The 72,089-nt window shown below is 38.4% G+C and overlaps 2 protein-coding genes and 3 non-coding genes across 5 annotated transcripts; 4 read left to right on the top strand and 1 right to left on the bottom strand.

The window, feature by feature from the left end:
* Positions 1-38,507: 38,507 nt before the first annotated feature.
* On the top strand, positions 38,508-42,994 carry LOC105061438 (ubiquitin-ribosomal protein eL40 fusion protein). The gene is made up of 5 exons (XM_073242343.1): positions 38,508-38,680; positions 38,801-38,887; positions 39,016-39,118; positions 42,040-42,106; positions 42,791-42,994. Exons 1-5 carry the CDS (start codon positions 38,578-38,580, stop codon positions 42,815-42,817), a joined length of 387 nt encoding a protein of 128 aa, XP_073098444.1. The 5' UTR covers positions 38,508-38,577; the 3' UTR covers positions 42,818-42,994.
* Positions 40,483-40,571, top strand: LOC114912771 (small nucleolar RNA Z266). Its single transcript, XR_003798605.1, has one exon. It is a non-coding gene; the product is annotated as a small nucleolar RNA Z266 (small nucleolar RNA).
* LOC114912773 (small nucleolar RNA Z266) lies at positions 40,720-40,808 on the top strand. Its single transcript, XR_003798607.1, has one exon. It is a non-coding gene; the product is annotated as a small nucleolar RNA Z266 (small nucleolar RNA).
* Positions 40,944-41,032, top strand: LOC114912772 (small nucleolar RNA Z266). Its single transcript, XR_003798606.1, has one exon. It is a non-coding gene; the product is annotated as a small nucleolar RNA Z266 (small nucleolar RNA).
* A 5,216-nt stretch (positions 42,995-48,210) lies between the features above and the next one.
* On the bottom strand, positions 48,211-49,127 carry LOC105061439 (germin-like protein 9-3). Its single transcript, XM_010945480.4, has one exon. The coding sequence runs from the start codon at positions 49,087-49,089 to the stop codon at positions 48,460-48,462; it is 630 nt and encodes a 209-aa protein (XP_010943782.2). The 5' UTR covers positions 49,090-49,127; the 3' UTR covers positions 48,211-48,459.
* Positions 49,128-72,089: the final 22,962 nt, after the last annotated feature.

Here is a 72,089-nt window from a genome sequence, read left to right as displayed (position 1 = left end):
GTTCATGGCGCAGCCTGACAGGGAGCACTGGAGAGCTCTGAAGTGGATATTCAGATACCTGACGGGTTCAGTTGGAGTTGGCATCTGCTACGAACAGCGAGGAGGTGCAGTGGGATACTCTGACATGTCCAGGGAGGCTCAAGGGCTGATTGGGTTATGTAGATGCAGACTTCGATGGAGATGTGGATACCCGGAGGTCTACAACAGGCTTCATCTTTAGCCTGTATGGAGGTCCTATTTCTTGGAGATCGAGTCTGCAGCCTATCACGGCCCTATCCACTATAGAGGCGGAATACATCGGCTGACAGAAGCAGCTAAGGAGGCAATTTGGCTGAAGGGTTTGTTGACGGAGATGGGCCTTACTCAGGAGGCATTAGAGTGCACTGTGACAGCCAGAGTACACTTCTATTAGCATAGAACTCAGTCTATCATGCAAGGACAAAGCACATCGACATTCGGTATCATCGGATCAGGGAGCTTGTGGAGGATGATGAGGTGGAGCTGGTAAAGGTACACACCAAGGAGAACCCAGTTGATGCACTTACGAAGGTACTTCCACAGGACAGCTTTCAGAGATGTGTTGAGCTGATTCGGCTGATGGACAGAGTGGAGCTGGTTGAGGCCTTGGGACACCAAGGTGGAGATTGTTGTGATCCAGGTGGTGTGCCCAAGGCCCAGGGGACCAAGGCTAAGGCCAAGGTCCATCATTCATGAGGGCTTCATGGAGGCTCTAGGGCTAGTTGGGCCCTAGGTTGAAAGGCTGTGGGCCTTTCGGGTTCTTGAGGTCTAGGTTATGTGGGCCTCAAGGGATCAACTCTTTATGGGCCAGGTCTGGGCTCAGGATAGGTGAGATTAGGTCGAGTCATGGGTGTACATGGGCTTGGGTTAATCTAATCTCCCATAGAGTTGGTCAAGGAGTTTTGGGTTTGGGTCACTTGACCCTGTGTTTATATATACATGCACTGTATAGGTTTGATTAAGTCAAGGAATACGAAAACTCTTTCTCCCAAGTCTCTCTCTCTTCTCCCTCTCTCTTCAGCTATTCTCCATGCCCCAGGAGCAAGAAACCTAAGGTTTCTTGCCGCAGATCCATAGAAGGCAGGAAAAGCAGGGGAGGCGCTAGGGTTTTGAGCCCCTCCCCTTTTGTGCCGCCAACCATTTTGCCTCTTCTTCTCTTGCAGTTCCCAAACATCAGGTCAGGACTTGAAATCTCTTGCTACGAGGTTGGTACAAGTTTCTCTCAGATCTGGAGTTGATCTGAGGTCGTTTGAGGTACGGTGAGATCTCCATCAACAGATCTACAGGAAAGGCTGCAGTAGGATAGATCTGCAAGGTCTGATTCTATCTACCTTCTTCCCTATCTAGAATATCCCGATTCGAGATCTACGAATTGGAAGACCTCGGTCCAGGCCTGATCTGGTTGGGTACCAGATTTTGGATTTTTTTAGAGGTGATCTTAGAGGCGTTCTTCATCTGGAGTGAAAGGCCGATGAAGAAGACAGCAACCAGGCTGATTTCGTCAATGGCCTTCGATCGAGTCCAGAAGTCTTCAAATTTGTTCGTTGCTGGTTTCGCTACACCCAAGGTCCATGGGAGGAGCCGGATCATACTCCAACAGGTAGCTGATAGAGGAATCCTAAAGATGTTGCAGGCGATAAGATTATTTTGATGGGAAAGAAAAGGATGAGAGAACATTACTAGCTAGCAGGAAGTCCAGTGCGAGGTGGAGCTTTAGGAGCCAAGAGAGCTCAGAGCGAGGTGGAGCTCCAAGTGGAGGTGGATCGGGCACTAGACGGGAGACTCTAGAAGATGAGAGGCAACATCACAGAGTGAAGTTCCTATTACCGCAGGAGACTTCCCCGAATAAATCTTTGGTCAGAATGGATACAGCCCATAATGGAGGTGGGATCAAGTGGCCTGGCTTGACTCCCATATTTGCCCATCCATGAGATAGCAGGCATGCCCCAAGGCATGGGGTGAGATGGATTACAAGCTCTTAAAGACAGATGGAGGTCAAATATTGAGTTGAGGTGGAGATTGTTGAGATTTGATGTTTTGATATTCGATCCATATTGAGCCCACAGCGAGGTCCAAGACGACGAACGGAGTTCAATATGCTCAAGAACAGTCCAAACAAAGTCCAAATGGCAAGATATGCACGAAAGAAGACCGGAGCAGGTGGCACAGTGCACTAGACGATGGCGGTCGGCAGCAGGCTGTGGGGGCTAGTGATGGCACGGCCGGGCCCGACAAAGATGCGCTCACGCAGGCATGCATGGCCCAGTGTGCGAGCGGGCCCAGCACAGGTGTGCATGTGGGCATGCCCAGTGCGCACGGGTGCTCAGGCCCAGCGCTTGCACGGTCGACCGTGGACCGTGAGGTGCTGGGTGGTCCATGAAGCCGCGTGGATCGAACATGCGGTCTACACGTAGTCAAGGGGAGTTTTTGCACGATCCGATGGTCCAAATCATAGTTGGTCACGATCGGATGGCTTGAACTCAATCCGGGCAAGATCAGGCATGATTAGAGGCTATTTTGCATGATCGAACGGCTCTGGTGCGAGTCGATCACGATGGGATGGCCACGGATAGTTTTAAGGTTGATTGAGATTCTGTATTTCTACTGAAATAGTATTTTTGAGATTCTAAAATCTATATAGCTCCGATTGACGAGCCGTTTATTATATTGAAGAGTTGGTGACATCTTGGAGATGCAGAAGGGCTTCAAAAGAGGTTTAAGAGAGCTTTTGTGAATATTTTGAAACTTTTTGTTGAGAGACTTTTATACAAAGATTGAGTGGTGAGTTCCTCTTGTATTGATTTTATTTTATTTTCTCATAGTGAAGCTTGCATGCCCCGTGGAAGTAGCTTTGAGGCTGATCTACATATTTATATTGTATTTCTTATTTTGTTTCTTTTCTTTCTGCTGCACCGTGTGGTACCGGATCTTGCGCAACTTTGAGGATGTTAATTATCTGGATAAAAAGCATTATAGATATCTGTATGAAGTTATCAATGTAGCTCATGATTGCTTAGAGGTCTAGCATAGGAATTTATCATGAGATTACAATTTAACCATGGAGAGGTATAGGTAACTTGAATCTGATAATAATATATTACAGGAAGAGGTTGTTGGATATAGGAGAATGTATCATTTGGATATCGGGCTGTTTGTTGGGGAAAACTCAATTTAGTGTTCATTGCCAAAGACTGTTGTGTGATTCTAAATATATTTATCTATTTTTCAAATTTTGTTTCTTTAATTTTATAATGTTGTGATATACCTTCTTTGGATATAACAATGAATAATGATACAGTTATATAATGATGTAAACTAAAAGATGAAATATAATATAATGTGCATTTTTTTACCTGATATATTATGATGTACATGTTTTTAAGTTTTTCCCTCTCTTGATGCCATATTAGAAACAATAATGACATATTAAAAAAATAATTGTAATTATAAAAAATACTATTGTATTTAATAATATTTGTGTTATTGCTATTCAGACTATGTTTAGAAACAAAGATTTTAAGTTATTATTAATGTGATTTTATTATAATTTCTAGATAATATGTAACATTTGTAACATAAGGGCATATTTATATAATTATATGCAGTATGTACATTTTTTTTTTACGTAGGTGATTACTGAAAAGTTGTTAATTTTTGAATCATGTTAATAGATAAAAGTTTCGATATAATGATATTTGTATTGATTATATATTATATTTATAATAATTTTTTTATTTGATTAAAAAATATAAATTTAGTTGTTCAACATATTTCTACTATAACTTTTATGTAACATTCGATTATTTATTTTTTTGATTAAATTATTTTATAATTTGAATATTCATTGAAAGTGATAATTAATGTTGTGCCAAAGCAAGCATGGACACAGACGCAAAAGGGCAATAAATTTAAAACAACGACAGAATACCGTTGTGCCTTGGTGCAGTGATACCCAGGGAAACTTGGCATTCGTGCCAGGTGCCCCACATCGCCCAGCATCTAACTACCAGAATTTTCAGTATGATATATTCAAATAAATCTAGGATTTAAGCACTTGTTCATATCGCTACACCGTACCTTATCGGCAAGATAACAATGCTTGTGCTGTATTGTATTATAACATACTAATCCATATCCCATTAGTAAGGCACAAACATCCACACTGATATTAATACTTCAATCCTGGATATATATATATATTTTATTTTATATATATATTTTATATATATAATTTGAATAATTACATGATAGATACATTATGGATTTTTTTTTTTTTATATATATGATAGGTATAATTTGAATAAAAATGTACATGATAACGAGTCACAATTAAATGGCACTTTATATTTAAAAAAAAAAGAAAGAAAAAAACTTTCTGATGCACTAAAATTTGCTACACTTAAAAAAGGATGCTTATAGGTAGTTTAAATAAGTTATATTTGGCACTTATGGGTTGTGACTTGAGAGGGTTTTCTTTTCTCTATTTTGTTTAACTATGATATGTTTCTTAATTTAGTATTACAATTTTGATTCAAGTTAAGAGTTTAATTTAAGAGGAGTTTGAATCTACAAGAGATTGGTTGCATCATATTTTTTATTTGCTATACCAACATCATTTTAAAATATTTTTTAATATCACTTTGTTCTCTACATCTATGACAGAGTATATGTTAATATTAATTTTTTTTTTTCTTAGATTGTTCTATGAATCCAACCTGCAACATTCTATGTGCTCTTTTATTTTAGGTACCAACAAAATATATCTTCATATATTTATGTTATCCATGGTTATTTATCAATTTCAAAATTTCCCTTTATATGTATTTCAACATGGTTTGGTATATATTATTTGCATAATATTTAATTATTTAAATTCTAATTTATTTTTCTTCATGCATGTATTCTATATTTTCTTAATTAAAAAGTATAATGGAATCATCACAAATATTTAGATAAAATAAGATAACAAGAATGAACATTATTACTCAGAGAAGAGCTTAGAAAAAAGCAGAACCTGATAATCATTTATGAGATATTGTTAAAAGAAAGAGGAACATACATATAATTTTTCATTCAACTGTTAGTGAGAAAGGACATGTCCACACTATTGGTTACAAAAACTTCTCAACTATAGATACATCTATGATTTTCAATATTGAGGAAGATATAGACGTATAGATGATTTAACCAAATATTTGTACAACATCTTCCTCTAGACATTCCGGTCAGTGATTAAATAATAATTTATTTTATTTTCTTCTAGAATCTGGTCAGCAATATTTTTGATTTTGCTTTCGTTATTATATAAATATATGTACTGAACCATTAGATAATGGAGAATTTAAATATGAATGTCAATATTGTGGAGCTTTTTTTGGTATAAAGAATGCATAAATAAATTGCATGATACATTAACACCTAAATTTAGCTTATATTACGAGAAAGTAGAGTATACATTCCATTGCTCAAAGAAACTCTAGCTTTTTTAAATACTTTATTAGATTATCACGGATGAAAGAGAGCTTTAAAATTTTAAGAAAATATTAGAGTATATAATTCGATGTTTGCATTTACGCCGATTAGAGTAAAAATTGATAATGAGATTAATACCAAATCTAGCCCCTATATTTTTCAGGTCAATAGTCAGAATCATCATAAATGGGTTCATTACTACTAGTTGATGGAGAGAGTAAAATTTGTACAGCTATATTATATGATATAAAAAATGAAGTGAGCAACAGAATTAGAGCACTAGGATCTAATGATTATGTACTATTGACCATGAAATAGTGGAAAGATTAATGAATATGTTTGATCAAGAAAATAAAATTGCTACAACTTTCAGAATAGCTAGAGATTAATTATTTTAAAGAATTAAAATTTTCATCGATGCAACTAAGATTAATAAAAAGATGTAGGGGAGATATTGCACAATATTACACTCCTTCATATTCTAAAATAGCTAATTTAATAGTTGATAATCTTAGATAGGTTGATTGTCATCATAATATTATTGTTAAGTGTAAACTAGAAGGATTGAAATAAATCAGTGATCTGCACCCTAGCTTCATGTCTATGCAATATCCAATTCTATTTTTATTTGGTGAAGATGGTTATAGAATAAATATTAAATATAGTAAATATTCTTATAAATTCAACTATAAGATAATGTATAACAATAAAAGAATTTTATGCTTATAGATTGCAGCAAAGAATAAATGAAGAAAAATATTAATAAGAGGAGGTGGTTTGTTTCAGTAATATATAGTACATACTTTTTCATATACTAAAGAAGAAAGGATAGCTTATATCAGAAGAAATTAAAAAGATTTTAGATCAAAAATTTATAGAAATATAAAGATATGGTTATAAGAGGAGATGTCAATGGAAATACAATTGGAAAGAGAATTATATTACCATCAAGTTTTATTGAAAATCCAAGATAAATGATCCAAAATTATCAAGATACAATAGCTATTTGTAGATATCATAGATACTCTGATCTCTTTATTACATTTACCTATAATGCATAATGGCCAAAAATTCATGAAGCATTGAATATCATTTCTAGTCAAAAACTTGAAGATTGTCCTAGTATTATTGGTAGAGTTTTTAAAATAAAACTAGAAGAGTTAATATTTGATATTAAAAAAACACCTTTTTGGAAAATTAGTTGTAGGTGTGTTGCTGTTTATGATAAGGAAAAATATATATATTTTTAATTAAATTTTAATATCAATTTTTTTAATTTTATATATAATAGAATTTTAAAAATAAGGTCTCCCATATGTTCATATCCTATTATGGCTAGATTCGGAACATAAATATCCAACGACGTCAGATATTGATTTTATAATTTCTACACAAATATCCAACAAAGATAATGATCAAATCAAAAATGAAATAGTTGAAAATTTATGATAAATAAACCATGTGGATTAGATAATCCAAAATCACCACATATGTTAAAAGGACATCATTCCAAATATTTTTTTAAAAAATTTAATTAAAAATAATGATTGATGAAAATGGATTTGCCATCTATAAAAGAAGAAACAATGGACATTATATTTTGAAAAATAGTATTATGCTTGTAGTAGATATGTTGTTCCTTATAATTTAAGTTTATTGATTCATTATTAGGCTCATATCAATATTGAATGGTACAATAAATCAAAAATAATTAAATATCTTTTTAAATATATCAATAAAGGTACGATCAGAGCAAAGATTGTAATTATAGAGAATGTGATAATCAATAATAATACTGGAGAACAACAATATGGATAGCTAGATGAAATAAAAACATACCTAGATTGTAGATATTTATCGACATATGAAGCTATATGAAGATTGTTTCAATTCCATATATATTTTAGGGGATCAATAGTTGAATAGTTAGCTTTGCATCTTTTGATGATGAACATTATGACTTATCATAGGAATCAAAACTTAATAAGTGTTCTTAGCAAAAAAATTATGAACAAAACCATGTTTACATAATGGATGGAAATGAACAAAAATATAAAAATATTAGAAACTTAATATATATATAATTTCCAATAAGATAGGAATGGAACTCTAAAGATAAAATATGAATCAGAAGGAAATAGAAGAATCGAATTGAAAGAATTGTTTGTTGGGTTTAGGTGTTTTATGTATGCAGATTTCAAAACTTTTTCGAAATAGGCAGCAAAAGACTAGATTAAAATATTTCTAATCTAAGCATGCATAGACCTAATCTAAACACCTACAGATCTAATTCATCTGATAAAAATAAAATAATTTAATAATTAAATTATCTATCTGTAGCGCTAATCTCTTTCTTCAAGATCTGGATTTGAAGATATCTGTAGATCCAATGAAGCCGTACATGCGTCCAACCTCTACGGATATCCATACGGGGCTGATGTAGATTAGAAGCATTCAAAATCACCAAAGTGCTAGCGCTCTTTCAGATCTCGCTCCTTTGATTTAGATCTGATCTCTTTATTCGACTCTTCGCAAGATCGGAGGAAGAAGATCCAATGAGGAAGTTGTGTGCGAACGCCTTTCGCGCAGAATTGGAGGAAGTGAAGAGGCAATCTGGGATGAGAGAATTCCTTCTTCCTTTCTTTTTTTCTCTCTCTCTCTGATTTTTTTCTCTCTCTGTTGGCGCACCAGGGGTGGGCACTAGAAAGGGGAGGCATAGAAGTAGATGGGGCGCACATAATAAATTATTTTTGTGTAGGAAATTTCTATGTAGAAGAAAAAACTCTTTCTCCTTCTCTTCCACACCTACTACATAGAGGTGTCCAACAACCTCTAACCACCCCAGATAAGATAATCCAAATTTTGAATCAATTTCAAAATTAGATAAAGATCAATCTTTATCCGAAAGAGAGAGAAGACCAGGGAAGAGGTGGGCACCGACTCTTCTCATTCACACATGCCAAAGAAGGGGATGCACATCCCTATGCACATCTCTCCTTTCTTGCATGAGAGAGGAGAGAGTCTCAATAAATTTGGAACTCTGGTATTTAAACCAAATCGATTTCAATCTGGATTCAATTTGAATCCAATTCAAATCCAATTCGAGTCCAATTCGTTCCAAACTCAATCTTAATCTAATTAGAATCCAAATCTGAAACCCAAATATCCAATTAAACTTAATTAGGTTAAGTCTAATCAAATTAAATTTGATTTAATTCAATTAGGACTTGAACCTTAATTTGATCTCATCAAATTGTATTGCAACAATTGCAATTAGGTCCTCCTTGCTAACTATTAGCAGATCTCTACTTGTAACTTTTATAAATTTATCCAAATTATCAATCATATCGATAGTTTAATCATGATCCAACCATTTGATCTAATCAAACCACTATTATGTGTGACTCCATAGGTTCTCTTCTATTTGGTAGTGAGACATATCATGATCTTCATCAAGTATCATCAAAATCCTTTCAATAGGTTGGAATAATTCTAACTCACACCCATCAAAGATTATCAATCCAAAATGATCCTAATGAGTTTTCACAATCCACTAATGATGCCTAGCAATATATGATGGCAATCCAGCAGAATAGAATAAGCAGAATCCTTAGGTGTAGTTACCGTGTGATTCGATTCTTTATCATGGGTCTTGATAAGATGTAGATTATAGAAAACTCATCAAACCCCAATATGTAGAAGTTGGTGCGGTGTTTTCAAGCCTTGGAGGCCATAGAAGGAGTCAGGATGTTGGCTCTGGGAAACTAAGATAGGTGTGATCCTAGGGCTAGGATAGGAGTGGTCATAGGGTGGAGGCATCCACGGGCTTGAGATTTAGGTGTTGAGGACCTTGAGGGGCTTGGTGCTCCAAAACTTAGGGACATAAGATGGAGCAAGGAACCAGAGCCAAGACTGAAGACTACAAAGAAGAAGTAGTTTCAAGTGTCTGGATTGACTCAGACTGAGATTGGATTGACCATATCTCAAAAAAAGGACCAAACAGAAAGATAGTTTTTGGGAACCTGAGACTAGCATAGTAACCAAGCCAACTCAGTTTCAGACTAATCCAACTCAGTCACAGTAACTGAGCCAGCTCAGTCTGAGACTAAGCCAGCTCAATTGTGCAGGTAGAACTATGCGGGTTTTTTGTTTGGAGCTAGGGTTGGATTTGATCCTAAGGGTCTTAAGGCTGGTTTGAGAGGTCTTAAGGGGGCTAATCAAGGATTTAGACTAGGATTAAGTTCAAGAGATGAAAGCATGTGAGATATGAGTGTACATAGGCTCGGTGAGTGCTTCATGTATGGGTTAGCCTAGGGAGTTTTTTGGACTTGGATTATTTGATCCATTGTATTGGTATATATATAGGTCTTGTAACACTAAGGAATAGTGGAATCAAAAGAAGAGCTTTTTCTCCTGAAAATCTTAGCCGTCTCTTTCTCTCCTTCTCTCTCCCAAGTTTTGCATGCTGGCCCAAGGGCATCACATGCACCCCCTTCCCTAAAAGGGGGGCATATGATATCGGGGATCAAGCTCGGACCTAAGGCTTGATGGTTACTGTCCTTGAGAAGGATCCATCACAGATTTTCTCAAATCCATGCAGGTGAAGGCAGTCCTTCAACAATTGGTATCAGAGTCAGGTGATACTAGGGTGCTATTGGTCCTAACAATTTGTATCAGAGCTTGGTGATGCATGGAATGAGGGAGAAGTCACATGGGATGAATCTGAAATCTGCAGATTTATTCCACGGTATGTCTCAGATCTACCTTTATTTTTTTTATTGTTTGGCCAATCAGGATCAATGGATTGAAGGTGGAGGTCGAGAGGCTTGATGGGAAGAAAAGTTTTTCGGGGTGGAAGGTTGGGTTGTAGATTTTCTGGGCCAACTTTGGTTGGATCTGGGCTTGGAGAAAGAAAGATCGGAGGGTGTGACAATTAGACGATGAAGTTCTCTAGGAAAGATGGGCAGCAAGGGATAGGTTTGGCATGCCGGAGGAGAGATCACTCAAGGGATCATTGTTGAGGTGAGGCTGAAGAAGCAACTATTCAGCCTTCAGATATGGGAAGGCTGGAGAAGTAGTTGGGGTACTGATAGGATCGTGATGTTGTCATTAGGACATCATGATTATCAAATTAATTTTAATTTTTTTAAAAAAAATTAAAAATATATAGAAAATAGTGAGTCGGGTCGAATCTACAATGAATACATTACTTTGATTTGAAATCTTTGATTTTATAAAAAATAAAATTTAAAAAAAATAATTTAAATCAAAAAATTGAAATTAAAAGTATGAAAAATAAATCAGGTACTAAGATCTACTATTTAGATCCTAACTTCTACTTGCAATAAAAATAAATAACAGAAAATTAAAAGCAGAAAAATAAACTGGTACTAAGATTTACTAACTAAATCTTAGCATCTATTTGTAAAAAAAATAAAAAATAAGAATTTAAAGTATAATAAAATAAATTTTACATTAAAAATAAAATTCAAGTACAAAAAATTTAACAGAACAATAAAATAAAATTGTAACAAAGACTCCAAAGTCGATTGGTGCAGTCTCGTCGGAAAGATGGTTGATGACTTCTCCTTCTTCTTTCATACTCTGTGGAGCGAACTGGCTTCTTTTCTTCTTTCTCTTTGGATCTGATCTTTGAGATGGTGTAGATGCAGAGATGGCATAGAAATAATGCTCAGCTTCTAAGCACTTCCTTCTTAGAAGCTTCGCTGCATTTCAAAACTATGGTTGCTGCCCCCTCTCCATGCCTTTCTTATTCTTGGATGCCTTTTTCTATTCTCCTTAAGGTCCCTTAAATAGATTTCACGACCTCTCCAAGTATGAGACGCATGAAGATCCCCACGAGTCGGACCCAGATGATTTAAATTGCAGCCCAGACTTGCTTCGCATTGCTTTGAGGCTGACCAAAATGCGTGTGCTCGCATTCATTGGAACCCGTTTGAATCCCACGCGCCCAGGCACTCGCTCCAGCTATTGGACCCACTCCATGTGTTTCTCCTCTCAACCTTCAAACGTTAATTTCCTGCTGAGTCCCTCCAAATAACCGCACCCACTTCATTTAATTCCCTTCTTTAAAACTCATGGATCTCCCAAACAGCCATGCCCTTGTTGCTTTGCTTTTCTTTCTCTCTTTTTTTTTTTATTTTTTTTATTCATTGAATCCCTATCAGACATCCATAAATTATTGCATCTCATACACCTGACAAGTTTGAATTTGGATATGAGCTTCATCTGCACGTGTTGAAGGACCGTTGCTTGTTGGTTTGTAATTAAATTTTTATAATTAAATATTTATAAAAAATATAAAAAATATTAAATTAAAAATAATAAAAATTAAATATCAAAGATTTTAATACTTTTTTATGATATATTTGATGTACTGATCAGGTACATTTAACGGTTTGACTGGTCGGGAGCCTTAGGGGTGAATGAAGAATAGGATTTGATTCCTAGGGTGCCGCTGTTGGTTTAAACGATGGTGAGTTCCTCTTGAGAGTTTCGGAGGAATCCACGGAATACGGAGGGTCTGATATGGCAGCAACAGTGATGGAGGTTCAGTAGGAGGCTCAACAGGATTGTGTTGAGGAGCTGATCTTGATTCAGAGTCTATTTTCTACAGGAGCACTAGGTGGAGTCATCATTCAGGTGAAGATGGATTGGCATAGGTTCAGAGCCAAGGGGTGCAGGGATAGATGTCTGATTCTTACACCAACGACGGTGACACATTGCATGGATTTATGCAGGATTACGGGCACTGTGGATTGAGGCTCTGGGGAGATCGTGTCAGATGGGTAGTTTGCGGTGAGAGTGGATCCAGATGCCTATGAGGAGGCTGAGGAGAGTCTGGAGAGAGATAAGTGGGTCTAGGATAGATGAGCTACAAACCCTCTAGGAGAAGTTGAAGCGACAATTGGTGCAAGTGCAAAAAGGAAAGACTCGGATTTTTAGGTTTCAGTCGCTGGTTCAGAAAAGTTGGATGAGCTCTTATTAGTTTCGGAGGAGCCTGCAGGGTGCAGAGGATCCGAAGGGGCAACGATGGTGATCGAGATGCAGTGACAAACCCAGCAGGACAGTATTGGGTGGTTGGCCTTGGATGACTTGGGTACAAAGTCGACTTCTGTGGCATCAGAAGGACTTCAGTTTCAAGTGGAGTACTGGATAGAGGTGGCTTTACAGGTGGAGAAGGATTTTGGCACGTGTTCAGAGCGGAGGGGTGCAACAGGAGCGATATCCCACCACCAGCATCAGGGCTGCATAGAGCCAGATAGAGCGGAGTGTGCAGATGGAGAGGTATGGCTCTAAGGAGACCGTATCAAGTGGAGCTTCAGTTGCAGCGAGTGCCGGCATAAGAATGCTGTAGTCTCTCTAAAAAAATCCAAAGAAACAAGTGATGCAGCTATCAAGTAGAAGGAAACCTATAATAAACTCCTAGGTGGTACCAAAAATCAAGCAAGGATCTTCAGCGGTGGAGGCGGTCATCCCAAAGGTCTCTAAGGGAGTGCTCAAAAGCTGAAGAAGGTTGCGGTGGCAAGAATGTTTGCACAAAGGGCTATCAGGGTATGTAGCGACAGCAGGACCGTGCAAGAGAACATTGTCAGGTGTCCCAAGGCTTGGAGGTATGAAGATTGAGATTGTAAGAGTTGATGTGGTGCTCCCAAGCCTTGAGAGGCCACAGAAGTTAGGGTGTTGGCTCTGGGAGACTAGGACAGGCGTGGTTCTAGGGCTAGGATAGGAGTGGTCCTAGGTGGAGCATCCATGGGCTTAAGGCCTAGATGTTGAGGACTTTGAGGGGCTTGATTGGTGCTCTGGAGACTTGGAGACACAAGATGGAGTAAAAAACCAAAGCTAAGGCTGAAGATTGTAGAGAAGAAGCAGTTTCAAAGGTTTAGGTCGACTCAGACAGAGACTGGGTCGACCATATCTCAGAGGAAGGGTCAGATAGAAAGATAGGTTTTGAGAACCTGAGGCTGGCACAGTAACTGAGCCGACTCAGTTTCAGACTGAACCAGCTCCAGCTCAGTTTGAGACTGAGCCAGCTTAGTTACATAGCAGAACTATGAGGATTTTCTATTTGGGGCTAGGAGCAGGTTTGATCCTAAGGATCTTAAGCCCTGGTTTAAGAGGTCTTATGGAGGCTAACTAAAGAATTGGACTAGGATCAAGTCCAAAGGATGAAAGCATGTGAGATATGGATATACATGGGCTCGATGAGTGCTTTCATGTATGGGTTAGCTTAGGGAGTTTTTTGAGCTCGAATTATTTGACCCATAGTATTGGTATATATAGATCTTATAATATCAATGAATAGTAGAATCAAAAGAAGAGCTTTTTCTCCTAAATATCCTTACCATCTCTTTCTCTCCTTCTCTCTCTTAGATTTTTTACACCATCCCAAGGGCATCACGCGCACCCCCTTTCCCTAGAATAGGGTGTGTGGTATCAAGGATTAAGCTCAGATTAGGGCTTGATGGTTGCTATTTTTGAGAAGGATCCATCACAGGTTTCCTCATATCCATGCAGATGAAGGGGTCCTTCAATAGTTGGTATCAGAGTTAGGTGATACCAGGGTGCTGTTGGTTCTAACACAACATCTGTCATATACAAGATTTAATTAGCTTGAGTCCAAATCATGAAAACTTTTTTCCATCAATCACCTTACTGTAGCCACAGACTTAAAGACTTAGCTTCTCAAATCCTATAGGACTACTTATCTACTAAAGTTGATAGATCTCATCTACGTGTGCACCCTGCTCATACAATGAACCTACTGTAGCCAATATATACTACAAGGATCCAAATGGCTAAGAGATCATGTTTATGTACAGTCAAACTCCAGCAACTCCATTGTGAGCAGTCGAGGCACCGGAGTCAAAGAACTATTCACACTACTATAGCATCGAGAAGATCACTAATGAGTGAGTAGACATCTATGTGATCTCTCATATGATCACTCTTGGTACCAATGTTCTCTAACAACCATCCCACTCTCATTCAGTATTCTCATGCTATAGATTTGAGACTCGTCCACCCCGAAGGAAGCGATTCATACATCGATCTAACTGGATCAATCACCGTCCCTTGAAGACCCATCGATCAGGAGTAATTTATGAATTAATTATACATGTCTTAAATTCTCAACTCTTAAGAATATGTGTCTTTAAGTTATTAATTTCTTGAACGATTTCAAGAACATATTACATAAGAATGGAAATAAAATTATCCACTTTATTATAAAATCAATAATTTAGAATAAATTTATATCCTAAAAAATAATTATGTATTTGTCATATTGACTTCTAGGACATACATCTAACAATCTCCCACCTACATTAGAGCTAATTGGCCACTAACCTAAGCTCATCTTCTTAAGGTGGACTTCAGTCTTCTGTTAGCTCAATTGCTTTGTTAGTAAGTTTGTCATGTTGTCTGTAGAGTCTACTCTTCACATATCGATGTATTTCTTCTCGAGGTAGTCACGTATAATATAAAACCACCGCTTGATGTACTTGACTTCTGATGAGACCTAGACTCCTTAGTAAGTGCTATGGTGCCGTTGTTATCATAGTACAGTATGATGGTATCTGATGGCATTACTGTTAGATGTATGTCCTAGAAGTCAATATGACTAATACATTGTAATTAATCTAGGACATAATTTTATACTTAATATATTGATTTGATCAATAAAAGAGTAAGTTTATTTTTTATTCAAGTGTGATGTATCCTTGAATTATCCATGAAATTAATTTTTGATACATATTTTCAAGGTGTTGAGAATTAAATATATGTATTTAATTCCTAAATGCTCCTGATCATAGGATTATCATGAAGATGGTGATCGATCCGGATAGATCGATGCACAGATCGCTTCCTTCGAGATAGATGGATCTCTAGTCTATAATATAGAGATACTGAACGACGAGTGTGGATAGTTGTTAGAAAATAACTAGTACTAAACGTGATCATACGAGAGATCACTTAGATTTCTATTCAATCATTAGTGATTGTCTCGATGCTGTATTTGTGTGACTGATCTTTTGACTTAAGATGGTACTACTGCTCGTAGTGAGGCTGCTGGAGTTTGATTGACATATAAACATAGATTCAATGAGCCCTTGTAGTAGATGTTAGCGATAGTTAGTCTACTGTAGGAGTAGAGTGCGCATCAAGATGGGATCTATCGACCTTAATAGAGAGGAATAGTCTTATGAAATTTGAGAGGCTAAGTCTGAGAATCTGTGGTCACAGTAGTATGATTGATGGAAAGGAGTTTTCATAGAAGTCATAATTGGACTTGAGCTGATCGAATCTATTATATGACTGATGTTGAGGTTTGACAATTTATCTATGACCTGCCATCTAGTGGAGACCACGATAGAGGGACTGAATCATACGTTAACTATACCTAGAGATTCATTTCAGTTTTATTGGGTTGCCACTATATACTGCTAGGTGTTATTGATGGATTATGAAAACTTATTAAGATTATTTTGGATCAACAATCTTTGATGAGTTAGAGTGAAATTATTCTGATCCATTGAAAAGAGTTCAATAATATTTGATAGAGATCATTATATATCTCATTACCAGATAAAATTGAATCTATGAGATCATACAACAAAGGATTAGGTTTGAATTAGCAATTGGACTTATGATGTCTCAATTGGGTTTATAAAAATCTGATTGGGTTCGAGGTAACCTTGCTAATACATGGTTGGATCCAATTTTCTCTTTATATTTGGATTTCTATTTGATAAGATAATTCAAACTTAATTACCTACTAATAATCTATATAAATTATTTGGACTCTAATTTTTGGGTGTCTAAGATTTTGGATCATATTAATTAATGATGCAAGACCCTAGTTAATCTCCTTGATAGTTATTCTTGGGCGCCACCTTGATTTGATCAAGTTGGGCATGTCCCATGATTAGAGGGCTTATTGATCTTATGTGGAGCATCCTTGGGTAAAAAGAGGGTATGAAATAATGGGTACAAGGGCTTCAAGAGTTGGTGCTTAATAGGATTTCTAATGTAAGTTAAAGAACTTAAGTTATTAGGAAACCTAATGCAAGTAGGACTTATATTATGAGATTGAATAGGATTCAATCCTCATATCTATTTAAAGAGACCTCCCTAAAGTCCTTAGAGCATCCAAACTAGTAGCCCTCTACACCTCTTAGACCCCCCCATGCCCTCTCTTTTTCTCCCTTCTCCTTCTCCTTTGGACATCCCACACACCCTCCATATTTGGGGCATCCCTTCTTCCTCACGCCCAAAGCTCGTTGGGCATCCCACCTTGTTGGTCCTAATGTTTGGTAGCAGCACAAAGTAAGGGAGAAAGGCAAGAGAAGAAGAGAAGAAGAAGATCAAGAAAAGAAATCAAGAGTTGATCGTGATCCAATCTTCATTCAGATTCAACGGTTGAATTTTCTTAGAGAAAAAAAATTCAACTTGAAGAAGACTATTCCAAACTGATCCTGAGTGGATATCCATAGAGGTTGGATACTTGTGTAACTAGAAAAAATCTCTTTTCTTCCAAATCCAGATTTGAAAAAAGAGATTGTGAAATAGGTATGTGATTTGATCACAATTTAAATTTCAGCATATGTCAATTTCAGCACATAAACTAGATCCTTGTGGTTTTATATTTTTATGCATGTATGATTTAGATTAAAAATATTTTAATCTTATATTTTACTGTAGTATTTAAAAAATAAAATTTTAAAACACACATGCATGCCCCAACACATGAATTTCAACAGTGGTATCAGAGCCACGGATTTCATATTATTAAATTATCATATATATTTTGAAAAGAATTTTAAAATTTTATTTTTTCTTGATACATAAGATGTATAGATGAATCTTTGAATCAAAAATTTAATTTTGGATCTAATTTTAGAATATATAGTTGATATGTGAAAGCATGCATAGATATAAATTTTGATCTAGAACGGTTTCTAGTTCATGTTCACATGATATGTAGATGCATGCATAAATCTAAAATTTTATATGACCTGATTTATGATTTATATATGAGATATGTGATTGTATGTTTAAGGTCATAAAATTATTTTTGATATGATCCATAATTAGTATATGAGATATATGATATCATATTGTAGATCTAAATTTTATTTAGATCTGAATTTTACAATGTGATATATGTTTGTATGTTAAATCTGAAAATTATTTTTATAATTTAAAATTTACTTTCATGTAAAGAATTTAGATCTAAAATTTAATTTTAAAATCTAAAATTTATGTTTGTGCATAAGAATTTTGGTCATGAAAAAAATCAAAATTAGGTCATGTAATAGGATTGATCTAAGATTTTTGATTTAAGTCCTATAGATCTAATTCAATTAAGTAATTGATCGAACCTAGTCAAGTGTTGATTAGGATCAGATCAATTAAGTTAAATGATAATGCAATTATTGCTGATCGAATCGAATGAGTCCCATATGTAGAATCACCTAACCTAAGGACCTAATTTGGCTCGATGGTTTGAGCTTGATTTGCTTGAGCTAATCTATTTGGATCAATTGATCTATTGGTGTCTAAGGTAAATAATTGAGATGTGATTATTTAATTGGTTTCATTCGCTTATCTGATCAATTTATTAGTGTCTAAAAAAAATAATGGGAGGACTCCCACTGATCTCCACTTACCTAGCCAATTTGAAACATTGGATCTTGAATAAGGTTGCTTAATGGTTTGGTTTAGCCTATGCTAGTTAGATCTGTCATATGATGCCTGATTAGATGAGACCTAAATCTAAACCTCCTTACAAATATTAAGTCCATAGGTCTTCCACCATTATAAATGTGTGGGTGTGCTACTGCGTTGATTGTTCTCGACTAGTCACAGTGGTTCCATTGCATCGAGAACACGCAACCACTCTATTAACAAAGAGTTGCTCCTGGGTAAGGATGGGATTGGGCCCAATAACTATTAGGTGAGGGATCCAATGACAGCTTTACATCTGCTTGTGAATGATGGGTCGGACTTAACTAAAGAGTGTGGGTAATAACTGTTAGGTGAGCCTACATGACTTAGAGACCAAGTCGCTACAACATGCTTAGAGAAGCATCTGGGTAAGAAGTTGCCTACGTATTGGTATGCATATTACCAATAACTGTTAGGTGAGGTGCATAGCATCGGTGGAACTGCAACATCTCCTAGGAATCCTTTGTCGTGTTAGGATTTTCGTTTTCCACCTGAAGAGTGGATGGATCTGAAAAATTAGTGGGAGTCATTGTTTGCATCTTAAAGTTCCTAGAAGCAAATATAACATCAAGTACAACAGTCTAACTTGAATTTTACTCTCGCAGTTAAACAATGTCATCCTCAAACTCTCTAGTCCGCATCCTTGAAATCAATCATTTGACCGATACTAATTACAAAGACTGGTTCAGAAATCTCAAGATTGTTCTGACCTCAGAAAAATTAGATCATGTACTCGATCAGAATCTATATGCTACCAAACCGTCCTACTACTGAGCAAAGGGCTGCTTATGAAAAGTGGATGGATGAAGACAGTCGGGTTAAGTGCTGTATATTGATTTTTATGTCAAACGAGTTGCAAAGCCAACATGAGCATATGCCCACAGCCAGAGCTATGATCACTCATTTGCAAACTTTGTATGGTGAGCAGAGCTGTACAGTGTGCTTCGAGGTGTTCAAAAGATTCTTCAACTTGAAGATGCGTGAAAGGCAATCGGTCCATGAGCACTGTGTGACAATGATCAAAGACATTGAGAAACTTGGGAAGCTTGGACTAGAAATACAAAAAGAGTTGTAGATAGATCTGATCCTTCAATCCCTTATAAGTTCATATAGTTAATTTATTATAAATTTTATATGAACAAGCTCGATTGCATTATATCCGAATTGGTCAACATGTTGGTCACTACGGAAGGAACCTTGAAAGTTTAAGAGGCACTGTTCTCATCGTGAAGCGACTTCTTCCAAGAGAAAATCTACTGGAAAGAAGAAGACAAAATTCGCTAAGAAGCAGAAAAAGGAGAACAAGCCAAAGAAAGAAGTTCCTAAGAAGACCGAAGTAAAGAGAAAGTATTTCATTATGATGCTGAAGGTCACTAGAGAAAGAACTGTCCACTCTACTTGGAGAGCCTAAAGATAAAAAGAATAATAAACCTTCTAAAGGTATACTCATAATTGAATCTAACCTTATGGTTTCTTCTACTTCTAGTTGGATATTAGACTTTGATTCGAGTGCTTATATATGTACATCGATGCAGGATCTAATAGAAAGTGGAAGGTTGAGGAAAGGTGACATGATCCTTCAGATCGACAATAGAGCAAAAGTTACTGCAGAGGCCGTTGGCACTTATCCTCTTCAATTATCATCTGATTTTAAATTAGATTTAAAAGATTGTTATTATGTTCCTATAGTTAGTCAGAATTTAATTTTTGTGTCTGTCCTAGCACAGAAAGGTTTTAAATTTTATTTCAATAAAGATTTTTTTTCATTTATTTACAAAATAAATTAGTTACATGAGGTCTTTTAATTGACAATCTTTATTACTTGCATGTTGATGCGAATGTGAACCTAAATGAGTAAACAGTGAGTGTCATAGGCCAAAAGAGATGTAGAGATGAAATTAATCAGAAGTACTTGTGGCACCATAGACTAGGCCATATTGGAGGATAGGATAAACAAACTGGAAAAGATAGGATCCTTGGCTCTCTTAACCCAGAATTGTATCCAGCTTGTGAATCTTATCTTCGAGAAAAAATAACCAAGTTACCCTTTGTAGGACATGAGAGAGGGCCACCGAGTTACTTGCCCTGGTACACATCGATGTGTGTGAGCCATTTAATGTGCAGGTCAGGGATGGTTATGCCTACTTCATTGTCTTTACCGATGATCTGTCTAGGTATGGTATGTATATCTAATGAAACACAAGTCTGAGGCCTTTGAAAAGTTCAAAAAATTCAGACATGAAGTAGAAAAGCAAATAAACAAGCCTGTTAAGGTTCTTTGATTTGATCGAGGAGGTGAATACTTTAGTCCAAAATTTTTGAGATATCTTAAGGACAATGGCATAGTCTCTCAATGGACATCTCCCGGAACACCTCAGCTCAACGGGATATCCGAAAGGAGGAATAGGACTATTGGATATGGTCAGGTCCATAATGAGCTTCACTGATATACCCTTATATCTTTGGAGACATGCCTTATTAACCGCCATTCACCTGTTGAATAGGGTTCCATCAAAGTTCATTCCTATCACACCATATGATATATGATTCGGTAAAAAGCTGAGTCTAGGTTATCTTAAGACTTAGAGATGTTCGGCCTATGTCAAGAGACAGATGACTGAAAAACTAGAGAATAGATCTATTATAGCTCATTTTATAGGGTATCTTAAAGAATCTATGGGATACTACTACTTTCTATAAGATCACAATGTGATTGTGAGTCAGAATGCCATATTCTAGAAAAATAGTTTATCCAGGATGGTGACAATGGAAGGTTAGTTGAGCTCGAAGAGAAGGTCTTTGAAGAGCAAAGAGCTATAGATCCTCAGGAATCCATTATCCATGAGCCAGTAGTAGACGTTCCTCTATCACCTCGTAGATCTATCAGGGTCTCCCGACTTCTTGAAAGGTACATGGGTATGCTTACAAAGAAGTAAAGAAAATATTCTTTATGGGAGATAGGGATCAGGGTGATGATCTTAATACCTTTGATGAGATGATGTCTGACATCGATTTCGAAAAATAGTTAGATACGATGAAGTCAGAAATTGACTCAATACACTCGAACCAAGTATGGACCTAGTGGATCCACCTGAGGGTATTGTACCCATTGGGTGTAAATGAATCTACAAAAGAAAAATAGATATCGATGGTAAGGTAGAGACCTATAAAGCTAGGCTTGTGGCTAAAGATTATAGTCAGCATGAGGGCATTGACTATCAAAAAATCTTCTCGCCCGTAGCCATATTAAAATTCATCCACACTCTGCTTGCTGTTGCAACTTACTATGATTATGAAATCTGACAGATAGATATGAAAACTACTTTTTTGAATGGATATCTTAAGGAAGATATTTATATGGAATAGCCTTTGGATTTTATATCTGGTGATGGTGATCACAGAGTCTGCAAGCTGCAAAGGTCCATATACGGATTAAAGCAGGCTTCTCGGAGTTGGAATCATCGTTTTGATGAAATGATCAAATCATTTGATTTCATCAAAAATGAAAGGAACCATGTATATACAAAAGGATCAATGAGAGTGCCATAATATTCTTCGTATTGTACGTGGATGATATTCTCTTTACTGAAAATATATTCCCGTGCTGACCACGATCAAAAGATGGTTGTCCAAGAAATTCTCATGAAAGATCTAGGGGAAGCATCCTATATTTTCAGAATAAAGATCTATAAGGATAGATCTAAACGGATGCTAGGCCTGTCACAAAGCCTGTACATAGAGAAGATGTTGAAGAGGTTAAGCATGGAAAACTCTAAAAGAGGACTTTTACCTCTTAGGCATGGTATTAATCCCTCCAAGACGATGTGTCTAATCACATATGAGAAAGTTCAGCGCATGAGTAGTATTCCTTATGCCTCAGCCATAGGGAGCCTCATGTATGCCATACTGTGTACTATACTTGATATTGCCTTGCTATGAGTGTCACGAGCAGGTATCAGTTAAATCCATATGAGGAGCACTGGATAGCTGTGAAGAATATCCTTAAGTACTTGAGAAGGACTAAGATTTGTTCTTAGTCTTTGAAGGAGATTCGAGTTATGAGTTGAGGAGTATATTGATTCAGACATTATATCTGATCCTGATGGCAGAGTGTCTACATCAGGGTGTATTCTTATTCGATATGTTGGAAGATTCTGATTAATCAAACAATGAAGCTGAGTATGCTGTAGATGTATAGGATGAATTCTGGTTCTAATGTTAGTTGTAAAATTGGATGTCATACCATTAGATGCCATGACATAGTACTGTAAAGATAATGGCACCATAGCTCTAGCTAAAAGCCAAGGCCTCACCAGAAGTCTAAGCACATAGAGCAGCGGTACACGTGACTACCTCAAAAAAAAATATGTCGAGGTGTGAAGAATAGACTCCATGGACAACATGGTAGACCCACTGATAAAATAATTGAGCCAACCAAAAATGAAAGTCCACCTTCAGAAGATAAGACTTAGATTTGTGGCTAATTGACTTTAGTCCAAGTGAGAGATTGTTAGATGTATGTCCTAGAAGCCAATATGGCTGAGACATTATAATTAATTTAAGATATAATTTTATACTTAATACATTGATTTGATCAATAAAAGAGTAAATTTATTTTTATTCAAGTGTGATGTATCCTTGAATTGTTCATGAAATTAATTTTTGATATATATTTTCAAGATGATGAGAATTAGAGACATATATTTAATTCTTAAATATCTCAGTCACAAGATTATCATGAGGATGATGATTGATCCGGATAGACTGACGTAAGATCGCTTCCTTCGAGATAGATGGGTCTCTAGTCTATAGTGTAAAGATACTGGATGATGAGTTCGGATAGTTGTTAGAGAATAACTAGTATGGAGCGTGATCATATGAGAGATCACTTGAATTTTTATTCAATCATCAGTGATTATCTCGATGCTGTAATTGTGTGACTGGTCTTTTGATCTAAGATGATGCTACTGCTCACATGAGGCTGCTAGAGTTTGATTGACACATAAACATGGGTCTCAATGAGTCTTTATAGATGTTGGCGATAGTTAGTCCACTGTAGAAGTAGAGTGCACATCAAGATGGCATCTATCGACCTTGATAAAGAAGAATAGTTTTATGGATTTGAGAGGCTAAGTCTGAGAATCTGTAGCCATAGTAGTGTGATTGATGGAAAGAAGTTTTCATAGAAGTCACAATTGGATTTGAATTGATCGAATCTATCATATGACTGATGTTGAGGTTTGACGATTTATCCATGATCTGTCTTTTGTCGGAACTCACGATAGAGGAATTGAATCACACGTTAACTACACCTAGATATTTATTTCAGTTTTATTGGATTGCCACTATATACTGCTAGGTGTCACTGGTAGCTTGTTAGAGCTTACCAGTGTTGTTCTAAATCGACAATCCTTGATGAGTTAGAGAAGCATCTTGGAGAGATAAAGGGGTCAGATGATGCTAAGAAAGCAAAACAGAACAGTAGTGGACAGCTTTCACAATCAAATGATATACCTACAACTTCTACCTCTAAACATGTGTCTTTTGAGATGGAGTTGGATAGGAACATTTCAAAAAACACATGTGGAGGAAGAGAGGAGGTCATCTATCTAGGAAGAGGTGTAAGCCAAGCCACACACACTAAACTTGGGACATAACACATTGGAAGTGGCTCTACACAAGCCTAAGCACATCATCCACAAATCGATTCATTTTGGTATTGACAAGACCATTTCCTATGCTCTCTTTACTGTCAATAGAGATTCAAAGAGTTATGGAGAAGCCATAGAGGGTTTAAACCATGAATCATGGATGCAAGCCATGATGGAGGAGATAGAGTCCTTAAGGAAGAATCAGACATGACAGTTGGTGGATCTACCCATAGATGCTTGACCTATTGGCTCCAAATGGGTATTCACAAGAAAAAAGACACCTTTTGAGCAAGGTGGAGTGAGGTATAAGGCAAGGCTTGTAGCTAAGAGATACTCATAGAGGAAAGGAGTGGACTATACAAAGGTTTTCTCTCCCGTTGTGTGCCACACTTCAGTTCAGATGTTGCTGTCACTTATAGCTCAGTACAATATGGAATTAGAGTAGATGGATGTGAAGACAATTTTTCTACATGAAAGCCTAGAGGAGAGGATCTATATAAGGCAACCTAAAGTTTCATTGAGGCTGGATAGGAGGCAAAAGTGTGTCTGCTCGAGAAGTCACTTTATGGCTTGAAGTAGTCACATCGCCAGTGATATGGAAGGTTTGATGCTTATGTCTTGAGTCTTGATTTTCTGAAATGTGAACATGATTGCTGCGTATATGTGAAGGATGTGGATGATGATGATGTATTATATCTGTTATTATATGTAGACAATATGCTCATTGCTAACAGGAGTGTTGATGCTGTGAATGGGTTGAAAACTGCATTGTCTTGTGAATTTGAGATGAAAGACTTGGGTCCAATCAAGATGATACTTGGTATAAAAGTTTGCAGGGATAGAAGTAAGGATATTTTTCACTTATCACAAGAAGGATGCATTCAAAAAGTATTGAAAAAGTTTGGCATGGATAAGGCCAAATTGGTTGAAACACCATTGCCTAGTTACATCTCTCTCTCTAAGCAGCAGTGCCCCCAAACAGATGAAGAGAGGGAGTACATGGAGAGAGTTCCTTATGCCAATGCCATGGGTAATATGATGTACACTATGGTGTGTTATAGGTCTGATATAGCACATACAGTAAGCTTGATAAGTAGGTACATGGTTAACCTAGGTAAAGAGAATTGGAAGATCTTGAAATGGATTTTGCAGTATTTACAAGGAACTCAAAGGCTTGGTTTGATATTTGGCAGCATGTTGGACTTGAGAGGAACTCCAATGAGTCAAGGGGATATTCAGGTCCTTTGTGAGGGTTTGATGATGCTAATTATGTAGATCATTTCGATACGAGAAGGTCTACTATAGGTTATATTTTTTACATGAATGGTGGGCCTATCTCTTAGAGATCAACCCTTCAACCTATCACGGTCTTGTCCACTAGAGAAGCCGAGTATATAAGGATTACAAAGGCTACTAAGGAGGCTCTTTGGCTAAAGAGACTCATTGTGGAGATGGGGATAAAGTAGAGTACATTGATACTGCACAGTGATAGTCAGAATGCTCTCCATTTGGTTCAAAATCCAGTCTATCATACACGAACAAAGTATATAGATATGAGGTACCACAAAATCAGGGATCTAATAGAAAAAAATGAGTTAAAGCTGGTTAAAATTTATATGAAGGAGAACCAGGCTGATGCACTTACAAAGGCTCTTCCATGGGATAATTTTCTCAAGTGCATGGTGCTGATGGGTTTGATGGATCAGGATGAGTTTGCAAAGGCTTTGGGAGATCAAGATGGAGTTTGTAAGCTCATGTGTAGTGCTCCCTAGTCTTAGGAGGCCAAGAGATGAATCAAGAAAGCCGCAAGGCCTGAGTGGACAGCCCTAGATCCCCTAGGTCATGGGTTGTCCAATGGTGCTGCTAGGACCAGTTTGGTCCTAGGATGGAGGTGTTCAGCCCTCCATGATCTTGAGGCCTAGGTATTGGGACTTTAAAGGGCTAATCCACTATTTGGGCTAGGTTTGGGTCCAAGAAGGGTATGAGCATGCAAGTCATGGGTGCACATGGACTTAGGTAAGTGCAATCACATATGGGTTAGCATTGGGAGTTGTTTGGATTGGACTTGGTCCATTGTATATATATAATATATATATATATAATATATATATGGTTGTACTCAGATCAGATCTGATAGAGTGCAATGAAACCCCTTCTCTCTCTCTCTCTCTCTTATGCCACCTAAGACCTAGAGTTTCTAGGGTTTGCAAGAAACCCTAGTGCTAAGGATTCTAGTGCCTCCTCTTTGTAGCCCCTGCTGTATTTGGCTTTTCTCCTCCTTATCGCCCCTTTCTTGCTGGTTTGTGGTGATTTTATTAGAGCTCCATGTCCTTAGAGATTGCTACAACACCAATTATGCTATTAAAAATATCAATCAAAGCATGAATTTTATAATGGAACTAAACTTATAATAATCAAATTAACATCAAAGTATTTGAAGCTACAATCATCACTAGAAATCATACTAGTGAAAAAGTTTATATCGCTTGGATTATAATGCAAGTGATAAAAATAAAAAGGCCATTTATTTTAAAAGAAGATAACTTTTAGTAAGATATTACTATATAATAACAATCAATAAAAGTCAGGGACAAATATTGAAAATAATTGAGTTATACTTACCCAAACCAATATTCTCATATGGCTAACTCTATATCGCTTTTTTGCATGTTAGTTCACATAGAGATCTTAAAGTTCTTAAAAGAAATGTGTATCGTATATGTTGAGAATTGTGTCTTAAAGTCAATCGTTTGATGATTATGCTAATTATACATGTATATGAATTGATAAATAATAAAAATTATTTTTCATCACAAGGATACATCTTCTAACGAACTCCTATGTTATGATGAAATCCTTAGGACTACTTTGATCGATAAAGAAAGATTTATCGCGTAGTCCTTAAATTAGTTCACGATCAAACGATACGCTATTACTAGGATAATAGCGATATCAAATGTAGGTCGTTGTATGCCATAAACGTTGGTTATCCTCATAACCAAATGATATAGAGATACTGGTATGACATGCAGGTGAGATGTAGGAGTACATTATCACTGAATGTGACTAACTGTGGAGTACTCTGCTGTCAAGGATAGCTCATGAAGGGTATGGGTATAAGTGTCCCTCCAACTTGAGATCACCACGATGACTTGCAAGCAACTCACTGTACTTTAGTATCGGACTAACTGAGTTTTTAATTCAGTGATAAAAGATTTTTAGGTACAGTCAAGTACTTGTCAAATCGATGCATGAGTCAAGATGGGATTGATCCCTCCAAATTAGTAGGAGATATATATCAATGTATTTCAATTTACAGAACCTGAGCCTAGATAATCCATATGATGGATTTGAAAAAGATTGAAATACAATGTGAATGACTTATCTAAGATTGACAGTTAAATTTTAGGTCATCCTTGAGCATTAGGATCAAAGGTATAAATTATACGATAACCATATGCCAATAGGTTCTTGAATGTTGCTTCGCCATTATTCGATCTATCCAGACGTCGGGTCATCATTGCTAGATGATTACATCAATTGACTCAGAAAGTTATTTCTGTGCTACCAGCTTAGGTTCGAACCTATGGGGTCATACTCAAAAAAAATTTTAATTGATCATGTGGCTGATCAACGATTGAAAATCGTTCAAGGGCTTAATTGTCAATTTGATTGATGGTTAACCTTATGCAAAAGTTACAATAAATTAATTCATTAAATATTAGTAAATTAATAAAAGATTAATTAGTAATAAAATTATTAATTAGTTTAATTTTATTAAATAAATAAGATTAAATAAAATTTAATTGAATTAAATTCAATTAGGTTTGATCCGATTAGGTTATGAGATGATCTAATCGCTAAGGGAGAATTATCCTGATTTGATTAGGACTTTGGTTTAATCAATTATTAATTTAATTAAAATTTAATAAAAAATTTATGAATCTAATTAGATTGGTTTCATATATTTTATTTGGGCTAAACCAAATGTGATTTAGTTTAGATTCAAATAAGAAAACTTAGAGACCTTATTGGAATAGGACTCTTCTCTCTATGCCAATCCAGATTGCACATCATATATCTCCACACACAAAATTATTTTGTGTAAAATTTTTTTACACCAAAGAGTTCTTTCCCTTCTCTATCTCATATCCAAATCTAATTTAATTTTGATAAAAGAAAGATTCTAAAATTAGATTTTAAAATATTCCTTATCAGGAGAATCTGTTCTCATCCAGATCAACCTCTCCACACCAATAATTTTTTTTCTCCTTATATGTGTAATATTTTGAGGAGATATTTTATAATAGATCAGTTAGAGAAATTGATTTATTATAAAAAAATATGAGAAGAGGTGTCTCATATTTTTTTGGGATGTGGAATTGTTAAGGCAGAATCCTATAAGAGTCCAGGATCATTAGGACTCTTCACCCCACCTCCTTACACACCTATAAATGAGGCTTTTTGTGGTTTATTTTGTGTGTGCAATATACTAGAAGAGAGATCTTCATGTGGTAGAAGTTTGGGTATGATTCATGATGTGAAAAATAGAGAGGAGGGTCCTCTCTCTTGGGGTGTGCACAATAATCTGAATTTCAGATTTTTGATTCTAAGAGTTTGAGAGGAGAAAATAAATTTAAAAAATTATTTTCTTTTTATCTTTTTTTTACTTCTTCATCTCCTCTAGAAGTCCATCTTCAACCTTTGAAAAGATTTTAAAAATTTAAAGAAAGGATCCAGATCAGTCAAGAAGAAAGTCTTCACACGAGCTAGCACTCCTGAGAAGATCGATCGGATCGGGGCTTCGAGTAGATTTTTCGTAGAGGCTGGATGTATGTACGGCTGTAAAAAATTAGCAAGGATCCTCTCCATCATATCTCTCAGTAGTGGAGATCATCGATCCATGATCAAGTATGGAGTTCTAAACTCAAATTAGAAGTAGATGTAATCTACTGCTCATATACATGCATGCTGATTTTATCTTCGAATTATTTCAGATTTTATGTGCAACATAACATATCATAGATCCTAGAGTAGGATGATTTGATGATTAGATCATATGTATGTTAGATTAATTTGATTAATCTAGTTATCTTTCGCTGTAATTTTTTTAAAAAAAATTTAAAATGCATGCATGAAATGCCAATGCGTCCCAATAATGGTATCAGAGCCTAGGTTTATTATGACATGATTTATATGTATATTAAATCTAAATTTTAATTTTATTTAAATTTGATATATGATATTTTGATCTAAATTTAATTAATGATTGATCGCATAAACTGACATAAGGTTGCCCTGCTGTAGGGTTTATCCATTACAGTGAAAAAGTTATCCTAGTTTGTGCTGATCCTTGATAAAATTTAATTTTATGTCATGAATGTGATGATTATGATTTAATTTAGATATGATCTGAGATTGTAATCAGATCTGATGTAATTTAGATTAGATCTAAATTCATGTATATATGATATGTGATTAGATAAGATGATCCAATTAGCAAGTACTTGGATTAGGTTGATCAGTAAGTTGTCCGATCATAGGAGCAAGAAGGATTTAAAAGTTCTCTTTTTTTATTCGATGGGATGCTCTTATGACGTGTAGAGGTGCCATATGATTAGATTCCATGAAAAAGAAAGCGAAAGGAGAAAGCTTACTTTCTTGCAAAATCCTAGATCTTGAAACCCTAGGTGTTGTTGTATGTGATGCAAGTTGTGAAGAAGTTAGTTACATCTAATCTTGTTTAATCAAAATTATTTTGATTTAAAATTATAAAAAAATTAGATTTGATCTAAAAGATTTTATAATTTATATGTAAAAATTATTTTCAAATCCTTAACCATGTTGATGCGAAACTTAATTGAGAATTAAGTATAGAATCGATTAGATCTAGAATTATGATTTAAGATCTAATGACACTTGCATAAAACATAGGTGCATGGGTTAGCTCAAATCAGATCTTTTTAATTGGATTAGACCTAAGGTTAGAATCAAAGAGTTAATGGACGAATTAGAGAAATTGATTAAATCTAACCAAATGTTAAATTAGATTAAAATCAGGATTTCTCTAGAACCAATACAATAGTTGTAGATAGTCAAGTCTATGTCTTTGATTAGACCAAATGGATCTTGACTGTGGCTCAGTGGTTGAACCCAAATCATTAGGTTGGTTCAATCGAAACTAATTAACCAGTTAGTGTCTAAGGTAAGTTTGACATTTTGATCGGTGATTTTTAATTGGAAGTGGCTTATCTAGCCATTTCAATGGTGTCTAAGGCAAGCTTAGTAGACCCTCCCATCGATTTAACTTATCTGGCTAATTTGATGGATTATATCTTGATTAGACTGCTAAGTGATTTGAATTGACCCATGTCATTAAGGTTGATCAGTGTGACTGATCTAGATGCTAGTTCAACCAACATGATCCTAATCTAATTCAATGATTTGGTGAAGTTAGTGGGAGGATTGTGGTTTACTGATTAATTTTTCTCATCTCTTCTCTAAATTGATTAAATCTTCTAAATTATTAGGTCCATAAAGTGAGCTAGTTATGGAGATAACTAGATCATTGCCTCCCATTAAGATGAATGATAATGGATCTATTATTTCTGATTGCATTGCAGGCACCATCCGTCTGGTGTTCTCTCTAAATGATAGAATTATCATTCATCATATGATGACTCTGTTGTACTATCTGATGATGGTTGGGTTGATCGAGCCATCCTTGGATCCAATCATTCATTAATTAGAAGCACTGAGTAGATTCATGTTAATGGTTTGACCTAACTAAAACTTTCAGTGGAGGCCCATCGCCTACTGAAATAAAATTTGAGATAAAATTAATTACTAAAAATTATTTGAAAAAATAATTGATTGAGAACCTATCCATAGATGCATATAGGTTGATCGAGCCATCCTCGAGCTTGTATGCAGTCTGTATGGATTCTAGTATCCACTAAAAAATTAAGGTAATTCTTTGGATTGGAGGTAAAAGCTATCAATTCGACTAAAATAGAGAAAGAATCTTTAGACTAAAGTCTAAATTTTTAGCTTAATCAATTCATAAATATAGAGATCTTATATTTTTCTTTCAGTTATGGCTAGATGTACGTTGCTCCATTCACTGTTTGATAATGACTGATTTATAGGATCCAACTTTGATAATTAGTATCGAAAGTTATGAATAGTTCTAGAGTACAATGGATCTTATATATAATTATGGATCTAGCACCTTAAGTTCTCACATCCAACCTATGTGATGCGATCAAAGACACTTATCAGAAGTGGCTATATGATTATATCACCGTGTGGTGTTATTGAGAAAAGTAAAGAACGCGAATTTAGTTATAAATTTATTGATGCTTAGTGCAAGAAAATTCTTCAAATGTTGAAGGAGTTCTTTCGCACCTCTGAAGATGTATCTTCAGTGGGGTAATAAATCTTTGAGAAAGAAAAAAGAAAAGAAGGTGCAAAAGAGTCGTGCTTGGGCTAATGAGTCTGAACTGATAAAAGAGTCTAAGATTAACCTAGTCTGACAGAGTCTCTTGATCTGAATGGGCTAAGGAAGAAAAATCAGCAAAGGATTACTGAACAAGGTATTTATATGATAACACCTTGTGATTTTCTATCTGTAATACTACTATCTAGATATTGGATATCAAAAGTCCATGCAAATTGTTGCAACGACTTCAGGTTAGTAGAAAGATTGAAAACCACAAAAGATTTCTGAACATTGGAGTTGGAAGTTATGTTTCAATCCTGATTTTAGAAATTCTCGAGCCTATTTTCAATTCTAACAATATTGTTTTAGTGATTGTCACTATTGTCTAATGATTTTATAATTTCATTATAAATGATGTCAAAATCATGTGGATAACTAAGAAATATATTTATGAATAGTCACAGTCTGTTAGTGTATTATATACAATCAAATAAACTTTCTAAAGTAGATAATATCATGAAAGCCTATCTTTGATAATTTAGGCTCGGTCATATAAATAAGAATAGGATCAATAGGAGATAATTCTCGAAGTCAATAATTGTAAATCATTGTCAACCTGTCAATCCTATCTCTTTAGTAAGATGATCAAGTCATTTTTATTTAAAAAAATGAATGAGCCAATGATGTTCTGAATCTGATACATACTGATGTATTAGATCTATGAATATATTTATCATAAATTTAGATTATTTGAAATATTCAAATAAATCTATAATAAGATAAAAAAGTAAACTTAGAAGAGCATTAAAATTCTTCAGTTAGATCGAAGAGGAGAATGCATTTCAAATAAGTTTTGACATATCTAGAAGGGAATAGAATTCTCTCCTGTTGGAATCGACTTTATTGGACATAGTTCGATCCATGATAGGGTTTAAAAGTCTATCAGTCTCCTTTTAAGGTTATGTTCTTAAGACTGTTTGTTATGTTCTAAATTAGATTCTCAATTTATCAATCGCAATAATTTCATATGAGATATAGACTAGGCATAAGCTAATATTCTCTTATCTTAAGGTTTGAAAGTATTTGGTTTATGTCGAGTATTTGCAGACCGATTAGTTTGGATTCTGATCCTATATATATATATTATTTTATAGGATAACCCCAAAAAATTTAGAGGATATAACTTTTATCTTACTAAAGAACAAAAGTTGTTCGGTATTCTTTTTAGAAAGGGAGTACCTTGGTGAAGGTATTGATGTCTTTAATGTGAAACTTATGAAGTTCGATAGGTAGAAGAACCGACACAATCTAGTGAAAACATAGAACTAGATTTGATTAGATCAAATCCGAAATTCATTGTAAAGGCACTATTAAAGAGATTCGATAGAGTACCGCATCCGTCAGATAGATACTTCGGTATCTAGGTCTGGGACGTGAACTTGTTGAACTCGATGAGAACAACAAAGATCTGATCACCTACATGGATGCCATATAGAGATTTAACTCTGAATAATGGCTTGGAGCCATAGATCCAAATTGGAGTCCATGAAGGTCAATGGTATATGGACACTCATTGATCCACTTGAAAGGATAAAACCCATAGAGTGTAAGTGAATCTTCAATAGGACTAGAGTAGCGTAGATGAAAAGATGGAGATCTACAAAGCTCGTCTGGTTGCCTAAGGATATTGTTAATATTATAGTATTGACCATAACAAGATATTTTTTCTTATGATAATGCTAAATATTTTGGAGTTGGAACGTGCATTTTGATAAGTGATCAAAATGCATGACTTCGTTGAGAACGAAGAAAAACCCTGCAAATACAAATGGGTTAATAGTTCTATGAGTGTATTTCTTATTTTGTATATAAATAAAATTTTCTTAATCGAGAATGATATTTCTTACATTACAGGGAATAAAGATTTCACTATTATCATAATTCTCCATAAAGGACTTGAGAAAAGCATCTCTTATCCTAGAGATGAAGATCTATAGAAATAAATCTAAGAAACTTCTTGAGTTTTTCAAGTCCAATATACATAGAATGTTTATGAGTAGAATTTATTCTATCATGTACATCATGTATGAGAACTGTATATGGTATACTTACTAGGATAATGAGTGGATACTTGCAAGATCTGGGTTAGAATCACTGGTAAGACATCCTTAGGTATTTGAGAAATACTAAGGATCGGTGACTATGGAGAATCTGATTTAACACTTGTGGAGTATGACTCCATTTTCAGTTGGACATAATAATAGCAAGAATGTGTCGGAATATATCCTTATCCTAAATAATGGAGCAATCTACTGAAAAGGTTCCAAGCAGAAAAATATAGCCAAATTCAAATTGCGAGGCAAGATGCATTGTAACATTCGATGCTTGTAAGGAAGCTATGTGATTGTACAGGTTCACTAGCAAGCTAGGAGTGGCATCCTCTGATGATGGTCTTGCTATATTGTACAGCACCGGAGCCATAGCTCATGCCAAGGAGCTGAAGTCCCATTAGCTTACCAGACATTCTGCATTGCTACCATCTTATTCAGAAAAATCTGTTAAGATGACGTCAATCTTTAGAAGATCGACAGAAAGGAGAATGTGACCAACCCATTTTACTAAAGCCTCGGTATCTATGAGTTCTGAGATGATAAATCGAAGATGGGTATGTGATACTATACTGATTGGCTTTAGTCCAAGTGAGAGTTGTTAGAAATTACGCCCTAAAGTCAATTGTTTGACGATTGTGCTAATTATAAATGTATATGAATTGATAAATAATAAAAATTATTTGATATTTTTTATTACAAAGATACATCTTCTAATGAACTCCTATGTTATGATGAAGTCCTTAAAACTACTTTGATCGATAAAAGAGGATTTATTGCGTAGTCTTTAAATTGGATCGCGACCAAACGATATGCTATTACTAGGAGATAGCGATATCAAGTGTAGGTCGTTGTATGCTATATACGTTGGTTATCCTCGTAATCAAATAATATGAAGATACTGGTATGACATATAGGTAAGATGTAGAAGTACATCGTCACTGAATGTGACCAACTGTAGAGTACTCTGTGTCAAGGGTAGCTCGCGAAGGGTATGGGTATAAGTGTCCCTCCGACCTAAGATCACCATGGTGATTTGCAAGCAACTCATTATACTTTGATGTCGGACTAATTAAATTTTTAATCCAGTAATAGAAGGTTTCTAGATATAGTCAAGTACTTGTCAAGTCGGTGCATGAGTCAAGACGGGATTGACCCCTCTGAATTAGTAAGAGATATGCATCAGTGTATTTCAATTTAGCAGAACCTAGACCCGGATAATCCATATGATGGATTTGAAAAAGATTGAAATACAATGTGGATGACTTATCTAGGATTGACAGTTAAATCTTAGGTCATTCTGAGTATTAGGATCAAAGAGATGAATTATACGGTAACCATACGCCAATAGGTTCTTGAATTTGCTTCGCCATCATTCGACTTATCCGGATGTCGGGTTATCATTGCAGATGGTTATATCGATTGATTCAGAAAGTTATTTCTATTTTACCAGCTTAGGTTCGAACCTATGGGGTCACACTTAAAAGAAATTTCTGACTGATCATGTAGCTGATCAACGATTGAGAATCGTTCAAGGACTTAATCGTCAAATTGATTGATGGTTAACCTTATGCAAAAGTTATAATAAATTAATTCATCAAGTGTTAGTGAATTAATGAAGATTAATTAGTAATTAGATTGCTGATTAGTTCAATTTGATTGAGCAAATAGGATTAAATAAAATTTAATTGAATTGGATTCAATTAGGTTTGATCCGATTAGGTTATGAGATGATGTAATCGCTAAGGGAGAATTATCCCTGATTTGATCAGGACTTCGGTTCAATTAATTTCTAATTTGATTAAGATTTGATTAAAAATTTATGAACCTAATCAGATTAGATTTCTTATTTGGGTTAAACCAGATGTGATTTGGTTTGGATTCAAATAAGAAAACTTAGAGTCCTTATTGGAATAGGACTCTTTTCCCTACGCCAATCCAGATTGGATGCCATATATCTCCACACACAAAATTATTTTGTGAAAAATTTTTTCACACCAAAGAGTTCTTTCTCTTATCTATCTCACGTCTAAATCTAATTTTGTTTTGATAAAAGAAAGGTTCTAAAATTAGATTTCAAAATATTCCTTATCAAGAGAATCTGTTCTCATCCAGAAAAATCTCTCTATGCCAATAAATTTTTTTCTTCTTATATGTGTAATATTTTAAGGAGATATTTTATAATAGATTAGTTAGGGAACTGATTTATCATAAAAAAATATGAGAAGAGATGTCCCATATTTTTTTGGCATATTTTTGGATATGGAATTGTTAAGGGAGGGAGAATCCTGTAAGAGTCCAGATCATTAAGACTCTTCACCCCACCTCCTTACACACCTATAAAAGGGGCTTTTTGTGGTTTATTTTATGTGTACAAGATACCAGAAGAGAGCTCTTCATGTGGTAGAAGTTTGGGTATGATTCATGATGTGAAAAATAGAGAGGAGGGTCCTCTCTCTTGGGGTGTGCGCAAAAATTGAATTTCAGATTTTTGGTTCTAAGGGTTTGAGAGGAGAAATAAATTAGAAAAAAATTATTTTCTTCTCTATCTTTCTTTCACTTCTTCATCTCCTCCAGAAGTCCATCTTTAACCTCTGAAAATATTCTAAAAATTTAAAGAAAGGATCCAGATCAGTCAAGAAGAAGGTCTTCGCACGAGCTAGCACTCCCGAAAAGACCGATCAGATCAGAGCTTCGAGTGAATTTTTTGTAGAGGCCGGGCATGTGTATGGCTGCAAAAAATTAGAAAGGATCCTCTCCATCATATCCATGTTATGTTCCGGATTTGGGGCGTGACAAATTCACTATGTTAAAACATTTTGAGTTGCAATATTTGAAGCTCTAGAAATTTTAGAAATAAATGAATCTAGTATCTTATCTAAGATGGACCTAATTTATAAGACATATATCTTATTAATTAACTCTAAATTTAGTTTTCTAATCTAAGGGGATTCTAGTATTTTTTTTTTTTTTTTTAGTTGCCTAAATGATCAAGATTTAATCATAAGAAGATTAGGCACCATGCATCATGGGTTCATAAGCCAAATGTTAGGCTGCATTCTAGTATAAGTTACTCTAAATAAATAGGATAACTTACTCCATTTCTTTTCTGCTATAGAATAAACTACTCCACCATATAGGATGGAGTAGTTATTCGTGAGGTAATTGATTTGGAGTTAAGTGAACAAAGTAGTTCAAATTATATTTTAAAATATTAGTTTTACAAATAAATATGGTACTAGTTTTGCAAAAGTATGTTAGTTTTTTGGTGATCAACAGGTTAAATTGCAATTGGAGTAATGTGGTCTTTGTTCTGTTCAACGTTGGACCAGCAACCAAAAAATAATTTAAGGGAATTATTCACAAGCCCATTTAAAACATATTTTTGAGATTTTTAAATTTCTATACATTATTTTTATTCATGATAAAACTCAATCTTAACTAAGATTCAAAAATCTTTCTTTGAATAGTAGTGTGTGTCCTTAATGAAATTTTATGCTTGATCCATCCACATGCCATGTGTGATTTCTATGTAATTTGATGAAAGAAAAAAAATGCTAAAGATCATGATTCAGGATCTTCTCCTCTTTGGCTTTAAACTAGAGGTCTCCACTCTTGCAATCATGGATTCTCATGCAAATCTATCCATGGTTGTAGCTATGGAGCTGGATTTAACTTCGAATTTGGGAGGATCTAATGTCACGTACCCTTCGAATCGCCGGATCTCATTTGTGCTATACATGGGCATCCAAATATGTATTGCACCAACTCCCATTTGCTATGTAGGACACGAGAACTATGCAAGTATAAGGATTGAAGGAATATTGTATGCAAGGTAATAAGAAAGGAAAAGAATCCCATAAAATACGCATCACCATGCCTCAGCACCGCCAATATCTCAATGGGAAAACACAGAAAATTATATATAGCCGAATAGCTCAGCAGCCGCGCAGCCGAGGACCCGGGAAGTTACCGTTGGAAATGGCTCCACCCGGCCTCTCTCCTTGGCCAATGTGCCGACTAGCCGTTGGTGGGACCCGTTCCAGCTAAGCTTTGCATTCGATAATTCAACATCAATTAACTGATTTATTTTAACAATAATAATTATTTTATTCTCCCGCAGTATACTAATATTTTTTCAGATATCGATGCAGTGCCTACTTTTCAATTTTTAGCATAAATGAGAAGAAAATATTGAAAAAAAACTGACTTCTATATAAGTTTCCTTAACTAAATTATATATTTTATATTTTTTGACTAAAACAATGAGATGAAAAATATTAAACCTTTTATCCGTATATCTTAATGAGGTCCGCCTCGTAGCACGGATCCCTTGCTGGTACGCATGCATGCGATGAAGATTAGTAGTTATCAATAGCAGTTAATTTTCAGTCGAGTATTTTAAATGAACCACCGAGTTAGATAAGTACTACAGACCTAAATGTAAAGCAGAATGAGAGGATTTTTTGCCTTTGATCATTGCTAGAATTAGAGTCCTAGCGGTTTTGTTGGGCATGTTTTCATTTATATTATGATGGTTGGTTTATGTATCTTATGATGGTTGATAATGGTTGCCTTGATATGAAGTTTGATGATCCTAATATGTCCAAATCAATATCAACTAGCTCAAGTTCATCTTGAGATCAACTATAATTTCTCGGGCGAAGGCTAGGCTCATGATTTTTAGGTTCAACATGGGCGATATTGTGCTCGGACCAACCATCTAATGAACTGAGATGAGCTTAAGCCCACCTATGGCGTAGCCCAACCCACTTGATGTGCATCCCTAATGCACCCAATGTGTCCCAAATTGGCTAGACTCATAACTCTAGACCAAGTATCATCTGACAAGGTTTGATCAGTCAAGTCCAACAGAGCTAGATCCATACCTGACCTCCATGGGTCTTGGTTGGGTTGTGATATGGGCCTAAACCGTGACCGGTTCGTGGTTTGGTTCATCGACCCGGAGGTCTAGAAGGCGAACCGCAAAGAGGGGCAATCTCGCCATTCTACCACCCCGAAATGAAACCCTAGAGAGGCGAAGTCTGGCGCGTCTATATAACCGGGGCCGCCACCCCTCAATCTCCAGGACTTTTGAGGGGAGAAGAGGGCGAGAGGTTGAGAGATCTTGGTAACGATGCAGATCTTCGTCAAAACCCTAACGGGGAAGACCATAACCCTTGAGGTCGAGAGCAGCGACACCATCGACAACGTCAAGGCCAAGATCCAGGACAAGGAAGGTCTCTTCCTCCTCCTCCCTCACTTCCTCTTGCTTCGATCCGATCTTCTTTGATGTGAGGAATCTCTAGTCTATTTTTGCTCTTTTTTGACGATTGCGACTATTTTTCTCCGAATCTTAGGGATTCCGCCGGACCAGCAGCGTCTGATCTTTGCCGGTAAGCAGCTCGAGGATGGACGGACCCTCGCGGACTATAACATCCAGAAAGGTTCCATTTTTCGACCTTAGTTTGTTACTTTTAATTTCTTCTTTGTATTGGTTCGTGGTTCCAGATTTATAGGGTTTTGTTTAATTGGTTTCTTATTGACGAGTATTTTGGCTGATTTGGTGATGCAGAGTCGACTCTGCATCTGGTGCTGAGGCTGAGGGGAGGAATCATAGAGCCCTCTCTTATGGCTCTTGCCAGGAAGTACAACCAGGACAAAATGATCTGCCGAAAGTATGCTATCTTTATCTCTCGACCTCTTTGTGTACCAAAGTTTTCATCTTTGAACTTGTTTTGGTCAATTAAAGTGTATAAAGAGTATTATCTACTTATCTTATATGTCTATTATCGAACTCTTTTTGTTTTCTAGCTGAAAACGATTGTAATGTTTGTAGGCATATTAGTTGGTATATGCGTATGAGGTTCTTCGTTGGAAGAAGGTCTAACTTGTTATTGGAGCTATAGGCTGTTGCCTGCATGCTTTGTATGTGCTATCAAGGTCACCATAGGTCCAAATATCTTGTCTTGCCTAAACTTTGTCATCTTCTTGGGGTCCAACAGCAGTTGATTTTCACGGGCGTAACAGCAAAACTCAGGAGTGTCCAAATGTGATTGGAATGTTTTGTGACAGTTGTGATGCTTTTAGAACAGAGTAGCATTAAGTGCCATCCATCGACACTTGTTTTCTTAAAAGTGCTGTATCTTTGGGGCTTCAAGTTGTTTTATGTTTTGTACTGATGATTGTTCATGTTTCTACGCTAGCCATCTCAATAAGTCATTGTTACTTGTTGTCCTCAGTTGGAATATTAGTTGTTTGAAACCGTAGGTTTAATATTTTGGTTAGACGCAATGCATGATATAGTAGTGAAATCTAGTCCGAAACTTTAATTGTCCTTTTATGGTTGTCTGCATTTATCTGGTCATACATCTCTCTAGTCACATGATTTTCTTGTTTATGTAGGTCTGCCAATGGATTTCATTTGCTTTCATAGGTTTTCCTTTTTTCTTTAGATTAGTATATGTAATGTGAAGGGACTGCTATTTTTGGTCTACTACTAGGCTTCACACAGGGACCTGAGAAGTTCAGAGGATCCACAATGTTCTTGGCTTAAGCCTTTTTCATTTTCATTGGTGGTGATGCCATCATTTTGTGCCATGATGGTAGCATGTCATGCTACGAATTTTGATACTCTGCTTTTAAGCAATTAGAAATGGCTCTTAAGATCGCCTTCCTTTTTGTGTAGCATGTTGAAGCATTTTGAGTCATGGCTATGGAATATTGATGCCTAGGTTCCAAAGTATCCTTCTCTGGTACCTTTCTCTTTTCATTTTGTTTGGGAGATTTCAATTTGGCATTTGGTTTACCCTTAAATCCAAATCCTGAGGACAAGCAAGTAGCTTTGTGCTACCCCACTTTTGTGTGTTTATGGGATCTCCCATTAGATGGAAATTGAGAAATATTTTTAATTTTTTGTATTCTATTCTTTTGATGAACACCCTTGTTCTTGTCAGTTACCAATTCACAACTGATTTCAAATGTTCTGATGCATTCACTGATAAGCATTATGCCTTTTTAACAACCATAAATACGATAAATTATCTGGCAGGAGTGATGAATCAATTAGATGTGTGAAGTGATCTTATGAGCTGAACTTTTGAGGCTTATTGATATTCTGACCTGCCAATTATACATCATCTATATATTTTGATGACTTATAAATATTTTTAAGCTTATGATCAACATACTCTAGACATTCTAGTAATTAATTGATTATATATGTTCTAATGCATCAAAAGGACAATGTATCTTTTGACAGCCAAACATGTAAGACAATGTATGGCGGGAGTTATGTATCAATTAGATGTGTGAAGTGCACTCATGAACTCAATATTTGATGCTTATTGATATTCTCACTTGCCGATTGTATATCAAATGAAACTTTAATTTGTTGGCATATGACTGTTCCTGTGATCTTTACTATTCAATTGATTTCCTTTTTTTTTTGTATGCATCAATTGGTAGCCAATATATATTGTAGCAGCAAATATGTAAGAGAACCTGTGGCAGGAGTGATGAATCAATTAGATGTGTGAAGTTCTCTTGTGAGCTCAAATTATGAGGCTTATTGATATTCTGACTTGCCATTTGTACTTCAAAAGTCAACTGATGCTTAAATGATGTTTATGCTGTTAAAGTTGCAGATTCACTGGTTTGTTTTGGCCTTTTCTGCAATTATTTATATTGTATAGCGTCTAGTCAGCTTATCTGCAAAGAGCTGTGAATTTGCCATTCAAGATGAAATGTTTTAAATTTAAACACAAAGGATCTGTTAAGTTCTGATACTTTGATTAGAAGTAGTTCAGATGCATGTTTTAGTGACATAGGTTTAGATTATACATAGAACTTGAAACTATATATCGTACAAACCCCTTTGTAGAGTTATATATGTGATGAAATAATTGATCCCTAGCTCTATTTGCAGAACAAGTTATTTTAGTCTTTCTAGTTACATCTCCCTATTTATTTCAGGAGCTTGAGTGTCCAATTCAACCCAAAAGGGATTATAGTTTTAGATGCATGTTATAAATCCAGTCATCCAATGTGGTAGATTTCAAATGTTACTTTTGTCAACACTGTACTTTTCAATGGTTTTCCCCAAAAGAGTACTCAGGTTATTTTGGTCATAAGTTTTAATCTGTAGTTGTTATTGAAAGGCATTTCTGGACTAATTGCATCTGCTCAAGTTTTTTCCATGACTAATAAATTATCTTATCTGTCAACGCTGGCATGCATTTCTATCAAACTCTATTCTTTGTCAAGTCAAACTAGGACATCTTTCATGCAATTCTTAGGGTTTTGCACTATTACAAATGAATCTCACCCCAATACCGTTGCCAGAGTTCTTGATCAAGGAAACATAACACAATTAAAGAATTTTTTGAACACTTGTCATGCTTCCCCCCATTCTCGGCCTGCTGCAACCTGAGCTGCCTATTAACCTGCCCCTTGTACTTCACCTAAATTTACATCTAGGAGAACATTAATTTTGGAACACAATTTGCTTATGTTAGTAATATTCAGTCATGGTGAAAAATAGAAAAGAAAATTCACTGAAGTAATATTGCTGTACCTCAGACTTTTTCTGATTTTATAGGTGCTATGCAAGGTTGCATCCAAGGGCTGTGAACTGCCGCAAAAAGAAGTGTGGCCACAGCAACCAGGTAATGTCCTCTTTTATTCTGTCCTTCCTCCAATCTGTAGTTGTTGATTTCATGGGGGAATTGCACGGTCACTATTTCGGTTATCAGTTAGTATTAATGTGGATAATCTTTCATTTTAATCGGGCCCTCAACTTAATTTCTGTTGTCAACTTCATGTCTACATTATGCACCTGTTTTCTTGTCTATTAGTAATTAAATAATAATAGGTTTTATGAAAGAAATGGGCGAACCTACTCTTTCATAGAGGATTCATGAGCTGTTAAATTTTTCAATATAGGTTTTTGTGAAACAATCCAAACAAGTGTTTCAGAAACTCAGGGCCAGTCTGGCATTATTTTTGTTTCTCTACAAATTAGTGAAATCGCATATGGAGATTGATTTTGAAGATGGGATTTGCCAGAAATTCTCCCATCCCTCTTGTCAATTCACTCTTTTTCAAAGCAATAAATCTTTGCTACCAAAAGTTTTAAAAATTTTACAAATAGTTTCGAAAAATAAGTACATTTCATCAACATCTTATTCAGTCTTAATGGTTTTTCCCCAAGCTTTTGAAAACGAAGAAACAATAACAATATGAAATTGGCCCATATTTTTGGTTATGTTTTGACCTGTTTTGGTAAAACCTGACAACCATAACAGTGCCATGAGTCATTTATCTCATAAATGAATTTTACTGTTTTGCAGCTGAGGCCTAAGAAGAAGATCAAGTAAATGCTTGCATGGATGAAGTTTATTTTGTCCCTGGAATTCAGAAATTTTAGCTGATTAGCTTGGAATCTGGACTTTAATGTTTCCTGGTAATATGAATGTCAGACTACCTTGAGCTTGTTGTTTGATCCATTCAGTTCTTTGACCGATGAAGATTAAGAAACTAAGCATTTTGTTGAATCTCGAGTATTATCCTGCTTTATTATACCCTTGGTGATTGTTCTTACAGAATGCTTGTCACTTCAGTTACTGAATCCAACAATATAAACCAGTATTCATTCCTAAAAGGAGGAGAAACAAGTGATCTTATTTTTAACTCGTCACATTATGGACATAGTATGCATCAGTAGCGTCTTGCTACTGTTTGCCTGGCAATGTTCCTCCTTGGAGCTCCTCAGAAGAAACCCTTTGTTCGAAAGTTGGCTGTATAAAAATAGCACGGCGGGTGGTAGCTTGGACCAAGATTGGCGCTAGCGAAGATTCGTATGGCTGGAATTAAGAGAACAGGGACGGAGATGGGAAATGCTTAGATATGGAATCTCTGGACGGGGAGGGGACCGAGGCGCGGGAAAGGGCGGAGATGAGACAAGTGACTTGAAATTAAGGAGGCAAGGACAGGTGTCCTACATAGGAGTTCAGGTGTCTTAATATGTGTTTAGGTTGCTTCTGAACACTAGATCCCGATTCTTATCTAGCGACTTCTTCCATCACCTGCCTGTTCTAGGGCTGAAAGTGGGTTGGGCCGGGCCGGGCCGCCTCTCTCTTCGAGGTCAATCCAAATTTTTTTTCAGACTTCGGTTGAGCCCTTTTCGAGTCCGGTCTAAATCTGATTTGGTCAGTCCAATCAAATTTTCTCATCTCCACTTCTTTCTCCTTCCAATTTACTCTCTCAGCCGCTTGTCTCTTCTTTTCTTTCTAGCTTTTCTTTTCCAGCGAAATCTTACCCTAATTTTTGTGAAAAAATCTTCGCAAAAATGGTGATATGGAAGCTCTTCATTCTTGACTGCTGTCGCCTCCCCCTTAACCTCTCCAGAGTCCAGATCCGCCTCCACCTCTCTCATCATGTTGCCCCCTCCGTCGCGGCCCCCTCCACTGTCACCTCCGTCCTCAATCGTGCTATTAGCGTCAAGATGAAGCGCCTCGACGATTCGGACTTTCTCTTTCTCTCCTACGCATCCCCCACCTTGCTCTCACCAATCCAAGTTGGGAGAGGAAACTCGATTAGACTCTTAGGGGCGATTCGGAAGCTCTTCACCCTCGATTGTTGCCGCTGCCTCCTTCTTTACTCCAGATTCGCCTCCACCTCCTCCGTCGCCGCCCCCTCCACTGTCACCTCTATTCTTGCCGATGTCGTCAATTCCAAGATCAAGTGCCTCGACGATCTAGACAGTCTGGCCTCCCTTCTTTTGCTGCGCGTCCCCCCCACCTTGCTCTTGTGGACCTAGGGCCGGACAAGGGATTCAGATCGAGCTCTTGTGGGCTAGACTTTGGACTCGGGTCGGGTCGGATTAAAGATATACACGAGTTCTGTGCAAAAAATAAATGGACTCTATAATTAGGTCCAAGCTCAGTCTGAACTATTTCGGATCTAGCATGAAGCCCGATCCAAAATTGGGCCAGTCTGAGCCCAGTTCCAGCCCTAGCCTATTCGGTATTCCTTTTCACTAAGAGCTTGGTGTAACTAAAACACCTTAAACAAGTGGAGGTAGCAACAATGGTTTATCATACTGTCCTAGAATTTGCCTTGGGAAAAAATAGGGGAAGGTGTGGGTGGCGACAAGCCTACTGTTCAGAAAATACTATTGAGCCCTTCTGTTGCCTATCTCCTCCCTTCGGTGTTTAGTTCGTAATCGGAATAGATTAGAATTAGAATGGCTAAATTTTTCAAAGCATTTGATTCGTGATTGACATCGAAATCGGAATGAATTGGAATTGAAATGGCTAAATTTTTCAAAGCATTTGATTCATGACTGAAATTGAAATCGGAATGAAACTTTGAATCTTTAGGGGGGAGTGGATCATTTTCATTCCACTCTAGAATCATAATGAGATTTTTTTCAATCAAATAGTTGAAATGAAAGACAAACATTTTCAATTTCAAATTCCAACTCCCCTCAACCAAATATCTCCTCAATCTTTTATGCCATGGCACATGATTCTCCTTTGAACCTCTGTGGTCTCCATCCTTGTCACTAGGATGGTTGATCTTTTCTTCGATACCAATGGTAGTGGGCAATGACCATTGCTTTGGCTGAGTGTGAGAATCATGGAGGTATGTATTTAGTTTCGCGTAGACTTTGCACCGGGTAGATCTTGGGCCAAAAAATTTAAATCACATCTTCCACCTAATCTTTTCAGGTGGGTTCCTGCGAATTATACCAGTTGTATGGTATTGGGTAATCTCCGATCACCACTCGTTGGTATGGTACGGATAGATGGGGGTGGGAAGGGAGATGGAAGGAAAGAATGAGGATTATTTGGGAGATGAGACGAAAGAACAGATTCTTTGGGATCCTTCTGCTTAGACTCTCCAGTGTCCTCACGAAGGGTTGCCAGTTTTTCGAGTCTTATGGCTGGGACAATTCAAATATTGAGAGGTTTTAGGGTGATGGTTGTTCCTTTGAATTGCAGTTTTAACCACTTTCAGTATATAACTATGTTTAGTGGATGGCTCCAAGAGAGAGTCGATGGTGAGAGGAGCACAATGGGGAAGATGCAATGACCATGTTAACGAGGCTGTAGTAAAGATGAGGTACAGTGGAAGCAGCATTGCAAGTTTTGTTTTCCGGTCATATATTTTGGACACATGTTCAGATATAGAAAGGGTGAAGGTGGTGCAATATATTACAAATTGAGCCGCTTTTGGGATACAAATTGCTGTGATGTGTGGATGGCAATGAGGGATAGATGGTGGTGGGAGGAGAAACAGATGGGAGGAGGTGCAATAGCCATGCTAATGAGGTTAGAGGAGAAAAGATGCAGGTGTATTGGTAGGAGGTGGGGGCAATGATGCAACAGGTTGTGGCGGTTGAGTAGGTATTTGATAACAAGAGCAGTCCAGTTTCCCCAACCAACTGAACCATCCAGCAAATACTAATTTACAACTGGAGTATTCCAAGCAAGTTCCTGCAGAAGGCAAAATTCTGACAATCTCCTGCAGTTAGTTTTCACAAATGTAATGTAGATGCTGTGACATCAACTACTACTACTAGTGTTGGATTGATTGTAAGAGATTACAAAGGATATCATTTACCAAGCAAACCTATACCAATATTACCATGTTCATCCAAGAAAACAGAAGCACCAATGACTTTTAGTAATTAGAAGCAATTAGAGCTTCCTATGAATATTTAGATGGTGATGCAAATAATATTTGCAAGCTATTAGTGGATGAATCTCTCGTGTTGGGCACATCCATCACATATTCTCAGACTCCAGAAGCCCCTTGGCAAATCAAGGCCATCCATACCCTTGGATCTACTAATCAGTGTGGAGTACTCTTGCGAAATAAGCTACAACTATCTCAAGTACTTCAGTTTGCTATAGCCAATGAATTTCTGCTTGTATTGCAAATCTTTATATTGGTGAATTGGCAAAATTAACCAATTGAAAAATTGAATGAAATCTGGTCAATAGTGGCCTTTTTACCAAAAAAAATATGATATCAAATAATGTGTAAAATATTGTATAAAAATTTTGATCATGTAAAATGAATTATACATTATTGGTGAACGAATGGGAACTCTAGGGTGTGTCTCCATATCCGAGTTCCACTTCTTCCCTTTTCATACACCAAACAAGCTAAATAACATGCCCTATATGGATGCTGGTTATCTGCTAGTTAGGGACGGTTAGCATTTTAGCCATACATATGAGAATCCAAAATGCTAGGATAAGTTTAATTAGTCAGCATCCCAAAAAGTAGGTTAACCTGGTTAACATTTATTTCATATGAGAGAGTATGACATAAACTTTCCACTACTTATCTCACAAATCCTGAGAGTGTCAACAAAATATTGGATAACTTTAATGACTAGCAAGTTAATTCAGTAGTGGTTACCAATAGTTAAATTTATCTTTCTCTGGTAAGCAATTTGATGTCCAAATGCAGCCTAAATATGATAAATGCCTAACTTAAAGTTGGATGAAGCGTTGCTATGCAGGCTACTCAAAACTACTTTTATATGCCACATGGTAAATGGGGTTTAAAGCGAAAAAATAAGATTGGTGGACACATGGAGAACTACAAGGAGCATTAAGTAACATTACGATGCTGAAACTTTAGAACGAACAACTTTTTGAATGACTGGTCAAAGACCTTATTTTTTGAAAGAATTATTTTGAGAAAACATAAGCAATTATTTTGAAAGAATTTTTTGAAAGAATTATTTTGAAAGAATTATTTTTTAAACATAAGCAATTTATTTGTTTTATGAAATATTTTATTATAAAATGATCTGTTTGAAATTTTTTTGAGGGAAGAATTGTTCCATGAAACATCTCTCTGCCTAGCAAATGGAGGCGCTAGTTGGAGACTTGTATGGTCCATACTAAATATTTGAAGCAATGCCATGCTCCTATGGTATCCGCTCAATTACTTGTACAACATAGCAGCAAGAGATCGGTACAATTCATGAGGGCTTGAGCATGGGATCCACACAATTGTGCAGCATAAATTGGTTCTCCCCCCACTAGAGGATTGCAACAAGGGATTTTATAATGCGCCAACCAATTGAACAAAACCTAAATCAGATCCCTACTTAATTAAATTACCTTTTCTTATCATACTAACCTACCTGAGTCGTAGTGTGAATTTAGCAGTTGTTTTGTTATATATATTATAGTTTTGATGTAGCTAGTTGCCTTTAAATTGCTGGGGAATATGTTACATGCAACACCGTTGGCAATGCTAGATACTGCAATCTTTGTTCGGTTTCGATTAGACTTACACTCAATGCTTTGCTAGATCGCCATGATGTTTAGCCTGCATATAATTAGCATTTTATGTTTTGTCCCTCTATGCATGATGTTTCAGGTGCAATTATGTCTGTTTTTTTGTATACAGTTAGATCTGTTTTATACATTGTTATATATAAATGTCTATTATATAGGCTGGAAATAAATGTCAAATGACCATCCCGATTTAAGCACATTAATAAAAATTTCAATTATCCGGGATTAAATGTAAAATCATGGTCAATTCAGGAAGTCTTGGCTCTGCTCATCACAGTAAAATCTTTAATAAATATTATTCATTAATAATAACCTACTTAGGAGAAATATATTAGTCTTGAGGTGATTGTAACCTGGAGCAGCAGCATGATGGCGCTGGCTAGCTCGGTTGTATCCAAACTTCATCCAGATGGTTGATTTCTGACTGATGATTTCCCTTCACATGCAAGAATTTCGGTTCCCACTGATGGATCTCTAGAAAAATAGATCAGAAGCTTGCATGGCTTTCTGCCATGTAGAAAAATAACAGGGTAATTGGACATAAATAACAATGGTCAGCCAACAGGATTCTTAGAAAGAGAACTCAAACAAGAATATTGGAGGCAAGAAACAGGAAGCAAATCCCTGAGTACAGCCTTCAAATATTGTAACGTAGGTAGTATTCATTGTACGTCAAATATCTGCTTCGAGCTTTAGGCTTTCTGTGCAAACCCAGCCTTGATCTTCTGCACCGTGGCTACATCAGTCTTGAAGGATTTTGCGAGGATCTCGTCATCGATGCCAGTGGCAAACAAACTCACAGGGACTGATACAGTCCCGGCACTGGCACTGCCGAAGGCGGAGATGGCGATTGCCTGGCCTTTTCCACTGTTATATTGGTAGTGCACCAGTCCCTTGGGGAACACAAATATGTCCCCAGGCTGAAGAGTCTGAACGTAGAGCTTGTTAGCGGTGTCGACGAAGCCAACGTCGAGATAGCCGCCGGCGAGGAACAAGAGCTCAGAAGCACGAGGATGGGTGTGAGGGGGGTTGACGGCGCCCGGAGGATAAAGGAGGACGGCGTAGGATACGCTCTGCCCATTGAGGGCTGGGAACTCGGCCATGGATGCTTTGAGCACTACAAAGTTCTTAACCTCATCGCTATTTAGTAGAGTCCGCATGCCGGTGAAGGTGAAGAAGCTCCCATCGATTAGGTTCGAGGTGAGGTTTTGTGGGAGGATGAAGTCTGAGGTGATGTCAGGGTCGCTGCCCCGAGCAACAAGTGGGACTGCAATGGAGAGTAGAAGGAAGAAGAAGGCATGGCTGAGGGTGTTAGCGGCCATTGTTGATAACAGCTTGCTTTGGTTTTAATGGCCAGAAGAGGTTGTGAACAAAGTGTTGTGGGTATCCCAGAGGAGGCCGTGGATTTATAGAGAGAGTTGTATGGCCGGCCAAGGGTTGTTTGGAGTTCACAAGAATGGCTTGTGTTTTTTTATTCTCACATAGAAGCAGTGGTTCCATTTGAACTGATGAAATGAGGAAAGGGGCTATGTGATAACAGCTAAAGCTTAGGTGTCAGGAGGCATCTTCTCCTCTTTGATGCCTATGTTGTATTGTATAAAACTAGGGAAGAAAATCTCATGCAATTTGAATAGGAAGAACTGAATTTCCAAGTCGAATCAGGAACCGACACCTGAGAAGTACAAATTGCTAAACAAGCAGCCTGCATTTTGATTTTTAAGAGCATCCCCTGGCCTATTATGGAGTTTGTTTCTAGTGAAATTAAATTTTGGTTAGGCATAGAGCGTCACGCTCCAAAATCAGCACTAGCAATGCAACCGGGGGATATTGTTCTTGATAACACGAAATCTAATAATCATAATTAGTTAAAATTTATCATAAATAAAATATGATAAGTGATTCAACTCCATCATTCATCAAGTAATTAAATCAAAATTGATCCAGAGTATCTAAATCCAAAATTATATGTCAAATCCATATCTCAAAATTTATAAATAATTAACTACAAGTCCATAATCATCCAATAAATTAAGATTCAGCTGCAAAATCTCCAAACTTGCTAGCACAGATTCTCAAGTCTAGATCATCTTTTATTCCTATCCTTATATATTCATCTGGATAAAAAAAGAAAAAAGATATGAGCAGTACCAACTCAGTAAATAAGCCTTATATTATCTTACTGGATCAAACATAAATTTATACTTGTATCAATAAATCATTTAAAAAAAATTATTATCATTAGAAAATAAAATTTTTATATTATTATCATTAAAAAATAAAATTTTCATAATAATAATATATCATAAATCAATGATGCTCTTACATATGCATAAATTATACATTATGTAATTTATATAAACATAGTTTTCAATACATAACATAAACAAATTTATAAATCATATTAACTGTTGGTGCAAAAATCTGCTTGCGCCAGAGAAGCTGGAGTCGGGGAAGCCGCGGTCGCCGCCGGGACCTGCAAAAGAAGTCTAAACCGAAGGTGGGGTTGCTCCGGCAAGACCCTCCGACGCTCAAGTCAGTTCTCTGCCTCAACAAGAATGGAGTGCTCGAACGGAGAATTTAGCAGAGTTTTGAGATAAGAAATGAGCTTAGAGAATAACGTATCTGGATCCCCCTTTTTATAGGCGGAGGAGGTAACGGATTGATGGCGACGTTTGTAACCGTCTGGTCGTGGGCCGCCCATAGTCAGGGGAAATTTATTGCGAAGGGTAGTGGAGCGGAATCGTGGCTATCACCGTAGCTCGCCACGTGGAATCAGTTACGGGGAGTGGAGCAGCGTCCGTTGTCGTGACTTGCCAGCGGATGGGAGAATCGCCCGGTATCCGTCGCAGGAGGTGGAGCAGGTTCGTGGCCGTTATTGTGGCCTGCCAGGGGATAGTGGAGCTATGCGGAATCCGCCACAGGAAGTGGAGCAGAGCTGCGATGGTTACTGCGGCCTGTCAGGGAGTGATGGAGCTGCGCGGAATCCGCCATAGGAAGTGGAGCAGGATCGTGGCCGTTATGGTGGCCTGCCAGGGGGTGCAGATCCATCGGCTGAAGTTCGACAGCGGTCGGAGTCCGGCCCTCGTAGGAGTCTGGACTAAATTTGTTTGCAGCCGTTGGAGCCGAGGACGAAGCCCAACTCCCGCAGGAGTCCGGGCGTGGTCTTCCTACAATTAAAGTTAAAGGCGAAGTCCGGCTCCCGTAGGAGTCCGGACAGGGCTTACCAGCAGTCGTTGTTGAGGACGGAGCCCAGCCCCCGTAGGAGTCCGGGCGGAGTTGTCCTGTAGTCGATGTCGGTGACGGAGCCCGGCTCCCGTAGGAGTCTGGGCGGAGTTTGCTTGCGGCTGAAGCTGTTGGAGTTCTTGGTGACGGAGCCCGGCTCCCGTAGGAGTCCGGGCAGAGTTATCCTGTAGTCAATGTCGGTGACGGAGCCCAGCTCCCGTAGGAGTCCGGGCAGAGTTTTCCTGCAGTCAAGGTTAAAGGTGAAGTCCGGCTCCCGTAGGAGTCCGAGCGGGGCTTAGCAGCAGTTGACGTTGAGGACGGAGCCCGACTCCCGTAGGAGTTCGGGCGGAGCTGTCTTGTAGTCGATGTCGGCGGCGGAGCCCGGCTCTCGTAGGAGCCCGGGCGGAGTTGTCTTGTAGTCGATGTCGGCGGTGGAGCCCGGCTCTCGTAGGAGCCCGGGCGGAGTCTTCTTGCGGCTGAAGTTGTTGGAGTTCTCGGTGAAGGAGCCCGGCTCCCGTAGGAGCCCGGGTGAAGTTGTTCTTTAGTCGATGCCACTGAGGACTTCGGCCGTGGGTATTTTATACCCAACACCAGTCTCCCTACTTCCGAGTTTGAATTTCAAACGAAGGAAGTACACAGAGAGAGAGATGGGCACATCCGAAACCGTCCCTTCGAATTCTGCGCACTGCCGCCTCTGGATATTTTGGCATTGAATGTGCGCGTGCCGGAGTCTTTTCGAATTGGAGCAGTACGAGGGGACGCTTCGAAATTCCCGCAGGTACACTGGCCTAGGTACGACGCAATTATGATCTTGCCAACCGTCAGCCGCTTTCAGCCGTCTGCCAGGGGGAGTGGGACACGTGTCGGATGCGGACTGGCCTGGGGGATTCACGATCATTATGGCGTCGGATCCCAGGATCTATTTAAACCCGTCCTCCCTCCTTTAGGCGTCCTACCCCATTCTTGAGTTTTCGCCGGTGTCTGTCTTCTCTTCGAGAGCCCTGCTTTAGTGAGCGTCTTCTCGAGCCGTAGGCGCCTCCCGTTTTTCGTCCCCCAGGTCCCTCAGAGTAATATAGGTTAGTGCCAACCTTCCTCTCACCGTCTAGGGGCTTCTCTTCTCATCATTACTTTTGTGCGTCCCTCCGAGTTAGCCTTCGGCCTCTCGTTCCCCTTTCAGTCCGTCTTTTTAGGGTCCTTTAGATCCTCCCTTCGAAACTACTCAAAATGTCCTCTGGCTCTTCTGCTCCTGGCAGTTCCGAGAGTTCTTCTGCTTCAAACCTCCAGGTCCCTGTCTCTGTGGACGAACCCGCGTCCGGGGCTGGGCCTCGCCCGATTTTTGCACCGGGCGTTATTCCATGTTCGTCGACTTCGGAGGAACTCCTTCTGATAAGGGTTCAGTATGGGGTTCCTCCGGAGTACGATCTGGAGCTACCTGGCCCCTCTGACCGGGCCAGCACTCCTCCTCCCGGTCGCTTTTGTTTGTATCAGGAAGCGTTCCGTGCCGGACTCCGGCTTCCACTTCCTGCCTTTGTCGCTGCCTTCTTCCGCTTCTTGGACATCTCTCTCGCTTCCGTGGCCCCAAATTCCTTTAGGTTTTTGATAGGGTTTCTCTCCCTCTGCCACATAGTCGAGGTTCAGCCGTCCCTCTCCTTGTTTAGAAATTTTTATACCTTCAAACGCCATCCTTCGGCGAAGGACTGGTGGTACTTCTCCCCCTAGTTTGGTAAGAAGGGGTTGCTGAAGGGCGCCCCTTCTTCGATTCACAATTGGAAGGAGAAATACCTCTTCGTCCACTGCCCGACCCTGGAACTGGGCCTGCCCCCTTGGGGTTCTCTGAGGGATTCTGTCCGTCGGGCTCCCAGCCTAGGGGAGGACGACCTCCAGGCCGCCCAGAAGCTTCTAACTTATCCCGCTCCTTCCCTTCCTAATCTTCTGAGGGAGCAGCTTCTTTTCAACATCGGCCTGAGCCCTCAGGATCCAGCGAGTATTCATCTTATCTTTTCTTTTCTTGCCTTCCTCTTCTTCTTCTCTTTACCTCTTTTTCCTTCCCACTCTCTTCTTTTTCTTTCTTTCTTCTCTTTTTTTTTTTTTTTTTTGACTCTTGATTGATCGGTGTTGCTTCTTTTTTCTTTTTTTCTTCTTTCTTCTCCTTTTTTCTTTTCTCATACACATTTTTTTTTTTTTTTTTAGCAATGGACGCCGAAGCAACGCGGATGCTCGCCAGGGGCATGAGAGCTCAGAAGAGAAAGGGCGCGGCGGCCTCCGGATCGACGAAGAGGGCCAGGGCGGAGGAGACGAGCTTGGCTGCGCCCGTCCAGACGGTCCCGGCCATCGACATTCCTTCGGATGCCGAGCCAGTGGCTCCCCGGGCCTCCTCGAGGAGCCCGCCGATCGGGGCCCCCGCTCCGGGGGTTCGCCCCACGGAGGCGCCCGCTGCGGGGAGGAGGAGGAAATCGGTGGCTCGCAGGGCGAGTAGCCACCGAGCTGCTGTAGACGAGTCCGTCTGCTCTGAGGAGGGATCGGAGAATCCCTTCAACGATAGGGACTTGATCAGGCGGTTGATCGACGGCTGCATCCTGTCCGACGTCGTGGGGAGGATCGACCGCGCCGATCCTGAGCAGCGGGCTTGGGACTCTTTGGGGTCCTTCCTCGAGGTAAACGGATCTTTATTTAAACGGTCACTCGGCCTCTGTCGTAATTCTCTATCCGTCCTTGCAGATTGGGCACCAGCTCTTTGCCTATATCGAGGCGGTGAGCCGCATGAGGAGGGACATCCTCCAGGCGGAGGAACGCTGCCAAGCCGAGGTTGCCCGCCTTCAAGCGAAGTCGGCTGAAGTAGCCACCCTCCAGGAGGCCTTGGAAAGAGAGAAGCGGGCCCGGGAGGAGGAGAGGCAGATCTTGGAGGAGTCGGAGAGGAAGGCGGAGGCCGAGGTCGCCCATTTGGTCGAGCAAACTCCGGTCCTAGTCTCGGAGGCCAGGGCCCTTGCGGTGGAGAAATTCAAGACCTCCGCGGAGATGAGGAACCTGAATGTCCAGTTCGGCCAGGAGGCGTTCACCAAGGGGTTTGAGCTCTGCCAAGAGAAGGTGGCCAGCAAATTCCCCGAGCTCGACCTCGGCTTCCTCGAGGAGTCTGAAGATGAGGCCGGCCCCTCGTCCGCCGCCACCGCGGTTGCAGCCCTCGCACCGAGTTCTCCACCTCCCGCCCCTGAGGTCTGAGACCTCAGATCTTGTGCCCTTATTTCGTCGCAATTTTTCCTTTCTGTTTGTCTTCAAAATTATTCAATCAATAAAGTCGAATTTCTTGTTGTGGATGGCTTCTCCCGCCCCTTCCTCCTTCTTTCTGCCTTTCTCCTTGCAATGAGTCGTTCTTTGACGCTTCTACCTTCCGATGGTAGTGTCTTGCAGAAGCACTCCCCTTGCCCCTGGGGGTCCCGCTGAAATCGATGATCCAGCGGTTAAAAAAGGAGGTCCTTCACCTGATGAAGAAGTTGAAGAAGTCGGAAGGCGAGCTCCGCAAATCGAGAGAAGGCCATTCTGAAGCCGCCGCTGAGGCCGCCCACTTTCGGAGTCTCCATGTGAAGGCAATTATGGATTACAGCCGGAGGAAAGCGAACTTCGCAAAGGAACTCGAGGAATGCAAGAAAAGCACTAGCGACCGAATTTGGGCTCAAGAAGCCAGAATCAGCGTCCTGAAGGTGGAACTGTCAGCTGCGAAGAGGAAGATCGGCCAGCTGGAAGGAAATTCGTCCCGGCTCTTGGCCCGGGTCGATGATGAACAGAGATGGTCACAGAAGGTCTCCGACCTTCAGAAGCAGCTTCAAGACGCCGAGATGAGCCACGACGTACAGCGGGCTAGCTGGCGCAGGCAGGTGGAAGAGTATAAAGGGAGATTCCGAACGGCGGCCGACGAAGTCGTTCGTCTTCAGAGGCAGCTGGCTAACAGGGCGCAGCTTACTTCCGCCCAAGATTCTGAAGAGCTTCAAGCCCTGAGAGGCACTGTTGAGGGGATCTCTGTCTCCCTCGGGGAGAAGACAGCCGAGCTGCAACAAGTGAAGATCCAACTGGCACTTGAGCGGCGGGCCGTCGCAGACGCGGAGGCGGAGTCCAAAGTTTTGAGGAAGAGGCGTCGAGAGGCAGAGGCCGAGAGCCAGCGACTCCGTCGGACGGTCCAGGATGCGCTGTAGAAGAGGGAAGAGCTAGAAGGAGAAATAGAGAATTTAAGGCAGTCCTGGTTGAGGGATGGAGTAGATAACTCTAGGTCGGAGGGAGCAGGGTCTCCTTAGAGCTCTTTTGTCTTTATGTCTTATCATGTAGTTACTTCTTTTTTGTCATTTTGTCCTTCTTTCCTTGGCCGTTCTGGCCCTGTAGTGTGTATATCGAAAATGGAAAAAAGAGCGTTTCGTGTTACCTCGTCCACGCGTTGCACTGATATTGTTGTCTGCTGAACCTTTCTTATCGTTTGACTTGTTTGATGTAGACATCGTCGGGGGGGGGGCTTTTTCCCTTCATCCGATCTTGTTAGGCGGTCGGGTTTCGCCACCATTAACCCCCGCTGCAGAAGTCGTGGATGGAGCCCGGCTCCCGTAGGAGTCCGGGCGAAGTCTTCCTTGTAGGCGGAACTCGACTCTCGTAGGAGTCCGGGTGAAGTCTTCCTTGTAGGCGGAACCCGGCTCCCGTAGGAGTCCGGGTGAAGTCTTCCTTGTAGGCGGAACCCGGCTCCCGTAGGAGTCCGGACGAAGTCTTCCTTGTAGGCGAAACCCGGCTCCCGTAGGAGTCCGGGCGAAGTCTTCCTTGTAGGCGGAACCCGGCTCCCGTAGGAGTCCGGGCGAAGTCTTCCTTGTAGGCGGAACCCGGCTTCCGTAGGAGTCCGGGTGAAGTCTTCCTTGTTGGCGGAACCCGGCTCCCGTAGGAGTCCGGGCCTTCTATTTTGCTTGAGTTGGTGTGAGGTTCTCCTCTCGTTACCAGCCTGGTTGCGGGGGCGCGTTAGGGCGCTGCAAGGCCTCTCACCCCATCCGGTCTAAAAGAACCGGGCCTTCGACTTTGCTCATGTCAGGACGAGGTTCTCCTCCTGTTCCTGACATGGCTGTGGGGGCACATTTGGGCGCTGTAAGGCCTCTCCCCCCATCCGATCTAAAAGAACCGGGCCTTTGACTTTGCTCATGTCAGGACGAGGTTCTCCTCCTGTTCCTGACATGGCTGTGGGGGCGCATTAGGGCGTTGTAAGGCCTCTCCCCCCATCCGGTCTAAAAGAACCGGGCCTTTGACTTTGCTCATGTCAGGACGAGGTTCTCCTCCTGTTCCTGACATGATTGTGGGGGCGCATTAGGGCGTTGTAAGGCCTCTCCCCCCATCCGGTCTAAAAGAATCGGGCCTTTGACTTTGCTCATGTCACGATGAGGTTCTCCTCCTGTTCCTGACATGGCTGTATTTTTGGAGGGATCATATCCAGTCATAATACATCCACGCCAGGTGGGAAGGGCACGTTAGGTAGAAAGAAAAGTAGATTCAAGGTGAAATCGTAAGTGATACATTTACAGTTTTTCCGCTCCTCCTTGAGGCCCTCCGGTGATGGAGTCGATGGTCCCGATGGGAGGCCGGTCCCCGGGTTGCTCCTCCCTTCTCTGCGGTTCAGGCTGTGGGAGGGCTCTTGGCCGGTCTCCTCTACCCTCAGGCCTACGGTGGATGAATCTGTCGAGTCGACCTCACCGAATGAGCTCCTCGATCTCGTCCTGGAGCTGGATGCATTCTTCGGTGTCGTGGCCGTGGTCGCGGTGGTAGAGGCAGAACTTGTTGGGGTTGCGCTTCCCGGGATGTGTGCGCATCCTCTCCGGCCTAGGGAGCTGCTCCCTGACCTCCATTAATACCTGGGCCTTCGAGGCGTTGAGGGGGGTGTAGTTGCGAAATCTCCCTGGTGGGGAGCCCCGCCGAACCCCGCGGTCCGGGCTTCTCTGCCTGCGTGCCCGGGGTGGAGTATGGGCGCGCTTATGTCCAGGAGGGGATCGGAAACGCGGTCGGGCTTCCTTTGGCCTTTTCTCAACTGCGGGCTTACTCGAATCTCCCGCTTGACGCTCCCTTGCTGTCTCTTCGTCCTTCATTTTGAAGGCTTCTTCCGCTCGGGCGTATCCTTCAGCCCGAGCCAGTAAATCGGTAAAATCCCTGGGGTACTTCTTCTCCAGGGAGTACAAAAGATCATTCTTCTGAAGGCCACCTTTCAGGGCGGCCATGGCAACCGATTGGTCCAAGTTCCGGACCTCCAACGCCGCGATGTTAAAGCGGTTGACGTAGGCCCGTATGGACTCCCCTTCCCTCTGCTTGATGTTGATGAGGGACTCCGAACACTTCCGGGGACGCCGGCTGCTGACAAAATGGGCCACAAATTGGTGGCTCATTTGATCGAAGGAAAAGATGGTACCCGGCTTCAAAGCCGAGTACCAGTTCCTCGCTGCCCCCTTCAAAGTAGACGGGAAAGCCCGGCATAAGATGGCGTCAGGAGCGCCGTGAAGCAGCATCATCGTCCGGAAGGCCTCCAGATGATCAACCGGATCCGAAGTCCCGTCGTAGCTTTCGAACTGGGGAAGCTTGAAGTTTGGCGGGATCGGTTCCTGCATGATCATTTGGGAGAAGGGAGGGTCAGTGCAAATATCCTCACCGTAAGCGGGGGGCGTGTGGCGGAGTTCTTCAATCCGTCGGTTCATCTCCTGGAGCCTCCGGTCCAGGAAATCCTCTCGACTTCGAGTCTCGAGGGTCCTTTGGCAGAACGGGGGCAGGGATCTTCCAGGGGTGGAGTCGTGATCCGATTGAGGGCTCTCTACCCTCGGATTTGTTTTCTCGGGAAGGACGGGGCGGCTGGCCCAGGTGGCCCGCCCCGCCGTCGGGTTCTGACATTCCGGAGATGCCCCTTCCGGATGCGCCGATGCCTGCGGTTGCTGCTGCTGCATTGCTTGTACAGCTTCGACGAGGCCTCTGACCTGTTGTGCCAGCAAGTCGAATTGCTCCGCGCCGACCGCTGCCGTCGGAGGAGGAGGAGGCTGGGAAACAGGAGGGGAGGCCGGAGCCTGAGATCTGGCCGCGGAGGCCGTGGACCGTCGTGTGGATGCCTTGCGCGGAGGCATCGAGCGTGGATCTCACAGGGGAAAATTAGGAGTGGGTGTCGGAGAGACGATCGGAGGTGGCTCCGTTGAACACTCCTTTAAGAACAAGGGTACGGTGAAGGTTCAGCCCTTCCTCTAGCGCCAATCCTGTTGGTGCAAAAATCTGCTTGCGTCAGAGAAGCTGGAGTCGGGGAAGCCGCGGTTGCCGTCGGGACCTGCAAAGGAAGTCTAAACCGGAGGTGGGGTTGCTCCGGCAAGACCCTCCGACGCTCAAGTCAGTTCTCTGCCTCAACAAGAATGGAGTGCTCGAACGGAGAATTTAGCAGAGTTTTGAGATAAGAAATGAGCTTAGAGAATAACGTATCTGGATCCCCCTTTTTATAGGCGGAGGAGGTAACGGATTGATGGCGACGTTTGTAACCGTCTGGTCGTGGGCCGCCCATAGTCAGGGAGAATTTATTGCGAAGGGTAGTGGAGCGGAATCGTGGCTATCACCGTAGCTCACCACGTGGAATCAGTTGCGAGGAGTGGAGCAGCGTCCGTTGTCGTGACTTGCCAGCGGATGGGAGAATCACCCAGTATCCGTCGCAGGAGGTGGAGCAGGTTCGTGGCCGTTATTGTGGCCTGCCAGGGGATAGTGGAGCTGTGCGGAATCCACCACAGGAAGTGGAGCAGAGCTGCGATGGTTACTGCGGCCTGTCAGGGAGTGATGGAGCTGCGCGGAATCCACCACAGGAAGTGGAGCAGGATCGTGGCCGTTATGGTGGCCTGCCAGGGGGTGCAGATCCATCGGCTGAAGTTCGGCAGCAGTCGGAGTCCGGCCCCCGTAGGAGTCCGGACTAAATTTGTCTGCAGCCGTTGGAGCCGAGGACGAAGCCCGGCTCCCGCAGGAGTCCGGGCGTGGTCTTCCTGCAATTAAAGTTAAAGGCGAAGTCCGGCTCCTGTAGGAGTCCGAACGGGGCTTACCAGCAGTCGTTGTTGAGGACGGAGCCCGGCCCCCATAGGAGTCCGGGCGGAGTTGTCCTGTAGTCGATGTCGGTGATGGAGCCCGACTCCCGTAGGAGTCCGGGCGGAGTTTGCTTGCGGCTGAAGCTGTTGGAGTTCTTAGTGACGGAGCCCGGCTCCCGTAGGAGTCCGGGCGGAGTTATCCTGTAGTCGATGTCGGTGACGGAGCCTGGCTCCCGTAGGAGTCCGGGCGGAGTTTTCCTGCAGTCAAGGTTAAAGGTGAAGTCCGGCTCCCGTAGGAGTCCGGGCGGGGCTTACCAGCAGTTGACGTTGAGGACGGAGCCCGGCTCCCGTAGGAGTCCGGGCGGAGCTGTCTTGTAGTCGATGTCGGCGGCGGAGCCCGGCTCTCGTAGGAGCCCGGGCGGAGTTGTCTTGTAGTCGATGTCGGCGACGGAGCCCGACTCTCGTAGGAGCCCGGGCGGAGTCTTCTTGCGGCTGAAGTTGTTGGAGTTCTCGGTGAAGGAGCCCGGCTCCCGTAGGAGCCCGGGCGAAGTTGTTCTTTAGTCGATGCCACTGAGGACTTCGGCCATGGGTATTTTATACCCAACATTAACTTTATTGATAAAATCATAAATCATTTATCATTTTGTCATATTATAATTCTTAATAATTTTTTTAGATAAAATATTAAAGTCACTTTATACCCGTGACAAGACCATAATCATCAAAATATCAATTATTATTATCTGTTGACAAGATTGTACATCCACTATTATTACCTGTTGGTAGGATCATATACCAACTATGTACTATTACCTATTGGTAGAGTCGTATGCCAACTATTATTATCCACCGACAGAGTCATACATAGATATTTGAGAGCCTTTTAATATATTTCTTAAAATAAGCATCTTAAATTATATTTTATTAAATCATATTTTCTTAAATCATACATAAATATGATGCTATATAATTTTATAGAGCTCATGGTCTATAAATAATTTTTAATAATAGAATAATTATGAAATCATTCTTTTTATGACAAAAAATAAATTTCATAAAAATAGAGTTCATATTTCATAAATAAGTTATTCATATTAAAATATTCATAGAATCATCATTTTATGATAAATCATCAGTTTAATCATATATATGCTCGATCTTTATTTTATGAAAATATAGAATAGTTTTTTTTATGATAAAATAATCGATAATTCAAAAGAAGTAAGGAATGTGAGGGTTACTTATCTCTTCCATCCTAGCCCTTCAAACTTTGTTAGATGAATTTATTGAACCTATTTAATATAATTAATTTTTATTCCATAAATTTGATCATAAGGAAAGAAGATTATAGGTTGGATGGTCGGTCCAACTGACTGTCTGGGCACTAGAGCAATTCAGGGCCTTCTAGCCAAAGGTCAAATTTAAACAACTCGATCAAAAAATCTTAAAGTATAGATTGGATTAATGCCAAGATCAATCAACAGAATTTATCAATAGTAAATTTCAAAGATACTCAACATGGTCAGGATAGAGTTGATATACTGCATAGACATCAAAGCAGTTCTGAATTTCTTTGAAAAGGTCATATCAAGTTTATACTTGGATCCATAGATCAGATAGAGAGAGAAAGAATAGAGAGGAGAGAGAAAGATAAGAGAGAGAACTCTTCTCTCTCTTTTTCTTTTTCTTTTTTTTTTCATTTTCTTCTTCTTTTATTTTTTTCTTCCTTTTCTTGGCCGAATAGAGGAGGAATAGGGGTGGTGGGTGGTGGCTCGAAGACCGACGATGGGCCATGGTAGTAGGTGGCCAACGGTGATGGGGTAGGAGACATCCGATGGTGAGGATCGATCGGCGAGAAAGTCATGAGAAAAGATCCAAAAATAGGGGATTTTCTTCAATGATCATTCATCAGCAGCCATAATTTGGGGAGGCCGAGGTACTCAGCCTAGGGTCCGACTTCAAGGGATGGCAATGCCGGCGGTCAAAAAAAAATAAAGAAAAACTCTAAAAAATAGGGTATTGGGCTTAGTGGGTTTTCCTACGAATCCGATGGCTAACGATCATACACAAAAGCATAGAAAGAAGGGGAAGAAGGAGAGGAAGAGGTCCAGGGCTTATCTTGGGCCCCGATGATGTCTTCGACCTCAATTTTCGATGGGCATAAGAATGGTCAATGGGAGAAAAGGGAGAGAACAACACTCGATGATTGTCGGTGTGGGGCCATAGGAGGATGTGGGGGCTTTCTATAGAGAGTCCTAGGGTCCTCTTTGCCCTAGGACTCTAGCTCTTCCCGAATTCAAACAAAGATCCAACATTTTTGTTCTATTTTTGTTTTTTATATTTTTGGCTGATTTAAGATTTATGCAACTGGACTTAATGGAACCAGGTTATCACATTCTATCCTCCTTAAAAGAGTTTCATTCTCAAAATTTAACATACCTTCACTCTTTTATAATTAAGGATACTTAGTCTTCAACTAGTACTCCTTTGCCTAACCTTATGAATCATAAATCTAAACTTAAATTCTTTCCATGATCAACCTATTACTCTAATACCATAAAATATCACATCTCAAAATCGGGACATAATATAGCCATGCTACCAAGGGGAGCTACCCTCGATAACATGAAGTCTAATAATCATAATTAGATAAATTCTATCACAAATAAAATATAATAAGAGATTGGTCTAGAGCATCTAAATCTAAAATTATATATCAAATCTATATTTCAAAATTCACAAATAGTTAACTACAAGTCCATAATCATCCAATAAATTATGATTCAGTTATAAAATCTTCAAGCTCATTAGCATAGATCCTCCAGCCTGGATCATCTTTCAGGATATGGGAAGAGTCACTTGAGGATTAATGATGCGACCTTATGTAAAAGCATCACAATTTCTAACCTTATTGATCTGGATAGAAAAAAAAATATGAGCTATACTAGCTCAGTAAGTAAACCTGATACTATCTTATCATATCAAGTATAAGTTTATACTTACATCAATAAATCATTTAAAGAAGATGATTATCATTAGAAGATAAAACTTTCATAATAATAGTATATCATGAATCAATGATGTTCTTACATATGCATAAATCATGTAATTTACATAAACATAGTTTCTAATATATAATATAAATAAGTTCATAAATTATGTTAATTTTATAGATAAAATCATAAATCATTTGTCATTTTATCATATCATAATTTTTAATAATTCTCTCAGATTAAATGCTATGATCATTTTATACTCGTGATAGGGCCACAATCATCAAAATATCAACTACTATTACCAGTTGGCAAGATTGTATACTAACTACTATTACCTATTGGCAGCGTCATGTACCAACTACTATTATTTATTTGTAGGGTCATATGCTAACTACTATTATCCACTGATAGGATTGTATGCCAAATACTATTACTCACTGACATAGTCGTATGCTAACTACTATTACCCATTGGTAAGATCATACATAGCTATCTGAAAATTTTTTATCATATTTTTAAAATAAATATTCTTAAATTATATTTTATAAAATCTTATTTTCTTAAATCATGCATAAACATGATGCTATATAATTTTGTAGAGCTCATAATCTATAAATAATTTTTAATAATAAAATAATTATGAAATCATTCTTCTTATGATAAAAAATAAATTTTATAAATATGAAGTTCATATTTCATAAACAAGTTATTTATATTAAAATATTCATAGGATCATTTTTTATGACAAATCATGAGTTTCATAATATATATGCTCGATTCTTATTTTATGAAAATATAAAATAAATTTTTTTATGATAAAATGATCGATAATTCAAAAAGAAGTAAGAAGTATCATGGTTACTTACCTCTTCCATCCTAGCTCTTTAAACTTCACTAGATAAATTTATTGAACCTATTTAACATATCAAAAACATAATTAATTCCTATTTGATAAATTCAATCATAAGGAAAGAAAACTGTAGATTCGATGGTCAGTCCAATAGGCTGTCTAGGCATCGAGGCAATTTAAGGTCTTCTAACTGAGGGTTAGATCTAAATGTCTTGATCAAAAAATCATGAAGTATGGATTGGATTAAAGTCAAGATCGATCAATAGGGTTTATCAATAATAAATTTTAAAAATACTCGATATGGCTGGGTGGGGTTAATATATTGTACAGACATCAAAGCGATTCTGAATTTTTTTGAAAAGATCATATCAAGTTCATACTCAGATCTATGGATCAGATAGAGAGAGAAAGAATAGAGAGGAGAGAGAGAGAAAAGAGATAGAAATCTCTTCTAGTCTTTCTCTTTCTTTTTCCTTTTCTTCTTCTTCTTTTCTTTTCTTCTTCCTTTTCATGGCTGAATAGGAGAGGAACAGGGGTGGTGCTGGTGGCTAGAAGACTAGCAGCAGGCCATGGCAGTAGGCGATCGATGGCGATGGGGCAGGGGATAGTCAGCAAGGAGGATCAGCAGACAAGAAAATCATCAGAAAAGGACCAAAAATAGGGGATTTGGGGTTTTTCTCGGATTTTCTTTGATGGTCGTTCACTGGCAACCATGATCTCACTATGGAGAGTCATGGGGAGGCAAAGATACTTAGCCTAGGGTCCAGCTTCAAGGGACGGCAACGTCGGGGGCCAAAAAAGCAAACAAAAACTCAAAAAAATAGGAAAAAAATAAGATATTGGGCTTAGTGAGTTTTTCAATGAATCCGGCAGTTGATGATCATGCACTAAAGCATGGGAAAAGGAAGAAGAAGGAGAACAAGAGGTTCAAGACTTACCTTGGGTTCTAGTGATGTCTCTGACCTCGATTTCTGATGGGCATAAGAACGGAAGGCCACGACTTTAATGGGAGAAAAGAGAGAGAATGAGGCTTGATGATCTCCAATATAGGGCTATAGGGGGACGTGGGGGCTGTATATAGAGAGCCTTAGGATCCTTTTTTTTCTAAGACTCTAGCTCTTCCTAGATTTTCTCTATTTTTATTTTTTATTTATTTTTTTGGCCACTTTAAGATTCATGCATTTGGTCTTAATTGAACTAGGCTATCACATTGAGCTTCTTTTCAGGTGAACTTTTGAATATACATATTGCGAATTTCTTCCTCTTCTTGTTCTTTGAGAATTAATACCAATGGAAGCTGGCCAAAAAATTGGAACCTAGATCTCTTGTATCAACACGAGGTTTATCAACTATATACCCTTACAATTATGCAATAATTTCAATACCACTTCCTAGTAATATAGCAAATTAGGAAAATATTCTATTGGTACTTCTAAGCACTATTTTAAAAACAATTGAATCTTTTTCTATGATATCTTGATTTTTTTTATCACATGAATCTCAAAACAACCTAAAAAGAAAAAAAAAAGAAAAAGGAAGGAAACAAAGAAGACTCTCGTTGGGAATCTTCTTCCACCCAAAATCATCGGAGAGAAAGTCGAATCCGGGAAGGATTCAGCCTCCCCTCCACCCTACAAAAATCTCCTCTCCTCTCCTCTAAGGCTGGCCATAACGAGCATCGGATCTCTCCTCTTATTTTTTTCGATTTTTTTCGTTGAAGCTGTGGATGCCCTTATCGTATTTGTCTCAAATCCTCATCGGAGATCTCACTGGAGCCCAAAGTAAGCCCAACCCCTATTCCTCTCTTTCTTCCTCTCCTTCCCATGCCATTGTGCACAGCCGCTGGTTGTTGGATTTGTCAAAAAATCTAAGAAAAGAAGAACCCTTATTTTTCTCTATTTTGAACGAGCATTCTCCCTCCCTTTTGCGGCTACCAGCACTGCCGCTCATAGTGCTGCACCCCTGGGTCATGATCCCCACCTCCCTAACTTCCTTCTTCGGTGGTTTAGCCATCGATGATCAGCCGATGATCGAAAAAATCAAAAAAATTGGGGCAAATTTCCTATTTTTTGAGATATGCCCGTGAATCCTACCATTCGGCCCTTGTCATCGGTCATCTCTCACTCCATCGCCATCAGCCGCTTGTTGCCATCATCCACCGTCGGTCTATCAGACAAGAACCCCACCACCTGTCCCTCCCTATTCGGCCGAAGAAAGAAAGAAACAAAGAAGAAAAGAAAAGAAAGAAAAAAAAAGAAAAAGAGAAAGAAAAGGATTTTCTCTCTCTCATCCCTCTCTCATTTTCTCTCTAAGATCTTTTTACTCTCTCTCTTTCTCTCTCTAACTGCATCACGGATCCTAAGATGAACGTGAGATGAAAATAAAATAACCTGTAATCGCTTCAAAATCCATGCAGTAGGTTGGATCCCAGCTCGGCCTTTATCCAAAATTTATAGCATCTGATCATAGTTAATTTATATTGAGTCACCTTGATATAATCTCTGATGATCTCGATCATGATTGTCTTTTCTGAAGGATACGAAGATTTTTTCTTCACTTTTTTTCTCTACTTTCTCTCTCATGACCGACTTTCTCTCTTTAAGAAGATCTATGAATCTTGTATCGAGTCATGCCTTCATCTTCTAAGGACTCATGTTGATTCCAATAAGATGACCCAAAGCTGCTTTGATATCCATGCTATATGTCAACCTCATTTGATCATATCAAGTATCTTTGAAACTCACTATTGATGAACTCTATTGATCGATCTTGATCTTGATCTAATCCATACTCTATGATTCTTTGATCAAAATTGTTAAATCTGACCCTCAGCTCAGAGATGCTAATTTGCCCTGATGTTTGGATGGTCCAACACGTCTAGTCAATAGTCTTCTTTTCTTATGATTTAATCTTATTATATTCATCGAATAAAAATTGATGATGATTTGATATTTTAAATAAGATTAGCTGATTCTTCTAATGAAGTCTGAAGATCTAAAATGAATGAGGTAAGTAGATCTTACGCTTCTTATTTATTTTAAAATAATCATATTTTTATACAAAAAATTATTATTGATGAAATTATATATTTCATAAAATAAGGATCAGCATATGTGATATGAAAAAGCATATTTTATTATGAGCATTGATTCCATGAATATGTTTTATGGAAATAACATGATTATGAAGCATGAATTTTATTATTTTTCTATCTCTGTATATGTATGTTTTAAGAAAAAGATATAAGAATTTCAAAGACTCTCAGATAGCTATGAACGAATTTCTTCGAGAAGGTCGACATCTGGAGCTAGCATCCACACAAAATATGATCCTACTAATGGGTATAAAGTTGGCATACGAAATAAAAACTCTGTCGATTAAGAAATATGACCCTATCACGGGTATAATAGTGACCTTAGCATGAATATCTGTGAGCAATATTTTAAAATATGATGTGAATACATGACAAAAATGGTTTATGATTTATGTTTATGAAATATTCATGATTTATACAAGCATGATTTAGTTTATAACTTATTTTATTATATGCTCTATGAAATATTTATTTTTATAATATCTGTTACTTTCTAATTATTGCATTATCATGAAAAAATTTATACTTGATCCGATAAGGAAGTGCCTGTTTTACTTACTGAGCTAGTATAGCTCACATCTTTTTATTTTATTTTTTTTTTACAAATAAAAAAGTTAGGACCGATGAAGGATTTAAGCTTGAGGACCTGCACAGCAAGTTTAAAAATTTGATAGTGAAAGTTTAGTTTACTTTATGATCATGGATTTATAGTTATCTATTTACAAATATTGAAATTTAAGTTGGTATTTATTTTTGAATTTAGATGCTCTGAACCAATATTGATTTAATTATTTAATGAATAATGAAATTGAATCTTTTATTATTACTTATTTTTGATAGATTTTAGCTGATTATGATTGATTGACTTCGTATTATCGTGGATCCCATTCCTCGATAGCATGACCGTGTTATATTCTGAATTTGGGACATGATATTTTATAGTATCAGAGCATAGGTTATGATTACTTAAGACTGTGGTATAAGTAACTAGGGCATGATATAAGTAATATCAGAGCTTAGGTTATAATCATTGAGGACTATGGCTTAAGTGATATTTAAGTATAAGATTATGATCACTAGGGACATAATAGATGTAGCTTAAAGGATTCAAAGATTAGATTTTAGGTCAATAGGTATAGTGATAGAATTTTTTCAATGGCATACGATGTATATAATAGAACTGATGAGTTATATCTTGAATTTCAATAAGTACATTTGACCTAAATTGAAAAAGTGTTGACCTTTGAATATAGAATGTTATCTCGATAAGTTATATTATGTTGCATATACCTGTTCAATTGCTATTTAGATGATTTTGAAATTCTAAACTCGATATGGTGAAGATCTGGTGACTTTTGATGTTGATTGTCTGATCATTACAATTTTGAGAAGGAAGCTTTTGGGATGTAACCTAAGAAAAAAAAAGAATTACATCATACGGAGAGGAATATTTTTCGAGCGTTGAGCCTACAAAAGGATCATGTATAAAACTCGCATGTAGATGAAAAATATATTTGGTTCTATTGGTGAATTAAATTTTATTATGAGAATATATATTCTAGTGAAATCTTTAATAATTTGTATTTCTATCTATCGACTGGATTACTTTATCTTCCTTTTGTTTGATTGGAGATAATGAGGCTATTAATTATTTTAAGTCCAAGTTTAGGTTTCTGAGCTGATTTAAGGTATGTTGCTATTGTTGATTTTTTTTAAATGAGTTTTAGATGAAAGGGATAAGATTTTATGTCGATTTATTGATGGATGCTAAGGGTGTCAATGAAGGAAGCCCTCGGAGAAATAATCGAGTCGATTCTATTCATAAGGATGTTAACTTGAGATCTTCTAGTTTGTTGGGGTTAGAGTTAATGGTTTTACAAAGAAATGTTAGTTATAGCCATCTAATTGATTGTCAAGTGAATATAATGTTAACTTACTTATTTCCATTAGTTTTAGATTTATGAGGTTTTAGATGAATCATGGAGCTTATATAAGGGCTTCAAATATAGAAGCAGATGAAGATTTAATTCTGATGTGTTATGCTTGAGGCATAATAAAGGATAAAGAAACTTAAAAATTTTGCTTAAAATCTATCAAAAATTTGAAAGTTGGATCTTTTGAGATTCTGATGTAAAATGGTATTCTTGTCAAGAATGTATTCGATGGCCCTATAGGATTTAGTGGGTTTAGAATAGAGTGCGCAACAAAATAGTAGTTGAATTATATTAAAACTAGCTAAGAATACTAATTCTAATACAACAAGTGTCATGAATGGAGACTTGATTTTTAATAAAAAAAAAGAGATCGCCACTGACAAATGAAAGGATAAACTTGTTGATTTTTGGGCTCATCTAGATATTGTAGTACTATTTTTGGCATTTGATTCTTTTATTATTAGTCATGGTCAGAAGAATTTTGAGCATCTTAAATTTAAGATTAGTGGATTAATATTTTTTGATTGAGTTTGGATGTAGAATGTTTCAGATGCAGATATCTTGTTTTAGCTTTGACATTATTACTTTAGTTGTTTGAATGGATTTAAAGATTTTTACGATAAAAGTTTAATTGTTACATCATGTAAGAAGTTAAAAGGATAAAGGAGGTTGTAGATTACGGTGAGCATCTAATGCTTCAGACTCTTTTATTTTTATTAAGAATAGGTAGAGTCGATTATGATTTTCATATGAAATAATCAAAAGCAAATAATTTCATGAGTAAGGAATTATGGTATTTTAAGTGAAGATTAAGAGATCAAAGAAATTTATTATCTCACGAATAGAAAGGGGTCATGAGGTTTGGAAGGCACGACAAGCTAAATCCATGCTATGTTGGATCTTTTGAAGTTTTGGATAGAGTAGAGATATTTCTTACAAACTAGCTTTGCTATTAGAATTGTCTAAAATGCATAATATTTTTTGTGTTTCCCTGTTCAGGAAGTTTGTCTCTGATACGAATAATATAGTAGAAATGAGCTATTGCAAGTTCATGAAGACTTAACTTATGAAGAGTTTCCCATCCAAATTATTCATTGAAAAGAGCAAGCAAGTTTCGAGGATGAAACTTTTTTAAAGAGGGTAGAATGTGATATCCTGATTTTTTTTTATCATATGAATCTCAAAGTAGCCTAAAAAGAAAAAAGAAAAAGGGAGGAAGGAAATGAAAAAGACTTCCGCTGGGAGTCTTCTTCCACCCAAAATCATCGGAGAGGAAGTCAAATCCAGGAAGGGTTCAGCCTCCCCTCCACCTTATAAACATCTCCTCTCCTCTCCTCTCCTCTAAGGCTGGCCACGATGAGCACTAAATCTTCCTTCCTATTTTCTTCGATTTTTTCCATTGAAGCTGTGGATGCCTTTATCACGTTCATCTCAAATTCTCATTGGAGACCTCATCGAAGCCCAAGGTAAGCCCATCTCCTATTCCTCTCTTCCTTCCTCTCCTTCTCATGACATTGTGCACGACTGCTGGTCATTGGATTTGTCAAAAAATCCAAAAAAAGAAGGATCCCTATTTTTCTCTATTTTGAATGAGCCTTCTCCCTCCCTTTTCCGACCACCAACACCGCCGTCCATGGTGCCGCACCGTTGGGTCATGACCCCCACCTCCCTAGCTTTCTTCTTCGGAGGTTTAGTCATTGATGATCAGTCAATGATTGAAAAAATGAAAGAAATGGGGGCGGATTCCCTATTTTTCGAGATATGCCTGTGAATCCCACCATTCGGCCCTTACTGTCGGTCATCTCCCACTTCATCGCCATCAGCCGCTTGTGGCCATCGTCCACCATCGGTCTATCGGATAAGAACCCCACCATCTGTCCCTCCCTATTTGGCTAAAGAAAGAAAGAAAGAAAGAAGAAAAGAAAAGAAAGAAAAAAAGGAAAAGAGAGAGAGAAAAAAATTTTCTCTCTCCTCTCTCTCTCCTTCTCTCTCTAGGATCTTTCTACTCTCTCTCTTTCTCTCTCTAACTGTATCACGGATCCTAAGATGAACTTGAGATGAAAATAAGATGACCCACAATCGCTTCAAAATTCATGCAGTAAGTTGGATCCTAATCTGGCCCTTATCTAAAATTTATAGCATCTGATCATAGTTAATCTATATTGAGTCACCTTAATATGATCTCTAATAATCTCGATCATGATTGCCTCTTCTGAAGGATACGAAGATTCTCTCTCCATTCTCTCTCATGACCGACTTTCTCTCTTTAAAAAGATTTATGAATCCTGTATTGAGTCATGCCTTCATCTTCTAAGAACTCATGTTGACTCCAACAAGATGATTTGAAGCCGCTTTGATATCTGTGCTGTATATCAACATCATTTGGTCATATCAAGTATCTTTGAAACCTACTATTGATAAACTCTATTGATCAATCTTGATCTTGATCCAATCCATGCTCCATGATTTCTTGATCAGAGTCGCTTAAATCTGACCCTTAGCTCGGAGATCCTGATTTGCCCTAATGTCTGGATGGTCCAACATGTTCGATTAGCAGTCTTCTTTTTTTATGATTTAATCTTATTATATTTATCGAATAGAAATTGATGATGATTTGATATTTTAAATAGGATTAGTTGATTCTTCTAACGAAGTCTGAAGATCTAAGACGAATGAGGTAAGTGAATCTTACGCTCCTTATTTATTTTTAAATAATCATATTTTTCATGCAAAAAATTATTATCGATGAAATTATATTTTTCATAAAATAAGGATTAGCATATGTGATATGAAAAAGCATGTTTTATTATGAGTATTGATTCTATGAATGTGTTTTACGAAATAGCATAATTATGAAGCATAAATTTTATTATTTTTCTATATATATATATGTATGTTTTAAGAAAAAGGCATAAGGATTTCAAAGGCTCTTAGATAGCTATGAACGAATTTCTTCAAAAAAGTCGACGTCCGGTACTAGCATCCACACGAAACATAGCCTCACTAACGGATATAAAGTTAGCACATAAAATAAGAATTCTGTCGATTAAGAAATATGATCCTGTCATGGATATAATAGTGACTTTAGCATGAATATTTGTGAGCAATATTTTGAAACATAATACAAATACATGACAAGAATGATTTATGATTCATATTTATGAAATATTCATGATTTATGTAAGCATGATTTGATTTATAACTTATTTTATTATATGCTCTATGAAATATTTATTTTTATAATATCTGTTACTTTCTAATTATTGTATTATTATAAAAAAACTTATGCTTAATCTGATAAGGAAACACCGATTCTACTTACTGAGCTAGTGTAGCTCATATCTTTTTATTTTTTTTTACAAAGGAAAAAGGTTAAGACCGACGAAGGATTTAAGCTTGGGGATCTACATAGCAAGCTTGAAAATTTAGTAGTAGAAGTTTAGTTTATTTTATGATCATGGATTTGTAGTTGTCTATTTACGAATGTTGAGATTTAGGTTGGTATTTGCTTTTGAATTTAGATGCTCCAAACCAATATTAGTTTAATTATTTGATGAATAATGAAATTAAATCTTTTATTATAACTTATTTTTTGATAGATTTTAGCTGATTATGATTGATTGGCTTCGTATTATCATGGACCTCATTTCTCGATAGCATGGCCGTGTTATATCTCAGATTTGGGACGTAATATTTTATGCTGAAACTGGTATTATAAATTCTAGTTCTGGTAACATTTAACATAAAGCATGGCATTGATACATATATTCTAGAAAATATGTATAAATGGAAAAAAGTGTAAGATAATGCCTACTAAAAATGTTTTGAAGGTATGTGAATGTTCGGTAACTTGAGAAACAGTTCAAATGATACAAACATTACGTTATATGATTTAATTTTGCAAGCTCTAGCTAAATGATGAGACCATTATTTTCCTTCAATAAATAAAGGAATGGAATTTTACTATAATTTCATTAAACTCAATAAGAGGAGCTCATGGATCTGTGATCGATTGATTGTAAAGCTTGATGAATGTTCAAATTTGTTTGTTTAGAAAACTTTCCACCAGTTCCATTGTCAGCCATAACAATTACCGTGCTTGCTTCAGGAAAAAAGTGAAAGATTGCTTTGTACCACTGAGACAAATTACTTGAGGACCTTTGAAAATTTATGCATTATATGACAAT

The sequence above is a fragment of the Elaeis guineensis genome, chromosome 8 (assembly GCF_000442705.2).
Source record: "Elaeis guineensis isolate ETL-2024a chromosome 8, EG11, whole genome shotgun sequence".
NCBI lineage: Eukaryota > Viridiplantae > Streptophyta > Magnoliopsida > Arecales > Arecaceae > Elaeis > Elaeis guineensis.
The sequence above is the reverse complement of the archived record's forward strand: the minus strand, read 5'-3'. Positions and strand labels throughout refer to the sequence as shown.

Coding starts and splice junctions, on each gene's coding strand:
- LOC105061438 (XM_073242343.1), top strand. CDS start 38,578: ATGCAGATCTTCGTCAAAACCCTAACGGGGAAGACCATAACCCTTGAG. Junction 38,888..39,015: donor GGACTATAACATCCAGAAAG/GTTCCATTTTTC, acceptor TTGGTGATGCAG/AGTCGACTCTGCATCTGGTG. Junction 42,107..42,790: donor AGTGTGGCCACAGCAACCAG/GTAATGTCCTCT, acceptor ACTGTTTTGCAG/CTGAGGCCTAAGAAGAAGAT.
- LOC105061439 (XM_010945480.4), bottom strand. CDS start 49,089: ATGGCCGCTAACACCCTCAGCCATGCCTTCTTCTTCCTTCTACTCTCC.